Here is a 60,948-nt window from a genome sequence, read left to right on the forward strand (position 1 = left end):
GGGAGCCCCAACCACCCACATTCCCTTCACAGGCTGGTTCTTCTGATCGACAACTCCCAACATACCCGTACCATTGTCAAGGCCATATTGAGAGCTGTAATTTCACATGGCCTTTCAAAAGTTTGTTATGGTGCCCAGCATTTCTTTGTTATGCCAAAGGGAGTCAGATGGGGTCGGTCCTAGAGGTGGTCCCTCACCAAACTTAATAAGACCCTGTAGTGTTTCCTCTCAGAATTGAAGGTTAGGGTGCCCACATACACTAGATGAAAGTAGGCCATACACGTCAGTGTCAGCGGGACCAGCTGACCATCTAATGTGTATGGGTGTGTCCCACCGCCTTTTGACGGCAGATATTTGGGGAAAGGAGAGGATCGGGCATGTTGGATTTCAACATGCCCTGATCCTTTGTTGCCGTGGCTGATAAGCTGACTTTCCTCTAAGCGTGCATGTGTATTGTGGAGTCAAGAGGAAAAGCTCCCTGCCGAACGATTGTTCAGTTACCCGTAACCTGTAGCTCTATTATAAATGGGGCGTACATGGAGCAAAAGGGACCCCATAGCAAAAACAAGATGGGGTCTCCGTTGTCATCGGGTTATGGTATCACATGCCTCCATCCTTCAACAGGAGGGCCTAGAGCTTGTTGCCTTGACCCCCCAGTTGACCTGGAGTATGGATATATTAAAAGCGCGTCTGTGCCGCAATGTATGCAAAGAGTCCACCCACTTTATAGCCAAACAGCACTAATCATTGGGAGATGTAGTCAAGTGACCACTGGATGGGATGTTACAACGGATAAAATATTATGTTGGCCATTATACTTGAATACGGCCACAGTCTTACCGTAGAGACAGACGATGGCAAAACTGCTTCTTAGCTGGGTGGCAGCTGCCAGTAATATGGTTCTAACCCTGGCACCAAGTTTCTGTAATGCCAAGACATCATTGGTATCTTCAGCTGCCAATAGCTCGAGAGCCATATTCATAGGCCCAAAAGTCTTATGTGGTACCCCAGCCCCTGATTAGGGCAGGGCTGGTTTTAGACAGAGATTGGCCCTGGGCAAAGTTAAAAGTGGGGCCTCCAATTGCTGAATTATTGTATGAATAATGCAGCCAATTCAGAAGGCGATGTGCAGAGAACTGCATCACTGATCTCTAGCGCATCCAGGAGTGTTGCAAGCCCCAAAGCATATGTCCCCCCACTCACACACCAATAAATTATCTATATACATATACAGTTATTATATCATACCACTATACCAGATGAAATATTACCTACATACTGTTACTGAACATAACCCACTATTATAAGACCGATATTACCAATAATAATACATTATAATATCCAAATAATACCGCCACACCATAACCACATAGTGACTGAATAATACCCCCATAATGTTACTAAACAATACCCCCACAACATAACCACAGTGACTGAATAATACCCTCATACTGTTACTGAATAATACCGCCACACCATAACCTCATAGTGACTGAATAATACCCCCATAATATTACTGAATACCTCCACACCATAACCACATAGTGACCGAATAATACCCCCATACTGTTACTGAATAATACCGCCACACCATAACCACATAGTGACTGAATAATACCCCCATAATGTTACTAAACAATACCCCCACACCATAACCACATAGTGACTAAATAATACCCCCGTACTGTTACTGAATAATACCCCCACACAATAACCACATAGTGACTGAATAATACCCTCATATTGTTACTGAATAATACCGCCACACCATAACCACATAGTGACCGAATAATACCCCCATACTGTTACTGAATAATACCGCCACACCATAGCCACATAGTGACTGAATAATACCCCCATACTGATACTGAATAATACCTACACACCATGACCACATAGTGACTGACTAATACCCCCATACTGATACTGAATAATACCGCCACACCATAACCACATAGTGACTGACTAATACCCCCATACTGTTACTGAATAATACCACCCCTCCATAACCACATAGTGACTGAATAATACCCCCATACTGTTTCTGAATAATACCGCCACACCATAACCACATAGTGACCGAATAATACCCCCATACTGTTACTGAATAATACCACCACACCATAACCACATAGTAACTGAATAATACCCCCATATTGTTACTGAATAATACCACCACACCATAACCTCATAGTGACTGAATAATACCCCCATTATGTTATTGAAAAATACCGCCACACCATAACCACATAGTGACCGAATAATACCCCCATACTGTTACTGAATAATACCGCCACACCATAACCACATAGTGACCGAATAATACCCCCATACTGTTACTGAATAATACCTCCATACTGTTACTGAATAATACCACCCGACCATAACCACATAGTGACTGAATAATACCCCATACTGTTACTGAATAATACCGCCACACCATAACAACATAGTGACTGAATAATACCCCCATACTGTTACTGAATAATACCTCCACACCATAACCACATAGTGACTGAATAATACCCCCATACTGTTACTGAATAATACTGCCACACCATAACCTTATAGTGACTGAATAATACCCCCATACTGTTACTGAATAATACCCCCACACCATAACCACATAGTGACTGAATAATACCCCCATACTGTTACTGAATAATACCCCCACACCATAACCACATAGTGACTGAATAATACCCCCATACTGTTACTGAATAATACCTCCACACCATAGCCACATAGTGACCGAATAATACCCCCATACTGTTACTGAATAATACCGCCACACCATAACCACATAGTGACTGAATAATACCCCCATACTGTTATTGAATAATACTGCCACACCATAACCACATAGTGACTGAATAATACCCCCATACTGTTATTGAATAATACTGCCACACCATAACCACATAGTGACTGAATAATACCCCCATAATGTTACTAAACAATACCCCCACAACATAACCACAGTGACTGAATAATACCCTCATACTGTTACTGAATAATACCGCCACACCATAACCTCATAGTGACTGAATAATACCCCCATAATATTACTGAATACCTCCACACCATAACCACATAGTGACCGAATAATACCCCCATACTGTTACTGAATAATACCGCCACACCATAACCACATAGTGACTGAATAATACCCCCATAATGTTACTAAACAATACCCCCACACCATAACCACATAGTGACTAAATAATACCCCCGTACTGTTACTGAATAATACCCCCACACAATAACCACATAGTGACTGAATAATACCCTCATATTGTTACTGAATAATACCGCCACACCATAACCACATAGTGACCGAATAATACCCCCATACTGTTACTGAATAATACCGCCACACCATAGCCACATAGTGACTGAATAATACCCCCATACTGATACTGAATAATACCGCCACACCATAACCACATAGTGACTGACTAATACCCCCATACTGTTACTGAATAATACCACCACACCATAACCACATAGTGACTGAATAATACCCCCATACTGTTTCTGAATAATACCGCCACACCATAACCACATAGTGACCGAATAATACCCCCATACTGTTACTGAATAATACCACCCCTCCATAACCACATAGTGACTGAATAATACCCCCATACTGTTACTGAATAATACCACCACACCATAACCACATAGTAACTGAATAATACCCCCATATTGTTACTGAATAATACCACCACACCATAACCTCATAGTGACTGAATAATACCCCCATTATGTTATTGAAAAATACCGCCACACCATAACCACATAGTGACCGAATAATACCCCCATACTGTTACTGAATAATACCGCCACACCATAACCACATAGTGACTGAATAATACCCCCATACTGTTATTGAATAATACTGCCACACCATAACCACATAGTGACTGAATAATACCCCCATACTGTTATTGAATAATACTGCCACACCATAACCACATAGTGACTGAATAATACCCCCATAATGTTACTAAACAATACCCCCACAACATAACCACAGTGACTGAATAATACCCTCATACTGTTACTGAATAATACCGCCACACCATAACCTCATAGTGACTGAATAATACCCCCATAATATTACTGAATACCTCCACACCATAACCACATAGTGACCGAATAATACCCCCATACTGTTACTGAATAATACCGCCACACCATAACCACATAGTGACTGAATAATACCCCCATAATGTTACTAAACAATACCCCCACACCATAACCACATAGTGACTAAATAATACCCCCGTACTGTTACTGAATAATACCCCCACACAATAACCACATAGTGACTGAATAATACCCTCATATTGTTACTGAATAATACCGCCACACCATAACCACATAGTGACCGAATAATACCCCCATACTGTTACTGAATAATACCTCCACACCATAGCCACATAGTGACCGAATAATACCCCCATACTGTTACTGAATAATACCGCCACACCATAACCACATAGTGACTGAATAATACCCCCATACTGTTATTGAATAATACTGCCACACCATAACCACATAGTGACTGAATAATACCCCCATACTGTTACTGAATAATACCTACACACCATGACCACATAGTGACTGAATAATACCACCACACCATAACCACATAGAGAGTGAATAATACCCCCATACTGTTACTGAATAATACCCCCATACTGTTACTGAATAATACCCCCATACTGTTACTGAATAATACCTCCACACCATAACCACATAGTGACTGAATAATACCCCCATACTGTTATTGAATAATACTGCCACACCATAACCACATAGTGACTGAATAATACCCCCATACTGTTACTGAATAATACCACCACACCATAACCACAGTGACTGAATAATACCCCCATACTGATACTGAATAATACCTCCACACCATAACCACATAGTGACTGAATAATACCCCCATACTGTTACTGAATAATACCACCACACCATAACCACAGTGACTGAATAATACCCCCATACTGATACTGAATAATACTGCCACACCATAACCACATAGTGACTGAATAATACCCCCATACTGTTACTGAATAATACCACCACACCATAACCACAGTGACTGAATAATACCCCCATACTGTTACTGAATAATACCACCACACCATAACCACAGTGACTGAATAATACCCCCATACTGATACTGAATAATACCTACACACCATGACCACATAGTGACTGAATAATACCCCCATACTGTTACTGAATAATACCTACACACCATGACCACATAGTGACTGAATAATACCCCCATACTGTTACTGAATAATACCACCACACCATAACCACATAGTGACTGAATAATACCCCCATACTGTTACTGAATAATACCACCACACCATAACCACATAGAGACCGAATAATACCCCCATACTGTTACTGAATAATAACCACTATACAAAGACCAATATTACCATGTAGTAACCATATAGTGGTAGATGACAGTTATATTGTCTGCATAGCTCTATGTATAAGTGATTATAACACATTTATATCCAGTTACCCACAGGTGATGTTTTCTCTGATTAGTGTCGTTCACGTTCCCTTTTTGTTTTTTCAATCCTGCCCAGACCACCGTGACAACTTATTTCAGCCACGGGTCGTCTTTGCAGAATTTGACACACAGACATGTTGGTTTCTCGCTGTTCCAGCATCCTCCACACCTGTACCCCATCCTCTCAACAAACTCGTAATCCATAGTGCCCCGGATGCTAATAATGATCCCTCAGTGTTCTAAACAATAAGTAAGTGCCCTCTTTGTGCCCTCACACAGTAAGGCTGGGTTCACACGACCTATTTTCAGACGTAAACGAGGCGCCTGAAAATAGGGCTACAATACGTCGGCAAACATCTGCCCATTCATTTGAATGGGTTTGCCGATGTACTGTGCAGACGACCTGTAATTTACGCGTCGTCGTTTGACAGCTGTCAAACGACGACGCGTAAAAATACAGCCTCGTCAAAAGAAGTGCAGGACACTTCTTTGGACGTTTTTGGAGCTGTTTTCTCATAGACTCCAATGAAAACAGCTCCAAAAACGGACGTAAAAAACGCAGCGAAAACGCCGCGAAAAACGCCACGAAAAATGCGAGTTGCTCAAAAAACATCTGAAAATCAGGGGCTGTTTTCCCTTGAAAACAGCTCTGTATTTTCAGACGTTTTTGGTCACTACGTGTGCACATACCCTAATAATCACCCCTTTGTGCCCCTGTAGACAGTGCCACAGTACCAATGTAGATAGTGCCAGTGTCCCCTGTGGATAGCGCCACACACAGCCTTCTGTAGATAGTGCCACACACAGCCCCCTGTAGATAGCGCCACACACAGCCCGCCTGTAGATAGCACCACACACAGCCCCCTATAGATAGTGACACACACAGCCCGCCTGTAAATAGCGCCACTCACAGCCTCCTTGTAGAGAGCGCCACACACAGCCCCCTTGTAGAGAGCGCCACACACAGCCCCCTGTAGATAGTGACACACACAGCCCCCCTTGTAGGGAGCACCACACACAACCCCCTTGTAGATAGTGCCCCACACCCCCCCTTGTAGATATTGCCACACAGTCCCCCTTGTAGAAAGTGCCAAACAGCCCCTCATTATAGTGTCACACACCGCCCCCCTTGTAGATAAAGCCACACAGCCCCACCATCTAGAAAGTTCTCCACACAGCCCCCCCTTGTAGATAGTGCCACACACAGCCCCCTTGTAGATGTAAAGGATTTGCCAGACACAGGTTCTGTGTCGACACCCGTGGGCAATCAGTCTGCACCTGCTCCTATGTCTGTGAGACTGACTCCATCTTTGAGTGGCGGAAGATGGAGTAGGTCTCACAGACATAGGAGCAGGTGCAGACTGATTTCCCACGGGCGTCGACACAGAACCTGTGTCTGGCAAATCCTTTACAGTAGATAGTGCAACACACAGCCCCCTTGTAGATATTGTCACACAAAGCCCCCCTTGTAGATAGTGTCACACACACCCCCCTTGTAGATAGTGTCACACACAGCCCCCCTTGTAGATAGTGCCACACACAGCCCCCTTGTAGATAGTGCCACACACAGCCCCCTTGTAGATAGTGCCACACACAGCCCCCTTGTAGATAGTGCAACACACAGCCCCCTTGTAGATATTGTCACACAAAGCCCCCTTGTAGTGTCACACACAGCCCCCCTTGTAGATAGTGCCACACACAGCCCCCTTGTAGAATGTCACACACAGCCCCCCTTGTAGATAGCGTCACACACAGCCCCATGTAGATAGTGACACACACATCCCGCCTGTATATAGCTCTACACACAGCCCCTTGTAGATATTGCCACACAGTCCCCCCTTGTAGATATTGCCACACACCGCCCCCCTTGTAGAGAAAGCCACGCAGCCCCACCATGTAGATAATTCTCCACACAGCCCCCTTGTAGATAGTGCCACACACAGCCCCCCTTGTAGATAGTGCCACACACAGCCCCTTGTAGATATTGTCATACAAAGCCCCCCTTGTAGATATTGTCACACACAGACCCCCTTGTAGATAGTGCCACACAACGCCCCTGAGGACACATATACAATTGAATGTGGCAGTCGCTAGCACCGGGGCCTCCCCTTCCGGGTGCTAGTGACGCCACCAGGCATGAGGCAGGCCCTGTAGCAGCCGCTATGGCTGCTATAGTGGGAGGTGGGCCCTAAGAGGATGGGAGCCATGGGCAATTGCCCAGTTTGCCCCCCCCCCCCCAACACCGGCCCTGCATTAGGGAAACCCTGTTTCAACAAGATAATTTAAATTTTCAGTAAAGGTAATAAAGGAGGCGGAGCTGTGACAACTTCTCATTCAATTTTAGGAGAGTGTGAGCTCTGGATGATCATGCAGCGTGCTGCGCGGGAGTCCAGCATACTTGCCAACTTTATTAAGATGAACGTGCCAAGCAGAAGTACAGTCACACTTTACCTTATGCCTTTGGACTGGGATCCAGATTTTACAGGGGAGGGAGGGGGGTGTTAAGGAACCTGACGGCAATTCAGTGCTGTCGTTCCACCTGGCTGGGTGGCTGGGAATCACATTTCATCTTGTTGGCTGATCGCCCTGTATGCGGGACACATTTAACTCTTAGGGCTTGTCCACACGTAACAGAATTGCTGCGTATTTTCCGTCCGGAATTAGAATACAGTAGCAGCAAAGTGGGTGAGATTTAACAAATCTCATCCACACGCTGTGTAAAATTTCCGTGCATACATTTTTCAGACGGCAGCATGTGAATTCCTGCTGCGGAAAGTGGACTGAATTGCTGCATTTGTCACCATCTCTCAACATTGTGAAGAATGCAGCAAAATCCGCACCATTTTCTGCAGTAAAAAACGCAGGAAATGGTGCGGTTTGCCGCAGCGTAAGTTCTGCTAGTTTCTGCGGAATTGCTGCAGAAACTTTCTGCAGCAATTCCATTACGTGTGGACAAGCCCTTATGCTACAGATGTTGCGGACATTTTAAAGAAGAACTCCACTTAAATTTAATACTGCAATTTTTATTGGTTGTCCAGGACCCCAAAAGGCTTATAAATCACTGTCATCCAGATAAATCCCCCCAATTTCTTCTACGTCTATGTTCAAGACGCAAACCTCCGACGGAAGGCTGATACGTATGCCGCTCTATAGGTATACAATGGCATCCCATTATTAAAAAAAACAACGTATGCTGCGCGGTCTGTGCTTTCCTATACAGTCAAAAAAAGGTATATTGATGCATACCAGCCCGGCGTATACCACAGGAACTCTTTTTTTTGGACGTATGGATACATTCGGCATATGCATTGGGAGCTATTCTGCCACGTACACTGAACGTAATTAAATAGGATGTGTGACTAGAGCTTTAGTGTCAGTCTTTACCGTAGTTTTGCCATTCCATTCATGAACCAGGAGGCATAGGATGACCAATGTTATGACACCCTTCCAGGTTGTGGTTAGGTTTAGTGCTTGGACCGGTGAAATGACTGTGTATGGTCAGCATTAGTAATGAGGGTACGCAGCCGGCACTGCACCAGTGAATCATCAGGCCAGTAAGCCAGCGAACTGGGTGTGACAGAAGTCAGTGGAGTTCAACCATCTCTGTTTTGAAATTGGTCATTGCGCTTATTCAGACTTTCTTATTAGTGAAATCCTTGCTGATTACTCTGAGAATAATTTTCTGATTTGTGGAGACAAAAAAAACGGAAAATGAATCTTAAAATAAATGAATCACGGTTTGCGGCATCATGACTTTAATCATGTGGTTGTCTGGGACCGCTAATAAGAATCCAGACATAAACAACTTCAAGTCAAATTTTTTTTTATCCTTTTAAAAGGCTAGAAAAACAGCACCACCTTTATCCACAGGTTGTGTCTAGTATTACAGTTCAGCCCCATTGGTTTGAACTGCAATACCATTCACAGCCTATGAACAACAGTGGCGCTGTTTATGAAAAATGCAGATGTTTTTTTCTCAATTCAGGCAACTTAAAGGGTAACTAAACATTTGAAAAACTTTTGACATGTCATAGTGACATGTCAGATGTTTTGATCGGTGGAAGTCCGAGCACTGAGACCCCCACCGATCACTTAAACTGAGTTTAGTTTCTGATCAGATTTCCTCAGAACGGTGTACAGGCTCATAGACTTTCGATTGAGCCCGTTCACCACTCGCTCGGCTTTACAAGAAAAGCTGATCAGAAACGAAGCCAATCGCTTCTGCAGCTTTGTTTTAGAGATTGGTGGAGGTCTCAGTGCTCGGACCCCTACCGATCAAAACTTCTGACATGTCACTATGACATGTTAAAAGTTACCCTTTAAATATGAGTCTGTTACAATATGTGAGGCTCTGCTCAAGTACCGTTTGTAAACTACGTTCGGCTTATGCACCCATAAAGATCCCGAGGCATTCACCAAACTTTTCCATAGGGCCCCATTCAACTTTTGGCATATGCTGGGCCAGTATGTGTCAGCAGACCTACTTTTTTTTTTTTAGCAGTAGACTACGTATTCCATGCAGAGGCAAACAGTAAAAAAATATATATTGCGCAATATGTGTTTTTCTACTATGGGTTCCTTTTGGCGATGTATGTCACTGTATGCCTATATAGTGGCATATGTCATAGCCTTCCATTGGAGGTGTAAGTTGGGAAATCCTCCTGATATATACCTCCAACGGAAGGCAATAACGAAGTATAGAGCCCAATACTTATGAAGGACCCATATTTATGAGGCACGAGTACTTCCAGACTTGGGTCCCCAGAAGTATGAGGGAATCTTTCTGTCCAATAACTCATTTGTGGAGACTGAGGTGGTCAGTACCTCTCTCATGCAACTCTATACAATCCCTCACGGGTGTGCCAATTTCTCTCGTAGATCCCATCCACCAACAATGGTGAGCCATGGCGACCATTACCACAGTCTAGTAGACCGTAGAAAATTCTCTGGAGAACTTTTATTGAGACATGTGAGAAGTATCGTTGGAAGTCTCATAGTGCCGGTGGGGGGGTTTTAGTGCCATGCCCTTTCATTTTCCATTGGATTTTCTTGACTTTCATTGGGGTGACACTGTTGGGTCATGGACAGTAATAGACCAACAGCATCTCATCCGAAGTGAAGCCAAGAAATCCCAATGGGAGCCAAAGATAGCATGGTGCTCTGTCAGATTACATTTTAACCCCAAAGGTCCACATTCACTTTAGGATGGTGGTGGACCCTTCTGACTACAGGGTCCCTGTGCAGCGGCACATACCTCAAAGTTGATAGGTCTTCCACCATCACCGACACGTAGGATCATTGAAACACAGTAGGGTGCCTATCTTTCACATTTCTACGAAGCCCCCTCCCTTGTTCACATTATACTGTTTCTTGAAGGAGCATTCAGTTTCTTAGTGAAACATCTCAAACAAAGAGAAGTATCGGTGAAGGTTGTCAGAGCATCGGTGGAGGTTGTCCGAGTGCTATACCACTTCAACTTCCATTGGCTTTCCCTGGCTTTTATTTGGGAGACATATTATAATTTTTCTTGAATGTCTTTAGATACTCATCTTCTCACATATCACTGCCTTATACCGGTCTGTACGGCTTTGTCTTATTTAGGTCCGACTCATACAAGGCCATTGTGTGGATGAAATGAATAGGCACATTTGTACATATTTCTGTGGAAAATGAGAAACACTACGACTCTCAAAGACGTTAAAAAAGAGAACATAACCCTCTTTACTCTACTTTCCAACGTCTAGGATTACTTTCTGAATATTATTTGTCTTAATAAATTTCAAGCTGTACAAAATAGGTGGTAGAAGCTTGGGAGAGAAGTCAACATGATGCAGCTTATGTTCCTCAAGGAGCATTCGGTTTCTTGGCAAAACATCTAAAACAAAGGGATATTTATAGCAGTTTCAAAAAAAGATCTAAGGTACTTGACGGAGATTGCAAAACCGACTGAAAAGTTACACAAAGCTCATTTGATACTTCAGCTTTAAAACGCCCCCCCTTGGCTTTGTCAACAACCTCGGTGAATACCTTGCTCAACTTTTACCGGGATTCAAGATTTGGTCCTACAAGTTTCTGGAAGACCCACAAAAGAAATGAAAACAAGTTCTCCTAGAGCTAAACTTTGTTAGAAATGTGTACTATAAGAAGATACTGGGCCCACCTACTTACCGATTTTGAAGATTAGAAAACTCTATTACATCTAGTTATGATGTAGGCAGCAGCTTCTCCTTCAGTACTTTACAGACGTGGACCTCTTGTCTTGAAAATTTTAAGTGTGAGGTAAATGTTGTTATAAACAACACTCCTCTGGGTAGTACCAGAGCTTCTTTGAACTATAAATGAGGACAGGTTTGAGCCACAGTCTGCCATTTTGGAGCTATGGAGATAAGTCTTCTAGTCACCCGGTCACTCACCTACATATGACACTACACAGACTCTACCTGTTCTCTTTTTGTTTCTCAACCGCGTATATGGCTTCCATAATGGTACCCTGTGACTTTTGTCTCTAGTTAGATTAGTACATCAGGCTAAAGGCCCTTTTACACTGGACGATTATCGGGCAGACAAGAGTTCATAGAACGCTCACTCCCGATAATTGCCCTGTGTAAACAGGGCAGCGATCTGCAGATGATCGAGCAAACGCCACGTGTGCAGGCGTCTCCGGCGAGGGAGACGCCAGCAAGAAATCAGAAGTCCGCGGTCTTTACATTACCTATGCAGGGTAGGTGACACCGCCATTAATTGGACACCGGGCTTTACCTTTTTGCTTTCTCGTTATTTCTACTTTCAACATTGAGCAGGTATTCGTTTATAAGGAGCCCATTGTCTAATGCTTCAAGAAAACTTATACCGCATGTTCCAATAATAGAACCTAAACAAGGATTTTTCTATCATCCTTCGCCAAAGGCTTTGTAATGATCTTAGTTCAGACAGTCGAGATTCAGGAAGGTGCAGGACATGTAGACAATGGTCCCTGTGTTTAGGATCAGCCTTAGTGTTATGTTAACTTGTTGTCACAAGAGAAACACGTAATTGGGATTTGCTTTTAGAGTTGGCCTTATATCTTCTTCTAAAAAAAACAACCATGCCCGGCGTGCTGTGGGTGGATGGGAGGCGATGAATGGAACAGAGATGACAACCCTTAATGGGTGCACCCATGTCAGACTAGGGTTCCTTGGGTCTGTCAGAGGAGACGATTCTGAGGACAACCCTCCATCCTCCATCTATACAGAACATGGACACGTCAACTTCTAATTGCTTGTAACCTTTGTTGTTATCGTTGTACACACAGGAAATATCATCAATGAGATCTAATAGGTTATTACTGAATCATCCCATAAGAAATAGACCTTAGTGGCGAGTGATTGGCTCCAATGTCCGCTCCAAATGGGGTTGTCTTCTTCTGGACCTTTGGGGCATATTATTGTGTCAGAACCTGGGCCCACCGCAGGATTCTCTGGTATCTCGTGGGCCAGTCTGACCCTGGGGGATTGGGGATTCAGAATTGGGGGATCCTGGAGAGTAACAACGGCTCTGCTTGGTATAACTCTCATCCTTATGTAAATGTCTCCTTGGTGCACAGCGGTTTGGGAATTTCCCCAAGAAAAAATTCTCACCTTTTTGGTGACTGCTTCTATGAGCCCTAGTTTCTAGGGGAATAATCCTTTCCTCATCAGTAAGGGTATGTTCACACGGCCTATTTTCGGCCGTTTTTTGGTCCGTAAACGCCCGAAAAACGGCCGAAAAATCGGAAGCAGAACGCCTCCAAACATCTGCCCATTGAGTTCTGTTCCGACGGGACGTTTTTTTACGCGACCGTTTTGAAAAAGAAAGCGAGTGGCTTCAAAAACGTCTGAAAATCAGGAGCTGTTTTCCCTTGAAAACAACTCCGTATTTTCAGACGTTTTTAGTCTAGCGTGTGAACACAGCCTAACAGGTAAGTTGATTTATGGTATGTTATGTGTAATACAGCAATTACCTGTCCACCTACATCTGAGTTGTGTTGATATATTTCCACGTCTAGCTAAGTGTACGTTTATTAGTCATAGCAGTGAGATTCAATTGCGCCAGCGAAAGGCCCCTCTAAAATGCCCGTTAGGGAGTCAGAATGTTGCACCCCGGACGTTTAAGAAGTAGGATTTTATGGGGCAGTAGGGAAGTGTGACCGCTCTTGGCTCCTGCAAATGTCTCAGAGGGCTACCAGAGGAGAGCGGCATATCCTGAACAATACATTTCAGCCACCTGACTGGCACTATAAGGGTATGTTCACACGCTTACTAAAAAACGTCTGAAAATATGGAGCTGTATTCAAGGGAAAACAGCTCCTCATTTTCAGACGTTTTTCACGGCCGTTTCTGGAGCTGTTTTTCTATAGTCAATGAAAAACTGCTCCAAAAACGGCTCAAGAAGTGACATGCACTTCTTTTTCGCGAGCGTTTTTCAAAACGGCCGCGTAAAAAACGGCCCGTCGGAACAGAACACCATTTTTCCCTTTGAAATCAATGGGCAGATGTTTGGAGGCGATCTGCTTCCAATTTTTCGGCCGTTTACAGTCCGAAAAACGGCCAAAAATAAGCCGTGTGAACAAACTGGACCAAAAAACGATATCACTATTGCAGAGGAGAACCACACAAGGACCCAGTTTTGTAGCAATTGGTGGTATGTTTTCTACTTACTTTCTCCTCTGTTTTATACTTTATACGCTCGTCCACTATGGAATTGTTACGACTCCCACTGGAGAAGTGGATCCATGATCCGCAATTGGTTTGGCACTGACTAAACTGAGGTGCCGAGTTTAAGGAATCTACTCACTCTTTAACCTTACGCCCCGCAAGAAAAGAATGGACTTTCCTGGTAGGATTTTAAAGCCTCCGAGTAGTCACCAATTGGTGGCGTGTATGCTGCTAGAAACATCTGAAGCAGAGGCGCAGGCAGGAACGAAGCCAGGGCTCATCAGCGGTTGAACGGTCAAGATGCGACAATCCAAAGAATGAGACAGAGACATAGGCCAGGAGTCAAAACCAGGAGATCGGACTAAAACTGCTAGGCGCCAAATCCAAAGGCAAGGCGAAGGTCAAGTTAAGAGTCAGAGTTAGGATCAGCATAAATATTGGTGAAGAGCTGGATTTCTCCTAAAATTTGCCTCTGAGACTGACGTCATCGGGGCGCATCACCCGCCATCAGGAGATCACTAGTGGAATGGAGAGAGATGAGTTACGGTAATGCTGCGCCTTCAAGTGTCGGCACCACCATCATGTGTTGGCGTGACAGTCATTCCAATACATGATGTCAACATATAATGTAAAGGCCATTACGATGTAGAAGACCCAAAGAAATTTGGAAGTCCTGTTGTATACATAGTTCCAGAATTTATGGGCCGTTGGCCAAAAACATTTTATGGCATAGGGAGAAGGGATCAGGTTTTGAAAAGCAAAAATATTGTGAAATTTTTTTCAGTGTCACCCTTCTCCTAAGCTTAGTCCTCGGCCCTGGTATCCCCCACACCAGGAAGTCAGGCTTTACACACTGATTAAAGGGCCAGTTATCTTCTGTAACATGTTTCCTATATGTCACCAGCTTGTAACCCTAAACCCCAAACATTACTGAGGTTTATTTCTTTTCTGGCGAACTTTAACCTCACGTAATTTCTCCCTCTCACCAACAACAAAACCCTCTTAGAAAACCCCCCTGACTCTTGACTGGTCCTGTAAGAAAAACAGGACAGGTACAACATAGCAGAATAGATGATGCCACAATTTAGTGGAAGAAAGCACAAAGAAGGAGCTTTATCAAAAGTGTAATTTTTGTTGAAACAAAATATGGCGCCATCTATACATGAAATTTAACAAAAATGTTGCATGGGTGTAAGTTCTACTCTTTAGAAAAATGTACACTATATGTTCCAAACTGAAACATGAAAAATATACCCTGAGTGAAAACTGTCGACCCTGAGAAAAACATGAAAAATATGGCGGCTATTAGTTTTTCAACCATGAATCACGTGCTTGCGCCATTTTCGACTCCATACCTACTCCAGGAAAAGACAAAAACAATGCTAGGCTAATTTCAGACGGCCGTAATATTACCACATTTTAAGGGCCAAGACACCCTCTGAACCAACTTTAGATTATTATAATGTTCTATGGAGATTTAAGTTCGGGTCAGTAGGACACAGTGAAGGGTTTGGGTGTTGGGACTGTAATACAGACCCTAAAATATGGCCGTCTGAAATTAACTTAGATCACCACCTCCGAACAAGGTGAAATAAATGTGACGGAAATAAAGCAGCACTCTGGGGACGCTAATCTATACGCAAACATTGAATATTGGAGTCATTACTACTATAGTTATTATCCTTTAAGTGTAAGGTTCTTAGCGCACTTTTGAAATCAAATAGTATCGGTCACCTGCCATGATGGGGTGAGCTTATTCAGGTAGGTTGATGGGGCTACACGGCAACTGGAGATGAGGCTACATGGTTGGGCTATTCGGACTGCACTATATTGCAAAAAGCATGTGGACCCCCTCCTAATTATTGGGTTTAGGTGTTTCAGCCACACCCATTGCAAACAGGTGCATAAAATCAAGCACACAGCCATGCAATCTCCATAGACAAACATTACTAGTAGTATGGGTCGCACTAAAGAGCACAAAGACTAGCACTGTCATAGGATGGCATCTTTGTCACAAGCAAGTCAGTTTGCAAAATTTCTGTTCAGCTAGATCTGCCCCGGTCACCTAGAAGTGCTATAATCTGCTATACCTGGCCGGTCATCTGTAAGTGTTATTATTATCTGCAAGATTTGCCCTTGTCATCTGTAAGTATTATTATCTGCTATATCTACCCGTTCACCTGAAAGTGCTATTATTATCTGCTAGATCTGCCCCGGTCACCTGTAAGTGCTATTACTATCTGCTAGATCTTCCCTGGTCACCTGTGTTATTATTATCTGCTAGACCTGCCCGGTCACCTATAAGTGCTATTATTATCTGCTAGATCTGCCCTGGTCATCTGTATTATTATCTGCTAGATCTGCCTCAGTCACCTGTAAGTGCTATTATCTGCTAGATCTGCCCGGTCACCTGTAAGTATTATTATTACTTGCTAGATCTGCCCCAGTCAACTGTAAGTGCTATTATTATCTGCTAGATCTGCCCCGGTCCCCTGTAAGTGCTATTATTATCTGCTAGTTCTACCTCGGTCACCTTTAAGTGCTATTATTATCTGCTAGATCTGCCCTGGTCACCTGTATTATTATCTGCTAGATCTGCCTCAGTCATCTGTAAGTGCTATTATTTTGCTAGATCTGACCCGGTCACCTGTAATTATTATTATCTGCTAGATCTGCCCGGTCACCTGTAAGTATTATTATTATCTGCTAGATCTGCCCCGGTCATATGTAAGTGCTAGTGTTAGCTGCTAGATCTTCCCCGGTCACCTGTAAGTGCTATTATTATCTGCTAGATCTATCCCGGTCACATGTAAGTGCTATTATCTGCTAGATCTGCCCCGGTCACCTGTCAGTGCTATTATCTGGTAGATCTGCCCTGGTCACCTGTAAGTGTTATTATTGGGAAGTGGAAGCGTCTAAAAATAACTCACAAAGCGGTAGACCACGTGACTAAAAGAGCGGGACCGCCACATGCTGAGATGCGTGATGTGTAATAATCACCTATCCTCTGTTGTATCACTCACTACAGAGACCCACAATGCATATGAAAGTGACATCAGCACCATTAGTGTGCATCCTGAGCGCTATGAAATGGGTTTCCACGGTCGCTGCACACAAGTCTAAGATCACTATGCACAATGCCAAGTGGCGGCTGGAGTGGTGTAAAGCACGCCGCCACTGGACCCTGGAGCAGCGCGTTCTCAAGTGTGATGAATCATGTCTCACTATTTGGCAGTCTGTTGGAGGAATCTGGGTTTGGCAGATGCCAGGAGAACGCTACCTACTGGAATGTATAGTGCCTACTGTAACATTCGGCAGAGGAGGGGTAATGGCCTCAGGCTGTTTTCAGGGTTTTGCCCCTTTTTTCCAGTGAGAATGTTTATGCTACATTTTACACAATTGTCGCTTCCAACTTTTTGGTGAAAGTTTTGGGCTCGTCCTGTTCCTATTCCAGTAAGACTGTGCTCCTATGCACACAGCGAGCTCCATATAGACATGGGGTGAGGAGTTTGGTGCAGAGCCCATCGAGCACAGATGGGAGAGAGGATTAAAAGGTGCCACAGTTGACCTTTGCCAAAAAATTTCATTACCAGGCCATGTTCACATTTATTTTGATACCCAAAATGCACATATTCCGCATCGGAAATATGCATGAAAACCGCTTACAAAAAGCGTCCTATTGATTTTAAAGAGAGCGCCTCGTATTAACGCACACGGAATTGAAAACCGTGACCCAGAAAAAAAGTGACATGTCCGCACAAAAACCGCCTTGGGTAGCCACTCGGATTAGCCCCACACAAATTCTCGGCCAAATCCACGTTGGATATTTGTACTTGAAAAATCCACAGTGTGAACAAGGCCTTATTCTATCCATATCCAGACCTGACGAGGATCATTAACAGCTGCTGCTTTGGGAATATTCTGGTTATTTCCTTACAAGAAACTTGAGCTTTGTTTTTTCATGTTGGAGTCGATAAACCAAACAAGACGACAACTAATGGACAGCGTTTATCTTAGAGAAATAAAACACATCCCGGCCGCCCTCAGAAGATGAAAGGGTTTATAGCTGTAACACGTACCAGGACGAACGCGAGGAAATGCTGGAGGTGTTTTAAATAAGATCGCTGAAACAATATATTTTTTTAACTTTGAGTCTTATTGAGAGGGGTCTTCAGTCTTAGATAAATAAAGCTGAATCATTGTAAAATGAAAAGTTCTGCAACTTTCTAATATACTTTGCATTTCAATTATTCCCAATTTTCAAGATCTCTGCTTGCTGTTGGTGAACGGAAACAAGCTGAAATCTGATACAACGTAAATGAGTGGCTGTTCGCCTTTTTTTTTTAAGGCAGCTGCATCCGGCTTATGGTATCCTGCCGATCTCTGGCTGCAGCGGTCACATGTGAATACACGATTCATATAATACAATATGTTGAAGGTGGCATCTTCCTTATCTTGCAGGAGTCTGAGGTTGCCCTTTTCCTGCCTGCAGGATTTCTAAGGCCAGGATCACACATGTCGATTTTGGTGCATTTTTTTTGAGCCAAAGCCCGACGTAGGATCCAAGAGGAAGAAAAGACATAAAGAAAAGACTGACACATCTCCCTCTATTGTGTCCACTTCCGTGTTATCTTAAAAAAAACTGATACAAAAACTGCATGTGTGATCCTGGCCTAAATGTTAAGAAACCTCCTCAGTCACCAAATAAATCCATCTAGAGTAATACAGTAAAATAAAAGACAAGGAAGGGAGAGGAGGGGAGGGGAGGGGGATGCAGCTGCAGTTTCTCTCTCTTTTTAGAGCCATTGTTTATATCAAGAGGCTGAAAACTCATCTGGATTATCCTGCTCACACAGGTGCAAGAGAGGGCTCTGATACAGTGGAAGGCCTGATTCAGACAAGCGTATCCGTTTTGCGTCCGTACAAAACGAACCGTACTTAATGCATTTGAGTTCCGTGCGGCATCAGTTTTTCACGTCAGTGTCGGTGCACATTTTTTTTTTTTCTCAGCCTTTCTTTAGCCACTGGTGCGTGAATCACGGACAGCACACGGATGTCATCCATATGCTGTCCGTGATTTTCACGCACCCACAGACTTCAATGGGCGACGTGGTCCGCAAAATGGACCAGAATAGGACATACAGTGAGTTTCACTCAACGGACACATGCAGCGTGAAAAACAACGCATGTCAGAATAGTTTTTTTTTTTTTTTTAACGCACAGCACACTGACGTATACAACGTTCGTGTCAATCAGGCCTAACAAGCATTGCGCCTGTGCCAGTTGGTCATGATCAGGACCGGTTTTCATCATTTGGAGGTCTTTTTTTTTCCTTAAAAGAACAGTTTCCATTTACAGACAGTAAGCAGAGATATTGAAAGCGGTGAGGACTTAGTACCCAAAGTATATTGTAAAGTTTGGGAACTTTTCATTACACTATGATGAAGTATTATTTATATAAACCCCCCTTAAGTTTAACAACTGAAAGGTAGGGGGCGACACAGAGCACAGGAGAAAGATCCGCCCAGGATAAATGGAATATATCGGCTGTGGAGGCAAATGTGACGGATCTGTTGCCACTTTCAATCCACAACTCGGTACAGTACAATGATAGAGAATTGGGTTTGACAAAACGTTAAAAAAAACTTTGCAACGTAAATGGGTGAAATCTGCAGCAAATCCACGTCCAAACGTGGCCTAGTGGAACATTTGCCACCATTCTCTCCCCTGTAAAATACCTATTTTTTAGTATTCCCCCCCTTGACGGCCAATATTTGTCTGAGATCCTCTGTTACAAGTGCACAGACCTAGAAAAGGTTAAAAGGTATTCAGGAAACGGCCTCTTCTAGAACAGCGCGTCCTGCCAGGTCTCCGGATAAGGACAACATCCCGCTGCAGGCACACGCCAGGGAAACGCTTGTCCTATTAGTCTCCTGTTTCAGGCAGAGAAGGTTCATCTGGTTAAAGGGAAACGTCACATTAATAACAAAGCTCAAACGAGGAATAAAATTCTCCAGACACCAAAGCAACAGCGCCCCGAGTGGTCAAATGTAGAACAGCAACGTTTCAAGAGAAACGGAGGACCAATGTTTATAAATCCTAGTCGCGGGGCGATAGAGTGCAGAGGTAACCTGGGTCCCGGTGTCTGTGTGTACCCAGGGCCCCAATACCTCATGAGAACAGACGACACATGGTGGGTTGGGGCCCAGCCTAGATACAGATTTTGCAATGGGGCCCAGGAGCTTCAAGTTACGCCTCTGCCAGTTGTCTAAGGGCATGTTCACACGCAGTGGTTTCAGACGTAATTCGGTCGTTTTACGCCTCGAATTACACCTGAAAAAACGGCTCCATTATGCCTACAAACATCTGCCCATTGCTTTCAATGGGTCTTACTATGTGCTGTTCCCACGAGGTGTAATTTTACGCGTCGCTGTCAATAGACAGCACTAAAAAGACGCCCGCGAAAAAGAAGTGCATGTCACTTCTTGGGACGTTTTTGGAGCAGGTTTTCATTGACTGCATTGAAAAACAGCTCCGGTAACGTCCATAAAATACGCTGTGAAAAACGTATTTTGCTAAGCCGTGTGAACATACCCTTAGAAACTATTTCCAAAATCCTGCTGCTTTAGTCTGTGTATTGGGCAGCCCAACTTGCAGTGGTTAGGAGTTGTCCTAGGATTAGCAAAACATGGCTGCTTTCTACAAAAACAGTGCCACGCCTGTTCGCAGGCTGTGTGTGGTATTGCAGCTTAGCTCCATTTACTTTAACGGAGCTGAGCTGCAATACCAAAAAAAAAACAAAAAAAAAACAAACAAAAAAAAAAAAAAACATGGACAGGTGTGGCGCGGTTTGTGGAAGAAAGCTGCTATGTTTTTCTAATCCCCTTTAAGGAGCTGCTCACATGTTAAAAATTTTAAAAAAGAATTTTTAAAATGTTTTCTATGTATATTCTAAAAACACAAAGTGCCACTAAAATAAATTTTTTTATTGGTGTCCCCCTTTTCGTTTCGATCATTTTCATCTAAAGGATGTATACTTTTGTTGTGGCGGGGCTACCGGTGGCGTTCTTTGTGGTTTTCTTTTTTTGTCTTTATTTTGTGTACACCTCGTTCCATCCACAAGGTCGTGAGGCCTTCGGTCTGAATTAAAAAAAAAAAAAATTTCAATTGTTGATTTCCCCGTAACTGGGGCATATTAGCACCCGCTCTAGGTGAAATGTCTCGCTCACCACAGACAAAATCCCCAGACAAAATCAGCTGTTTGTCAGGGGTGAGACCAGGAGCGGTCAGTTGCATTCTGCAGGGGGTGGTCTCTAACGAGACGACCCCTTTAAGTGCTATTGGCACTTCCTGAACTGTAACGCTTATTAAGTGTCATACTCAGAAAAACGGCAGCGACAGTAATAAACCATCTCTACGGGGCATCTGGCTGACTCAGACAGCCGGCTCTCCTCTCCTGCAGCTGCAGACTCTGCACTGATGATTAGAAACGTCCCTGCAGAGTTATATGTGGACCAATCCCCTTCTTCATGTCACACAGCCATATTCTGGCTACCTGCAGTCACCACTAGGGGGAGCTTACTGTATACACATTATTGAATTTAATGGGAGTGGACGACGACACTGTTGCAAACATGACAAACTCTGCTCTATATGAGAAGCTCTAAAATGGGGTAGAAACTTTATTACAATATTAATTAAAACAAGAAAAAATTATCAATTAACAAAAACATCAACAAAAAAACCAAAATCAGCAACAGTGCAATATCTTCGTTTCTCCTTCCTAGACGCGGTCGTCGCGTCCTCCTTTGTAGGATCCAGGATTACCAGCCTGTCCCCGTGTGTTTCGTCTACTGAACACAATCCTGCTGTGCCGTAGTAATTCTCATATATATTCACTATCTGGTACACGGCAGATACGACTCCAGTGTTTCATGAGTGACCTCGTTAAACTGTATGTGATACTCGGCTTCCCATGGGACTCGGAGCCACTCAATTATCTCCTTCGGTATAGCTGGGTCCTCCGTCCACAGAAGCCAAGCACTCTCCTTCTGTTGTGTCTGTAAGGGGGAAAAAAAAAAAGAGGTCAGCAAAAAAGAGCCAGTCCTATGTAAAGGACTAAAACAGATCAGTTATCGTCTTATTGGGGCCACAATATTATACTAATGCATACATATAGCTCACTTGCCAACTCTCCCGGAATGTCACTCCCGGGCGCTGTGTCTTTAAATTATACTCACCTCTCCCTGTTCCTGTAGTACTCCACACATCCAGGCGGCGCCACAGTCATCAGCACCCAGGAGTGAAAAGGACTGCAGGAACGGGGGAAGGTTAGTATGTGCACGTCTGGTCTATGGTTAGTATTAAGGAGGACCCTCATCTGGAGTCTGTAGTAAGGGGTCTGGTCTGAGGTCTGTCTTAAAGAGGATCTGTCGCCAGTTTATTAATTCTCTATCTCCTAACTAATCTAATAGGCGCTTCGCTGCTGATCACGTGTGATTTTTTTTTTCAAAAACTTTTATTATTTGCAAAGTTATGAGCATTTTTCTAAATATGCTAATGTGGCTATACTTGACAAATAGGAGGTGACTTTCTTTTCACACTGGGCGGTGTAATGTTTTCTGTAGGACGCCATCCAATTAGCTACCCCTTCCCTGCCCAGCAACACAGGGTGATCATATAGTATACAGCTTCCATACCCGACTGTATTCAACTGGTGATATCTCAGGTTGTTTCACTGCGATCCTGGAGCCATATGAAAGATTAGAATTTCCTCTTTCATATGCTACCAAAACCACTGTTCTAAGGGGTCCACAGCCAGAGATATGGCTATTTGAAGTGATCGCCCCCTCCCTCCAGCCTCAGTCTCTCACACTGTGTGAAGCAGCTTCATGCTGATAGGACAGTGTCAGAGGCTGTGAGGAGGCTCCGCCTCAGGAGAATCGCTGTGGTTACCTCCCACTTGTCTAGTATAGCCTCATTTGCATATTTCAAAAAAAGCTGATAACTTAATCAAATAATAAATGTTTTCGATTATCGGTGTGATTATAGTATCTAGGAGATTGGGCGTTACTAAACTAGTGACAGATCCTCTTTAAGCGTGATCTGGTATGGGATCTAAATTAATTGAGGGCTCTGTATTAATTTTGCCATAAAGGGGGTATTGCACTATTGCGATTCAAATGGTGTTACTTGGGGGGGGGGGGGGGGTTCTCTATACATATAGAAGGAGCATTAGGGTGAAAATTCTGTGCACTGCTTTATATGCCGAATTTAGAAATCTCCCTGATGTCCCTTCTCAATGAAGGTTCCTGTCAATCTTACTCTCCTATTTTTGTTTTTAGAGAATATTCCCTAAACCAGGGTTTTCCACAATTTTTAGCATTGGAGAACCCATTGAACAAAAATTCTTATCTCAGGGATCCCCTAAGGCGTGAGGCACACAACCGTAAGGCCCCATGCAAACGACTCTGTTCGGTCCGTGATATACGGTCCGCATGTCCCGGCCCGAACACACTGCAGGGAGCCGGGCTACTAGCATTACACTTATCTATGACGCTAGGAGTCCCTGCCTATCCGTGGAACTGCTGTCCCGCACTGTAATCATGTTTTCAGCACGGGACAGTATTCCCGCGGGGAGGCAGGGACTCCTAGCGTCAGAGATAAGGAGCCCGGCTCCCTGCAGTGTGTTCGGGCCAGGACATGCGGACCGTATATCACAGACCGAACACGGTCGTGTGCATGGGGCCTAAGGGTTTTTACGTCCGCAAATACTGATCCACATCCGTAGCCGTCCGTGATTGCGGACAGGAATAGGACATGTTCTATATTTTGTGGATCGTTTCTACGGCACGGACACACATCTGAAAATATACGGCAAGGTTTCCGTGGCCAATAGAAATGAAAGGGTCCGCAAAAACTACCTAAGGCCGTAGTAGAGTGCACGGCCCGTGATTATGACACAGGCAGCCGCGGAGCGTCATCTGCGGGCCACCCGTAAATCACGGACCGTGCACACGTTGATTTCAGTGGGCCCGGACCGCAAATGACATGTCCTATTTTTTTGCGGTCCTGGCTCCCGGCCAATGCACGGACCGTGGAAACCACGATCGTGTGCATGGGCCCATAGAAATGAATGGGTCTGCAATTCGTCCGCATTTTTGGAGGCAAAAACAGTCGTGTGCATGAGGCCTAACAATTATACTTTTTTTCAAAAGAGAAACAAGGCCAAAAAGTAGCAATACACAAGTACCAGAGAAATAGCATTACGTGTGTAAAGAAAAGCGATTTATGTTCAATGTTTAATCATGGCGGTCCCTAGCTGGACCATCGCAGTCCGCAGAAGACGCCCCTCAGCACGTTCCTCAAATAAAACGGTTTCAGGTCCTATAATGTCCTACTAGACTTAAGCCACACACATTATCTTAAAGAGGACCTGCCTAAAAAACGCATCAGACATCTCCGTTAGATTGCCGGTGCCTCAAAGATCATTTTTTTCTCTGGCAACATTTATGCGTTATCGGTCGCGATAGTTTTGGCGCCCGATATGAAAATCAATACTTTAAGGGTATGTGCACACACACTAATTACGTCCGTAATTGACGGACGTATTTCGGCCGCAAGTCCCGGACCGAACACAGTGCAGGGAGCCGGGCTCCTAGCATCATACTTATGTACGATGCTAGGAGTCCCTGCCTCTCCGTGGAACTACTGTCCCGTACTGAAAACATGATTACAGTACGGGACAGTAGTTCCACGGAGAGGCAGGGACTCCTAGCATCGTACATAACTATGATGCTAGGAGCCCGGCTCCCTGCACTGAGTTCGGTCCGGGACTTGCGGCCGAAATACGTCCGTCAATTACGGACGTAATTAGTGTGTGTGCACATACCCTAAATGTCAAATGGGTGGTTAACACCGCTTACTTGCCAAGGAGGAACAAACTGTCACTTTGACACGTCCAACCGAAATGGACAATGTCAGAGCGGCTAATGTACTCCGGCGCGCCTACGTTGAACAGCACGGGCCACAGTAAGTACATTAGTCACTCTGACGCTGTCTGCTCTGATTGGACAGCAACACGAGCGTCAAGGTTCACTCCCCCTTGGCAAGTGAGAAGTTTTAACCACCCACTTGACAGTCAAAGGCCTCATTTGCATATCAGTCACAGATATCTCAGGAACGGTGGGGGCTAGAGAAAAGTAACACGCGGCAGAATCCGTGGTGTGGCGGCAATCTAACCGAGAGGTCAGCTGCAGTTTTTGGGCCAGGTGACCGCTCCTCCTTAACGTGTGGAACTGTGACTTCTCCAGTTCCAGACTTATATGATGCAAAAGTTAAAAAAAAGTCGGCGCCAAAATTAACTCAGAGCCCCAAATTTCATTCAGACCCCAGAAGTCAGATTGTGTAGGGACAGACCCTATTGACATTAGGAATGGTAATGACCAGATGTCAATTTATTCATACATTTTCCGGATGAATAACAGAGGAATGGTCCAATGCAGAGTTTTAAAGGGTAACCATACAATATTAAGCTTCTCTGTCCACAACCCCCCCCCCCCCCCTCAGACTTATCTTTAACATCTGTATCTCTACAGTGACAGACACGTTCAGGAATTTCACCATCTGAGGGATCAGTCATCACCTCTCATAAATCTAAATATTTTCATAATTGATGTTCACAGCTGCAGCCGCTCATATCCCCCCGGCAGGGTAACAATCGCCGCTGTTAAACAGATTTGACCAGTGCATGTCCCTTTAAGTGAATGCATTTTATACATACGGATAGATCGCGAGTAATGATAAAGAAGGGCTGGATCTGGGACTTAAAGGGGAATATCCCATCAGCACAATAACTTCTTTCAAGAAATAAGCCCCTCCTCTTAGTGATCAGATCGCCACTGCGGGTCAGATTACCCCTGGTGATGGCAACTACGGGCGGCCACACGTTTCCTGCAAATGAATGGGTGACCATGTAATACATAGAGGGGTCTCAAGTCAGGGACTCCTCCAGGCTTTCAATATAGGGTAAAAAGAATGGGTATTCTGATGGAACAACCCATCCAGCGCCCGCTTCCCCCTCATCTGGGACCGCCGGAAATTTGCCGTTATTGATGGGGTAAGTGAACGTTTAGGATTAATTTCAATGAATAATTACAACGGGTCGTCTGGATGTGCCAGGTCCTGCATAGAGCTGCTCTTTGGGGGGCGTCAAACTCAGCTCGAATATTTCAGACACACAAAGCTCAGCTACATCTGGAAATGAGTCTGTTATATGTATCAAAATTCCCCACCGAACCTCTCTCACCATACCATACTGAAACAAGGTATTACATTTATCATGGCCCAAATTACAGAATGGCCAAATTGGGCAATCGCCCTGAAAACTCCGTTATTTAAAATCCTTCGTAACTCCATCCCTACAGCCACGTGCAACCGGCCGATAACGTCCTCTTCATTGGGTTTCCTCTAACTTTGACTGTCTTGTCAGAAATGGTATTATTAGGCACCGTCATGTATGGCACGATTACAGTTTATGGCACTTTATAGATGGACTTGTCATTCAGAAGACTGAGAAAGCTGGGTGGAATCATCCATATTGGTCGTCACCCAGCAAGAAACTGATCACAAGATCCTGACTAATTGGTAACGCTTTAATTGGGAAGTGGTCAAGTGGCTGAACCTCCCTACACCTGTAATCTGCGCTCGTCCTCCTCCTCATTTCCTATCTATCCTTAATGAGCCTGAGAGCTCCATGCCAGGAAGGAGGCGAACAGCTTCCCTAATCTGTAGATGTCCGTCCAGCTGTCAAGATAAAATATATAAATTGAGCAATCAGCAAGTTTAGGGATCAGGAGTCGAGCCTCAACTCATTATGTAGATTATCTACACGGGAGGAAGGGAGCAGAACACAACAAACTTCTGCCAGCATCAAGGTGCATACCGACAGACTATGCAATACACGACTCAATGGTAAAATAAGGCGCTCTGCCACTTTAATTAAATTTTTTGGACCCCCCCCCATGGACACTAAGGCTGAGTATCCGCCCTGTGCGTCATAGGGAATTCCGGGTGAAAAACCACACCAAACTTTGTCCACTGCGAAAAACTGCAGCACTTTGACGTTTCATCCCAGGTGGTCACGTGGGATGAAGAGTCATCCAAGGAGGCCGGCCCTCTGACGTCATCCAGGCTGGCCTCTTGGGATGATGTTTCATCCCACGTGACCGCCGCTACAGCCTGTGATTGGCTGCAGCAGTCACCTGAACTTGCTGCTTTATGAATAGAATGCCGGAACTACAGTAACTACTGACACTCAAGTAAAAGAGGAAGGGGCAGGGAATGTAATTCTATATAAAATGTAGATTTGTACGTCTTTCCGTGTCTGTAGAAAGCTGGGTGACCCAGCATCTGTTACGGCACACATAATTTCCAGGTGAGTTAAATTTTAGGGTAAAGGCTTTTTTCTTTCTTTCATTAAATACTATTTTTGCAGTGGTAGGAAAATCCATCAAGAGGAAAACAGCAGGTGCTTGGTGCCTCGTACCTCATTATAGAGCCGGATACGCAGATGCAGGGGAGCAGAGCTGAATAGATGCACCGAGCTGATGCTGCTGATCGCCTGCTTCTCTTTGATGGTCACTTTTGTGGGGTGCTCTTGCTCGTCGTCTTCTCCCGCAGATGGAGTCACATGTAGCCACTGGTGATTCTCCTCTAGAAGATACATGCGAGTCTGGTTGAGGAGCAGGGACACTGGGGCGGCCTCCCCCGCACCCTGAGCCAGCGCTGCAGGAGACGCCTTGTTCTGCCGGGGGTGATCGGAATTAACGCAGGAATCAGCTGCACTGGAGGCCACGTCCTCTGGAACAAAGGATGATAGAGAAATAAGGCAGGATATAAAGGAATGAAATACATGTGTGTATAATAACGTATGTACGACAGGTATGTCTGTAAATAATGTACATACAGCAGAGATGAGCGGCGCCACATAGACACTGCTTATCTCTTCCTCGTAATACTGCTAGTCTCCTTCGTAATACACACCTCAGCTGGTGCAGAATCTCATAATACCCACCCAGCTCATACTACATACACACGTCAGCTGCTGCAGAACCTCATAATACCCACCTCAGCTCATACAGATCATACTACATACACACCTCAGCTGCTGCAGAACATTATAAACAGCTTCTTCTTCAGGGAATTCCATCTCAATTAATGGTGAACAGAACTCCTCCCCTTATGCTTAAAAGGAGGTTATGCAGCAGCTGAGATATGTAACATAAGGATAATTATATCCCCTACTATAAATATATTATAAAGAATATTGGAAGACACTTCAGAGTTCTTGGTAACTTCTAATATTTGTATAATTTACAGTAGGGGACATCACATTATGAGGACATGTGTGAAGTTTTATACAGTAACGTTCTTTTAAAGCGTTACTAACTTTTCAGAATAAGTTATAGGTGTACATGAGGAATAACACTATTTCTGCCCATTATATGACTTCTTGTTTTTGTTTTTTTAAGCAGATTTCCTCTGCAGGTGCGTTCTTTAATTTTCAGTTTTCACCGAGCTAGTGGGTAGAGCATAACTGCTATCATGTCTTCTATATGCAGCACACTTAGGGAAGAGAACATAGTGCTCCCCAATCTCTGTGTAGCACACCCTCAGAAACAGCAGCAGCATGGATGACATTATACAGCAGTAATGAGCAGTGTAGCTGTGAATCCAGCACTGGTGTGACTTCTCCCCTCCTCTCAATAGACTTCTATGGGCAGTAGTGTCTGTGTCTCTCTTTCCTTGCTCCCCCATCCCTCTCCATACACTTCTATGGGTAGCAGCATCTGTATCTCTCGCTCTGCTTCGTCCTCATGCTCTCCCTCTCCATAGACTTTTATAAGCAGTGTGTCTGGGTCTCTCTGCCCTGTTTCCCCCTTCCCTCTCCACAGACTTCTATGGAAAGACACATCTGTATCTCTCTCTGCTCCTGTTCCCTCCTCCTGCTCCACGCTTCATAGGCTTCCATGGGCAGAGTGTCGGTCTCTCTACATGTGCTCCCTCCTCCTGCTCCACCCTCCCCTCTGACTTTTATGTGCAGCAACATCTCACCTTTCTGCTCCTGCTCCCCTCTCTATAGACTTCTATTGGCATATTGACAGCGTGTCTGTGTCTCCCTCGCTCAGCACCCTCCGCCTACTACCCCCTCTTCTCTCCAAGGACTTCTATGGGCACCAGCGTATGTGTCTCTCTCTCCCTGCTCCCTCCTCCAGCTCCCCTCTTCAAAGGCTTGTATATGAAAATACACCCCCCCCCCCACTTCCTGCAGTCCGTCTCAGCTCTATAACGAAGGCCAGATTTTACTTGACAAGTGGGTGGAGTGCAGGTGACGGGAAGGGAGACACCTAGTAGCAGGAACTTTACACAGAATTTACATGGAGAAGGTGACTAAATTTTAACAGTAAGTAAAATACAAAATTGAGCTATATCAGATATACTATTAGATTAGCATAAATTATTGAAAAAGTTAGTGCCCATTTAATCAGTCATCTTTCTGATGATCCGGCTCCAGCTTCCAGCACCGAGCTGCTGCTCTATAACATGGAATACGGAGTGGAGAATATTAATAAGAAATCCTCTGATGGAAAAGATATAGAGGCAGATTTTATTTGGGCTTTTTTTTTCCTGAAAGTTCTCTTACTGTTGCATCACCATCTGATAATCCAGAATATCTGAATAACCTTTATTAAAGGGAATGTGTCGCTAGAATATATATATATTTTTTTTTTTAGTTAAACAATTATTTGAGTGATTACACATAGTTTTAATTTTTTTTAATTTGATTCTAATTGATAAAATTTCCATGTGCTGGTCACTAGAGGGAGCAGTTCCCAAAATTGCAGCATGGTCAATGTGGTAAAGCAACCTCATTGCTTTATGCTGCAAATTTGGGGTAGACACTCTCTAGTGTCCTCACATAATCCCCCCCTCCCTTATTCTGACTAGTGCCAGGAGAAGGAGGGGGTTGAATCTTCAAACCTCCTACACTGTGTGCCGCCATTTTCTGAGCGAATGCACAGTGTAGGAGGATTAGATACAGTGCTCAGCAGACAGTATCACACGAACATAAACGAACATAATACACACATCACATACACAAACATAACTTACCTGCTCCTTCCGCCGCAGCTCCTATTCCTTGAACATATGGCCGGAAGCCGCATGAAAATGGAGCCGGATTTCGCTCTGCGAACGAGCTTCGTTTTGGTCTCTGTGGGAGCGGCGCATGCGCTGTTCCCACACGGACGGCGTACGTTGCAGTGAATGGAACGGCTCCCGTTCGCATTCTCTATGGGGTTGTGTGTGCCGTATTCCATCTCTGTATGTGTCGTTAATCGACACATACAGAGATGAAAAAAAAATGGCAGCCCCATATAGAAGTAAAAGTAAGAAAAAAGTAAAAAGTACAACACAAATAAATAAAATTTATTTTAACATCATACTAAAAGCAATATTATAAAAAAAAAAAAAGAAAAAAAAAAGGAGGTTTGGAGTCAATTTGGGGATATTTCGGATTGGAAACCCCCTAAAGAGAATACATAATGAGGCCACTGCGCGCACACAGTCTAATTATACCCATTATCCCGACCGACGTGTCAAGGACAATATTGTAACAAAATATCTCAGGGCTTCTTATTTAATAACGGACACATGTCTGGAAAAGAACCAATATGAGGACAAGTGAAGGGAGCTGCACGGCCAGAAGGCCAGCGCTGATCGCCAATAGATTATGGACGTCGAGCCCTCGGTGAGGGAGGATGAGATAACAGTCAGGATTACAGCGATAAAATCCCACAAAGCGCAGCTGCAGACCTTGACTAGAATCGTCTTACCTCGTATGAAGTATGCCAGCGCATAACAATACCCAGGGGGGCTGCCCGCTCCAAGGCTTTCCTGTAGGAGGTGCCTGCGGCAGAGGAGAGATAAACCGTTAGGTGTGCAACAGGTGCTCATGGTGCAAAACAAAAAACAGACAATATCTCCATCACACGTCCTGCTGACTTCTGGCTCGTTTTTAATTGATCAATTACTGCAATGAATTTAAAGGGGAAACCACATGATGAAAAGCATCTTGAAATTAGGGCATCTATAAAGATGTCCTCATGCTGGAAGCCAGTGGGCACAGCTATACATAAGAAACAGTCCTGATCTTACCAACACGATATGCATACTTTTCTTATGATCTGCTCCATGCCTCCTTTATAATAAATGTGACATTAAGCCTAAGAAATAGGATAACGCACACAGTGATGTCACAGCACATGAATAATGCACACAGCGATGTCACAACACAGGGATGATGCACACGGTAATGTCACAGTACAAGGATCATGCACACAGTGATGTCACAGAACCGGAATCATGCACACAGTAATGCCACATGACAGGGAAAAAGCAGTGACGTCACAGTACAGGGTTAACGAGCACAGCGATGTCACAGTACAGGGATAACGCGCACAGTAATGTCACAGTACAGGGATAACACGCACAGTAATGTCACAGTACAGGGATAACGCGCACAGTAATGTCACAGTACAGGGAGAACGCGCACAGTGATGTCACAGTACAGGAATAATGCACACAGTGATGTCACAGTACAGGGATAACGTGCACAGTAATGTCACAGTACAGGGATAACGCGCACAGTAATGTCACAGTACAGGGATAACGCGCACAGTGATGTCACAGTACAGGAATAATGCACACAGTGATGTCACAGTACAGGGATAACACGCACAGTGATGTCACAGTACAGGGATAACGCGCACAGTGATGTCACAGTACAGGGAGAACGCGCACAGTGATGTCACAGTACAGGGAGAACGCGCACAGTAATGTCACAGTACAGGGAGAACGCGCACAGTGATGTCACAGTACAGAGATAACGCGCACAGTAATGTCACAGTACAGGGAGAACGCGCAAAGTGATGTCACAGTACAGGGAGAACGCGCACAGTAATTTCAAAGTACAGGGATAACGCGCACAGTAATGTCCCAGTACAGGGATAACGCGCACAGTAATTTCACAGTACAGGGATAACGCACACATTGACATTACAGTAAAAGAATAATGCACACAGTGATGTCACATTACAGGAATAATGTATAAAATGATGCCACAGTACAGGGATAACGCGCACAGTGATGTAACAGTAAAATAATAGCGCACAGTAAATGTAGAATGCACACAGTGATGCCACATTACAGGGATAATGCACATTGTCATCAGAATAGTGAACACATTGGTCGTCTAGCTGAAGAGCAGAAGATTTTCTAGGAGTTGTAGAGGAGCGTCGCTCCAGACAGAAGCGGAATCTATAGCTTTCATGCACGGTTATGTTAGTTTAAATGTGAATTTAATTTGATAAGATTTTGCCATTACGAACAGTCATTCTGATAATATAAATTGGTAATAATGAATCTCCAGCACCAAAACTGGATATTTACCAAAGACGATGATCCTGAGTAACCTCCTCCTTAGGACTGTACTGTAGGGAATTCCGATAACGTGGCGGCAGATCTAACAGAGTATCTGAAATTCAAGCATCTGGAGTTTATACTTCACATATTTCCAAATACATCACCTAAGACTCAGAAGCAAAATCCTGCAGATCACAAGAAGACCCTTCCTTTCTCAATCATTATATATATAGATTATATACATATACGGTATATATCTATATGTAACCCATTACTATGAGAGACATGATGACAATCAACTCATCGCTGTGATCAGGATCCTAAACCATGGGGGAAGATATCAGTAAGATTAGATTACAGATGGAGTGCTCACCTAGTATGTGCTGGCTGAAGACTGTGCTGCAGTGGCGGTTTCGCGTCAGTAACGTGTAGGCGGCTTCGGAAGATTCGAATCCCAGATATAAACATTGCTGCTGGAGCCCCACATGTAGGTGAGTGAGGGACGTGAGGCCATGGGAATCTCCCAGCTGCAGCCAGTCACAGGGAGGGCCCCTGAAAAAGCACAGGTATGTATCAGCTTCACCATCTTTCAGGTACATTTATTGGTCAGGGCCAGTGATGGGGTGAGCGATCAATGTGATCACACAGGGTGCGTTAACCACAAGGGGCCGGCAGCCGAGGTTTGCAACCACCAGCAATCTTAATAATTAAAATAGCAATTGTATAATTTATTAGATTACTTTATATATGGAACGGTTATTTGGCGCTGTATGATTTGAGCACTGTATGGCGGCATTACGTGGCGCTGTTACTTTTCTAGTTATTTGGCCAATGTATGGCGGTTATATGGGCGCTTACAGGTACTGTATGGCAGGGTTATTTGTACCCAGTATAGCATATGGGTGGGGGGTGCCAACAGAAGTTATAGATAGCACAGAGCGTCATCCAATGAAGGGCCGTTTAGGGGGATCAGGTAAACAGTGGCATTGCCATGGCAGACCCGACCCATTGTTTTATTATAAGTCAAGGGCATCGCCACAATATTCTCCTAAACTTGTCCAAGTTGTATCTATCAGGACACGGTCTTCGGGTTTGCTTTACCTGCTTTCTTCAGTGATCTCAAGGAAATAGATTTTCTGATTGGACACCACAACGAGAGCCCAAAACTCTTCCGGCTTCCCAAAACGAACCACAGGAACCTGAGGAAGACAAGACAATAAAGGACGACCCTGCTACAAAGCCATAAGATTTACCTGAAAAGGTGGAGAAACACTTTAAAGCCACATAGTTATGCACCTTCATGGAACATTGGTATTCCTCCATCTCTCCACCCAAGACTTCCATGTCAATGTAGAGCTTGAGCCGATGATCTACTACCCGGAAATCCAACGTCTGATGTGGACCACCCGAGGCTATAGAGACACACAGGGAGGTTAGAATTACTCAGCATGGTATTGGGGTATTGAAGCATCTTGGAGTGCACTTCTATCTTATCATATAACTTACTTGGACTGACTTGCCAGTTGTCTTGGAGGGGTACCCCGTTCTGTCTTGGAGGAGGGGTTACTGTCCGGTACTTGTAACTGCCCGTGAGTCCATTCAGGCTAGCTTCAGGGGTCATCCGGCCATTTAGATTTCTGCAGTCGCCATTATCTTGTGCCCCGATGCAGTTGCTGTCCGTTTCTGAGCTGTCGCCTTCCTCCTCCCCGACATAAAAGGATTTTTGCCTCTCATTCGCAGCGCCATCTGGTGGTTGCTCAACAGGATGAGGGGAACTAGAGTCTCCATTGTGGTGCAGCGGTGCCAGGACGACATGGAAACTGCCGCAGGATGGGCATCCAGCGTTATCTACAGAGCAAGCATGGAAAAAGAGTCACCACATTATAAATTGGGTAGGTAAGGTCTGTCCTAACAAGAGTAAGATAGTGGGGACTACTGAACCCGACTTCCAAATTATGATTGCATAAAGAAATTGCTTACTAAAATTTTAAACCGCGCTTCCCCCTCAGCTGATCGGCCGACAGGGACCATGAGACCAGAACACTTTTTGTGTACAGCAATAGGGTAACTGGGACGCCACAAATATAGAGCAGTCTCTTTAAAGCCCCCCCAAACTAGGAGTTACGGGAATAGTAGAGCCTCCAATCTCATTGCTATTAGGGCATTTGAAATCGATATAAAACCCATTAATTGTAACCTTTTTTGGGATGCCGTACATTCTTGGTTTATTTCTGGATAAAGTGCTCCATTAAAGGGGGTTCCCACCATGACATTTATAAACAGTTGTCACCTGTGTTGGTGTCAGCCTGGTCATTCAGCATCTCGCCTTCTGTCGCACGCTTGGTGTCTGGACTTCGTATGATCCCGCTCTCCTCTTCTTGGCGAAATTCAGTTTTGCACTTTAGACACTGTAACCTGGGAGGGCCTTGCCCGTCAGTAGCCGTGAGCTTCAGGTTCTCTTCCAGCACTGGACGCAGCATATTAAGAAGGGTCTGAATTCCAAAAATAGGAGATATGAGTTGTTGAGGCTACTAATCCCTATTAGTTTAGCTGAGATGCACTGTATTGTGGGAGATGTGGAAGTATTGTACAGCATCTGGCGCTGACACTACATCTCCCACAATGCATCACAGCACAGCATATACCATAAAGATGGAGCCTGCAACTGGAGAGGTAATGGGAAGCCGGTAATATCACAACTTATCCTAATGTAACTTTTTGAATCATCAATGTGCCCAAACTCCATGCTCGCATATTTTGGCTTATATAAATAAAGCTTTATTATTATGAATAGTCCTGAAACGTTTTAAATGTCTCAATTCCTCATCATTTTTAAGATCTCAGCTTGCGGTCAGTGAATGGAAACATTCAAGTTTCCAATCAGACGCGGAAAGTGACTGAACACCCGTACAGACTTAAAGAGGCTCTGTCCCCACATTATAAGTGGCCTATCTTGTACATGATGTGATCGGCGCTGTAATGTAGATTACAGCAGTGTTTTTTTTATTTAGAAGAACGATCATTTTTTACGCAGTTATGACCTATTTTAGCTTTATGCTAATGAGTTTCTTAATGTCCAACTGGGCGTGTTTTACTTTTTGACCAAGTGGGTGTTGTGGAGTGAAGTGTATGACGCTGACCAATCAGTGTCATACACTTCTCTCCATTCATTTACACAGCACATAGTGATCTTACTGGAACACTATATGCAGCCAAATACTCACACACTAACGTTACTCAAGTGTCCTGACAGTGAATAGACATTACCTCCAGCCAGGACGGGATGTATATTCAGAATCCTGACACTTCTATAGCGTTTTTGGTTGATTTAAAGCACAGCAGGCGTAGTCTCGCGAGATTATGCTGTAAACTGTCATTTACAGCGAGACTACGCCTGCTGTGCTGTAAATCAACCACAAACTTTACAGTAGTACCAGGATTCCGAATAGACATCACATCCTGGCTGGAGGTAATGTCTATTCACTGTCAGGACACTTGAGTAGTGTTAGTTTGTGTGTATGAGGCTGCACATAGTGATCTAGCTATATCGCTATCTGCTGTGTAAATGAATGGAGAGAAGTGTATGACGCGGATTGGTCACTGATTGGTCAGCGTCATACACTCCTCTGTACAACGCCCACTTGGCAAAAAAGTAAAACACGCCCAGGTGGGCATTAAGAAACTCATTAGCATAAAGCTAAAATAGATCATAACTCCGTCAAAAATGATCGTTTTTCTAAATAAAAAACACTGCCGTAATCTACATTACAGCGCCGATCACATCATGTACAAGATAGGCCACTAATAATGTGGGGACAGAGCCTCTTTAATATAGAGAGTTTGATACAGTTGTATCCAGTGTAAACAATCCTCTGTGAGCTAAACACATCAGCAGCACAAATCTCTCTCCTGCCCTGATCGTTTGTAACAATGTATCAGAGCAGGTAAAATATATTAGGCTTCGTTCACATCTGCGTCGGGACTCCGTTCAGGTGTTCCGTCGAACCTTTCCGTCAGGGGAACCCATGAACGGAAACCAAACTAGAACAAACAGAAACCATAGGTTGCATCACCATTGATTTCAATAGTGACGAATCCGGTGCAAATGGTTTCCGTTTGTCACCGTTGTTTAAGGGTTCTGTCGTTTTTATGGAATGAGTAGCGCAGTCGACTACACTATGGATTCCGTCAAAACGACTAAACCTACAGTTTCCGTTTGGATTCCGTTCATGGGTTCCCCTGACGGAAAGGTTCTACGGAACCCATGAAAGGAGTCCCAACACAGATGTGAAAGAAAGCCTAAGTCTAGAGTCCAGACTTAAAGAGGCTCTGTCACCAGATTTTGCATCCCCTATCTGCCATTGCAGCAAATCGGCGCTGCAATGTAGATAAGAGTAACGTTTTTATTTTTAAAAAATGAGCATTTTTGGCCAAGTTATGACCATTTTTGTATTTATGCAAATGAGGCTGGCAAAAGTACAACTGGGCGTGTTTACAGTAAAAGTCCAACTGGGCGTGTATTATGTGCGTACATCGGGGCGTGTTTACTACTTTTACTAGCTGGGCGTTCTGACGAATCAGCATCATCCACTTCTGTTCGTTACCACCCAGCTTCTGGCAGTGCAGACACACAGCGTGTTCTCCAGAGATCACGCTGTGACGTCACTCACTTCCTGCCCCAGGTCCTGCATCGTGTCGGCCACATCGGCACCAGAGGCTACAGTTGATTCTGCAGCAGCATCAGCGTTTGCAGGTAAGTAGCTACATCGACTTACCTGCAAACGCTGATGCTGCTGCAGAATCAACTGTAGCCTCTGGTGCCGATGTGTCCTCGCTCGTCTGACACGATGCAGGACTTGTGAGTGACGACACAGCGTGATCTCTCGAGAACACGGCTGTGTCTGCACTGCCAGAAGCTGGGCGTTCTGAAGAGAAGTGGATGACACTTCTATACACAACGCCCAGCTAGTAAAAGTAGTAAACACGCCCCGATGTACGCACATAATACACGCCCAGTTGTACTTTTACTGTAAACACGCCCAGTTGGACTTTTGCAAGCCTCATTTGCATAAATACAAAAATGGTCATAACTTGGCCAAAAATGCTCGTTTTTTAAAAATAAAAACGTTACTCTTATCTACATTGCAGCGCCAATCTGCTGCAATAGCAGATAGGGGTTGCAAAATCTGGTGACAGAGCCTCTTTAAGTTCACAGAAGATTGTCTAGACTGGATACAATTGTACCAAACCCTCATTAGTAAGTAGTTTTAGATCTGTATGGGTTTGTAGCCTCTAGAGGCAAACAAATGTTTCCATTCACCGACTGCAAGCAGAGATTTTGAAAACTGACAAAGGAATTGAAACACCAAGTATATTATATGTTAGAAAGTTGCAGATCTTTGGTAGGTGGATTTGCTGGAACATTCTGTTTTCCACGGTCTCAGTCATCCACTGCGGTGTATTACTTGGTTTATTCATCTAAATCAGGAGCCACACACAGGGGGTCCGCTTTTTCAGTAAATGTGTGTGGACAGATAGAGCGGATCATTATAAAAGATGGTTGTTGCCTGCACTGTAAGGCTATGTTCACACGCTAGACTAAAAACGTCTGAAAATACGGAGCTGTTTTTTTATGGCCGTTTTTGGAGCGGTTTTCAATAGAGTCTATGAAAAACTGCTCCAAAAAGTGACCTGCACTTCTTTTTCGCAGCCGTTTTTTTACGCGGCCGTTTTTCAAAACGGCCGCGTAAAAAAACGGCTGCGAAACAGAACTCAATTTATTCCATTGAAATCAATGGGCAGATGTTTGAAGGCGTTCGCTTCCGATTTTTCAGCCATTTACGGCCCGAAAAACGGCCGAAAATAGGCTGTGTGAACATACCTTTAGACTTTCAAGAGAATCCTTAAATTTCAAAAGTTAAAAAGGTCAATCGTTAAATTGCTATGTACACCTTTAAAAGCTTTTTTTCTAATAAAAATATCTATCAGTGTGTTTGGGGCAACTTTCTAAATATTTTATTATACTTTTTCAGATACAGCTGCTTTGCATCCTCTATATAGAGCAGCTGTATCTAGCGCTGAATCCTGTATCTGTCATGTCGGCGGGACTGACGGGTTCAGTGTTAGCGGGTCCTGTGTCTCCGACACGGCAGGACCCACCTGTTATCGATCACCTCTAAGTTATGAACTTAGATGTGATCGGTTACAGCTCAATACGACCCGCTGACACTGAACCAGTTTGTCCCGCTAACCTGACGGATTCAGGTCTCAGCGCTAGATACAGCTGCTCTATATACAGGATACAAAGCAGCTGTATCTCAAAAAGTACTAATGATTTTTAATAAAAATGTAGAAAGTTGCACAACACACACTAGACATTTTTATTTATTAAACATTTTTTTTTTACAGGCGCACATAGCATTTAAAAATGATAATTCTGCAGATAGGAACTCGTGTTAAGACTGGTCAGCAAGTGACAAGAATGATCTGTGGGTGGAAAGGTGCAGCTTTGAACTTCAGCTTAGACTGATGACTTGGTAGGACATGTCATTGCTTGCACATCACACATGAGGAGACAGAAGACGTGAGATTTGTTCTGTGAAGCAAATATAAAATGACAAGAAAAATAAGGAGTCAGTCAACAATACTGGAATTTAAAGCAAATCTCCAGCTCTGAAAATCATTTTATAGTCTATATAGAATTAAAGGGGTTTTCCATGAGGGACATTTATGACATCCACAGAATGTGTCATAAATGTCAGATAGACGTGGGTCCCCATAAACCGTTCTAGCTTTTTGGGCTCACGCTGCCTCCCGGCCACTTACTGATTAGATGGTCGGGAGTTACGGAAACAGCCTAACTCGCTGAGCTATGCTGTTTCCATAACTACCATTCAGTTCTATGGATAGATCATCCACTGGATAGGTCATCAGTATATGATTGGTGGGGGTCCGACACCCGGACCCCCCCACCGATCAGCTGTCCCGACTAGCTCCGGTTATGCAGTGGTTGGTGCCAGGAGCAACTGGCTCCGGTCACAGTATAGTGGCCGTACTGTAACTCTGCTCCTATTGTCTTGAATCGGAGCAGAGCTACAGCGCAGCGGTTACATAGTGTAAGGAGCCATCTGCTTCCAACACTGAACACTGCATAAGTTCCAGTGCCGATGTGTGGTCCGGGTGTGGCACCTATGTACAGTAATATAACTACTATAATACTGCCCCTATATACAAGAATATAACTACTATAATACTGCCCCTATATACAAGAATATAAATACTATAATACTGCCCCTATATACAAGAATATAACTACTATAATACTGCCCCTATATACAAGAATATAACTACTATAATACTGCCCCCTATATACAAGAATATAACTACTATAATACTTCCCCTATATACAAGAATATAACTACTATAATACTGCTCCTATATACAAGAATATAACTACTATAATACTTCCCCTATATACAAGAATATAACTACTATAATACTTCCCCTATATACAAGAATATAACTACTATAATACTGCCCCTATATACAAGAATATAACTACTATAATACTTCCCCTATATACAAGAATATAACTACTATAATACTTCCCCTATATACAAGAATATAACTACTATAATACTGCCCCTATATACAAGAATATAACTACTATAATACTGCCCCCTATATACAAGAATATAACTACTATAATACTTCCCCTATATACAAGAATATAACTACTATAATACTTCCCCTATATACAAGAATATAACTACTATAATACTTCCCCTATATACAAGAATATAACTACTATAACACTGCCCCCTATATACAAGAATATAACTACTATAATACTGCCCCTATATACAAGAATATAACTACTATAATACTGCCCCCTATGTACAAGCATATAACTACTATAATACTGCTCCCTATATACAAGAATATATCTACTATAATACTGCCCCGTATATACAAGAATATAACTACTATAATACTGCCCCGTATGTACAAGAATATAACTACTATAATACTGCCCTCTATGTACAAGAATATAACTACTATAATACTGCCCCCTATATACAAGATATTAACTACTATAATACTGCCCCTATATACAAAAATATAACTACTATAATACTGCCCCATATATACAAGAATATAACTACTATAATACTGCCTCCTGTATGCAAGAATATAACTACTATAATACTGCCCCCTATATACAAGAATATAACTACTATAATACTGCCCACTATATACAAGAATATAACTACTATAATACTGCCCCCTATATACAAGAATATAACTACTATAATACTGCCCCCTATGTACAAGAATATAACTACTATAATACTGCCTCTTATATACAAGAATATAACTACTATAATACGGTCTCCTAAATACAAGAATATAACTACTATAATACTGCCCCCTATGTACAAGAATATAACTACTATAATACTGCCTCTTATATACAAGAATATAACTACTATAATACTGCCCCTATATACAAGAATATAACTACTATATTACTGCCCCTATATGCAAAAATATAACTACTATAATACTGCCCCCTATATACAAGAATATAACTACTATAATACTGCTCCTATATACAAGAATATAACTACTATAATACTGCTCCTATATACAATATAACTACTATAATACTGCTTCTATATACAAGAATATAACTACTATAATACTGCTCCTATATACAAGAATATAACTACTATAATACTGCTCCTATATACAAGAATATAACTACTATAATACAAGAATATAACTACTATAATACTGCTCCTATATACAAGAATATAACTACTATAATACTGCTTCTATATACAAGAATATAACTACTATAATACTGCTCCTATATACAAGAATATAACTACTATAATACTGCCCCTATATACAAGAATATAACTACTATAACACTGCCCCCTATATACAAGAATATAACTACTATAATACTGCCCACTATATACAAGAATATAACTACTATAATACTGCCTCCTATATACAAGAATATAACTACTATAATACTGCCCCCTATATACAAGAATATAATTACTATAATACTGCTCCTATATACAAGAATATAACTACTATAATACTGCCCCTATATACAAGAATATAACTACTATCATACTGCCCCTATGTACAAGAATATAACTACTATAATACTGCCCCTATATACAAGAATATAACTACTATAATACTGTCCCTATATACAAGAATATAACTACTATCATACTGCTCCCTATATACAAGAATATAACTACTATAATACTGCCTCCTATATACAAGAATATAACTACTATAATACTGCCTCCTATATACAAGAATATAACTACTATAATACTGCCCCTATATACAAGAATATAACTACTATAATACTGCCTCCTATATACAAGAATATAACTACTATAATACTGCCCCATTATACAAGAATATAACTACTATAATACTGCCCCCTATGTACAAGAATATAACTACTATAATACTGCCCCATTATACAAGAATATAACTACTATAATACTGCCTCCTATATACAAGAATATAACTACTATAATACTGCCCCTATATACAAGAATATAACTACTATATAGCAAACAGCAGAAATTATTTAGAGCATTTTCCTAATATGCTCTGATATTCCTGATAAGGCTCTGATCCGGTTTCCTTTGTACAGAGCACTGTTCCTCTGTCCTCACCACTCGGCTGTCTGTTGCGGCCACTAGGAGGCGATTTGTATACAGTTGTACATGGCTATTATTCTGAATAGGAGCTGCATATAGATCGTTCCGCTAGTGGTCAGCCAAGAAGACTATGATCCTTCTTCCAGAGATAAACCCAAGAAAATATGATCGACTAGGCACAAAAAGTTTAGAGAGAAATGTACAAAATTTTATTGAAATAAAAACATGAAACCATTAAAATCTGGAACAGGGAATGAGTCACTCAATAAAAAGACATCACAATTGATCAGAGACCGGATATGAATATCACGTAAGTATATAAACAGTATGCATATTTTAAAGCAGCAACAGAGAATGTGTATATTCTCATACAGAGCTGTGTTTCATGGAGCCAAAGTAAATGAGGACAAAAAAGGTATCCAATGAAATCAAACAGAAATGTGCAATCCAGCATACCTATATAAGGGTATATGACAACATTGTATATAGGTGTGACAGTTACCTGGATGAACAGGAAGGGTTTAACAAAAATATACCCTTATATAGGTATGCTGGATTGCACATTTCTGTTGGATTTCATTGGATACCTTTTTTGTCATCATTTACTTTGGCTCCATGAAACACAGCTCTGTATGAGAATATACACATTCTCTGTTGCTGCTTTAAAATATGCATACTGTTTATATACTTACGTGATATTCATATCCGGTCTCTGATGGATTGTGATGTCTTTTTATTGAGTGACTCATTCCCTGTTCCAGATTTTAATTGTTTCATGTTTTTATTTCAATAAAATTTTGTACATTTCTCTATAAACTTTTTGTGCCTAGTCGATCATATTTTCTTGGGTTTATCTTGTGTCAATTGTTGATCGATGCACCAAGTAGATCTTGGTCACTACCTAGGATTCAACATAGTGGATTTAATATAGTTCAGCAACTTTGCTTTACATCCCTTTGAACATTACTCTGTGTTGGTATCCTTTCGGTTGGTATCTTATCGGTGTATATCCTTCTTCCAGAGGCTGAGACCCCCTTCTTACCATTATAGAGATGTCTACTGTATTGTCCAGCACCACGTAGGTCACACACTGCTTGTCCTCACACACGGAGTTAAAGCTCAGCGTCAGTAACGGCAGCTCTTGTTCTTCCCCCTGTATAAAAACAGATCACGATACCTCAGTATATGGAGAACACTGGTGCTTTGTACCTCTATCTATCATCCGCCATTAATTCCACCTTTCAGATAAACAATTTTCAAAGTTTGGGCCCCCCCGCACTGCAGGGAGATCTTCTCCTGGGAACAATCCAAGGTCAGCTGTCCGCAAGCCATATACAGGATATACCACTCAGCTGACCAATTGATTGGCGATCTTTCGTGACTTCCCAATATAAACATGGGGTTTTGGCTTGGTCAGCTTTCTAATAGGCTTTGAGAGTCAATTCCTCACAGTTTTCAAGATCTCTACTTGCCATTAGTGAATGGGAAGTCTAATTCGGGATAAAAATTGACCTTAGTCATGTGATGCTCACACAGGTGCACAGCTCGTTACAGTTATCAGAGCTGTGTCTTGTAACGAGTCATGCGCCAATGTAAGGATCACATGACTAGGACAGATTTTCTTCCTATGGAAGAAAACAATGAAGGTGCGGTAAACCTATTTGAAAAGGTGTTTGCGAAAGTACACAACCCCGTTAATAGAGCTGCATAGGAATATCCAGTCTGCAGATGAAACAAAAATTCTAAAAACAGTGGTGGAAAAATAAAAAGGCCACGTTGCTCCCTTTTTTCTGGCTTTGTGGGAGCCATTATCAGCACCTTTATAGGGAACAGACAGACACTGTGCACTCACATTCCAGTTCCACTGTGTGACTGCGGTCTTGATGTCTCGCAGGCTCCGCAGCTCTCTCTTTATTAGCACTCGTCCGCGCTGCAGATCGATCTCTAGGAGGTAATGTCGTGTAATGCGCAGGAAGACCCACGGCCAGTCGGAGTTACGTGGCTGTCCGTCCACCACGGGGCACACCGTCACAGGGGAGCAGAGGGCATCTGGTGGAAAATAATATCACATCAGACAAGAACGATTAGAGACATTTTGATCAATGCCAAATTGAGATTCCAATAGTCTGGCACATATGGGAGGAGCTTAATGCTGGATTATTCGTTTTCTAGAATACGGACCAACGTTGAATTCCGCTAATTTCCCATTTACATTAAAGGATAGAGACCATAAATACTTCTTTACAGCAAAGTGGGATCCCCCATACTCGCAATAAGTGGGGTCCCCAGTGATTGGGTCCCAGCGATCAGACATTTATGGTATATCCAATCAATATTCTATTAATGTCTACAGTGGGAACTTTTGCATTCAAAACTTTATTTTTGTTTCAACATAGCCGCATGAGGTTTGCTTTTTGTGATACAAATTGTACGTTTGTAGGATTATTTTTTTTTGGCACATTTACATTAGTGTTTCATTTATATTAATTTGTATTATGATAAAAATGCAAAGAAAAAAAAGCCACTGCCGTTTTAATTACATATTTTTTGTGCAGGCTGTTGCAGTCGTGAAGATTTCAGATATGTAGATTATTTCATGTTTTGGGATTTACATTTAATAAAGTTTATTTATTGTAAAAAAAAATTGCATATTTGAATGTTTTTCTTTTACCGTTCTATCAAATTTTTTTTTTCATCTTACATTTTCTATTATTTTAAAGGAGGAATTTTTCATTTTTACATTTTTTAACTATAAAGTACTGGCATCAATCTATATACTGATAGTACACAGGCAGTTGCTAGGGCATACCTGAGTATGCCCTTACAAAAGGACATATGGTCAACCAGCCCTGGGGTCCTTCAATGGACCCTGCTCCTACAATTTATGTGCCTCAAAGTGGCACCCCCCCCCCCTTAGTCTCTCCCTTTAAATGCCGTGGTCAGCATTCAAAGGTTTAATGATGGTGATCACAGGCTCCTCTGACCTCCGCTGTTGGAGCGGGGCTGCACCAGTGTATTACAGGTGTTGCCCCGATCCTGATCATACGGGCACACCCGAAACTGCCTGATGAGAAAAACGAGCATACTCATCCAGCGGTTATTATACCGAGATATCCTTTTAAGAAATAAATAGAGCATAATAATCCAGGATTTTGAGGTCTGGCACGTGACAGCTCATTCTGCTGGACCACGCATCTCACCTTCTATAACATCCTCCTCGTCTTCCTCCTCCTTCCTGCCTAACGCCTGCTGCTGCCATAGTCCATCCTCCAGAACGTCCTCAATCCTTTCTATTAGCACGTCAGCGGCCGCCATAGCGCCGTCCTCTGGGCTGGGCGGCTTGACCGAGGAAGAGCTTGATATCGCAGGGACATGGGATTGCCTGTCTGTAATGAGGGGTGTTTGCAGGATTAAGGGAGAGTACAGGGTCTTGGTAAAAGATGGAGAATGCCAGGCAGGGTCCGGACTGTTCTTCGTGGGGCAGTCTTTACTGAGCTCATTCTCCAGGTGAGGTCGGTACTGCAGCCAGTCCACGCCAAACTGATCCCGAAAACTGTCTGTGCGCTCAATGTCCGCCTGGTGCTGCAGAACAGATGCTGCTGGGGGAAAAAGAACTTCACTGTGATTGGCTGACATGATCCTTAGAAAATAAGTGAACCATTAGGACGCAGCGATGATCAGCGACTCCTGTTTAGCTGCATAGCATCTAGGATAGTCTGAAATCCATCACCATCTTATCAGTGACTCAGGCAGCCTTCACCTGTGCTTTACACTGCAGGTCTGCTTGTTCAGATTTGCTGCAATGTATAAATCACAAACTTCCAGGAAGTCAGTACATGGAGAGCTGATTGACATTTCAATAAAGAGAATTATTATAATCCACAAGTAACTAAACTAGTGTGAAGAAAAAAAAAAGAAAAAAAAAAGAAAAGACAAGAAAAAGATTAGCTAAATTCAGTTTCTCTATGCAGAGCTCAAAATCCATCTACTTGCAACCACCACTAGAGGGAGCATAGGAGTTTACTGAATATTGATTATAGAGTTCAATAGGAGCTGTGTGTAGTAAGCTCTCAAGCTCCCCCTAGTGGTGACTATAATCAGCCAGAATTTTTGCCATGTAACTACAGCAGTATGAGCTCTGTATAAAGGAAGACGGAGCGGAGCTTTGACCCCCTATAAATAAATATTATTTAATCAAATCAGTACAAATATTGAAACAAGTAAGATTTTTTTTAAAAATTAGATATTCACTTTAGATGTTATTAAAAGGGGTTGTCCAGTCCTAAGAAATTGATGGCCTATCCTCAGGATAGGCTGTCAATAACTGATCGTTGAAGGCCCCTCTCCGGGCATCTCCACCGATCAGATGTTTTGAAGGGGCCACGGTGCTCGCACGAGCACTACTTCCCTTTAATTTCAAACACTTGTAGTGGCGGATCACAGAATGACATCTTTCTCCCATTCAAGTGAATACTGTAATTCTGTTATCCGCCGCTACAAGTGGGTCGGCGATTCACAGTACGAGCAGATAAGGCATGAAGGGGAAACAGCGCTAAGGAATGAAGGGGAAGCGTGGAAGGCCACGGAGGGCCCTAGTTTGGCTCACTGGAAGCAAATGGTGAATAAATATGTACCCATGCGGGCGGGTCCATGCATTACATAAATGGCCATTCTTCTCAATAGATGGCATGTAAAGCTGCATTTCGGCAGCAGCATGGCGCACCGTTTTTTTTTTTCTTTTAAAAAGTGGTCGTCTTCATGAAACAATTCCTTTAAATCGGATCTCTCAGCTTAATATGCTGCCGTATGTATGAGCAAGCACATCACAGTTACAGGTCCGTATTACTAGTAGCCAAAACGGTGTAGGGTTAATAGGAGCGCTGAGAGAATAAAGTGGACTTATAGTTAGGAGTCTGGCGTATTCATGAGGGGATTGCTCCCCCCGCCTCTCCCCACTCGTCTGCAGGGGATCGCTCACCTCATGAATAAACCGGACTCCTAACTAGAAGTGTGCTGTATTCGATCAGCGCTCCTATTACACATACATTTTAAGAGCAGTTTTGGCTTCTGGGAGTATAGATAGGTACAGTAAGTACATTAAGCGGCAGACTCAATTTAATATCTGAGAAAAACAGGTATGATAAACTTCCTGACAAATCAAGCAGATTCCCACCCTATTACGCAGTCATAACACACCATAAAATTGTTTGTAGAGTCAACGATAATTTTTCTGTCTAATGAAACCAGCAACGGTTTACAAACTGCATTAATTTTTAATGAATATTGGCAGAGCACATTTCAACCACAAGAGGGCACCGTTTTTTTTTTAGATATTAAAAAGGATCTGTCACCAGTTTATGAATTCCCAATCTCCTAACTAATCCAATATCCGCTATGATGCTGATAACTACAGTGTGATTTTTTTCAAAAAAGTTTATCATTTGCAAAGTTATGAGAATTTTTCTAAATATGCTAATGTGTCTCTAATAGCCAAATAGGAGGTGACTCTTTCTTTTCACCCTGGGCGGTGTAAAGTTTTCTGTATGACGCTGTCCAATCATCACACAGTTCTCCTCTTCCCAGCCCAGCAACACAGTGTGATCATGTAGTATACAGCTTCCATTCCCGACTGTTTTCAACTGGTGATACCTCCGGTTGTTTCATGGCTAGACCTGCGACCTTAGAATCTCATCTTTCATATGCCACCAGAACCGCTGTTCTAGGTGGTCCACAGCCTGAGATATGGCTATTTGAAGTGATCCCCCCCCTCCCTCCAGCCTCAGTCTCTCACACTGTGTGAAGCAGTTTCATGCTGATAGGACAATGTCAGAGGTTGGGAGGAGGCTCCGCCTCAGGAGAATCGCTGCGGTTACCTCCCACTTGTCTAGTATAGGCTCATTTACATATTTAGAAAAAAAACTCATAACTTTTAAAATAATCAACTTTTTGGGACACAATTTTCAGTAGTATTATCTGTGTGACAGCGCCTATTAGATTAGTGAGGAGATTGGGCGTTACTAAACTAGTGACAGATCCCCTTTAAGACAAATACAAAGCGATTGTGTGTAGCTCGTACTGACCGACTGGTTGGCTCCGCTGTTCACATTCACTGTCACTGCGCTCAGAAATGCTCGCTCTGCGGACTTTAACCTGTCAAAGCCGAGCAAAGGAGGAGTAAAAACATTTTTAAAAACAAGATTATGACAATAAAGATAAGACACATTCACGAGCTGACGGCAGACGGTGCAGAGCACTCAGCTGAGCGCTTCCGTACCTTTGTTTGAGCAACAGTGGGGGGTCTCAGCACCCGAACCCCCACCGATCCAAACTTCTGATATGTCTCTAGGACATATGAAAAGTTTTCTGATATTTGTGCGCAGCAGTGTCGCTGATTGACTAGGACACTTTATATGTATAATCGCCCCAACCTTGGATTTCTTGCGTGGGATGCGTTTCGTTGCAGTTCTTTCAGGAGCGGAGCAGCTGTCGGTCAGATCCCCGGTGCAGGAACTTTCAGTGGCTGAATTACACGGCTGAGGAATGACCACCCTCTCTCTGAATGTGGGTGGACTCTGTCAGAGGAACAAGATTGTCATAAAAAGGACTTCACACGACGGGTACTAGCCCGAGATTAAAACACGTGGAGTACAGTAAATCCAAAAAAACACAGTGTTCATATACTGGGAACATCTATAATGGAAATCAGCACCTATTGCAATGATTTCCTGCTGGGCTAGTGCTTACAGAAGCAACTAATCCGAACAAGCAGAGCTACAGTGTAAAACATGGTGGACAGACCGGAAGCCAGAATTAAAGGGCCTTTAACAACTGCCGATGCATTGAGCGCCTATCAACGAGACATCGTCAATCGGCGCTCGTTTGCTCCTGTCACACGGAGCTATGGATGGGGATGAGCGGTCGTTACTCCTATTGCAATTATCGGGAACGATCGTTCTATGAACACTTGTCTGCCCGATAATCGCCAAGTGTAAAAGGGTCTTTACTCAAAAGACGGGGGGGGGGGGGGGGGTGAAATCCAGCCTCCAATACACAACGCAGCTGGACCGTCACTGATCATAGCTCTTAAAACCAGAATATATAACTCCATATATCTTATATACAATGTTGATCTCACCATGGTCTCCGGTCCGGGCAGCAGCTCTCCATCCAGTAAAACCTGACCACATGAAACAGAGATAATGAGCATTAAATCTGCACTGTGTCCTGCAAGATCAGACGCCTCCTGAGCCGCTACTCACCTTGCCTGAGGCTTTCGGGGACAGGTGTTGGGCTGTGAACACTCGATAGTCTTTATGGTAATACAGGGGGTTCCCCTCCAGAAAGAGCTGGAAATACAGAAACTATTCAGAATATACTGCCGGAGTGCAAGATCCATATCCGCCTTACTGATCCAATAACAACAAGCTATTCTGTGAACCCATGAGGTCCTCCCGTGGCCAGCCAAGTAATGTAGCAGAGCTGAAAATGTTGTTTACCCGTTCCTTTCCTGCACTCAGAATTGAACGAGTTTTCGGACTCCTAAGAATGGGTTTCTACGGGCCCAGTAATATACTTCCCTCTAAATTTGGCATAGATTTCATGCCGCCTGTCACAAGGGTCACCCATTGTTGCTACTTCCATCACTGCGCAATGTTATCCAGCCACGGAGCTCCCTTCCACTGTCCCACCTCCCGTGTCACATGACAGTGCTGCACCGGAGGATTAGCAGCGGAAAATGTGAAAAATGGCTCGGAAGGAGGTGAGGCCACAGGAGGGGAGTGCGCCAGAAGTCCGGACCCTAGTAATGGGCGCAGACAGCTACAATTTTGGTATGACTTTGTTGCAGACTACAAACAAACCCCGTGTAGTCAGAATGGGGCATTGTGGTTTACACGGGGCATTGCCCCACTATGGCTAAACTACCCTTCAATTACAGATTGCGAGGCGAGAGAAAGTAGGTAAATGAACCTGCAGCCTGGTCACAAACAGACACCGATATGGCGGCGGGTGACATCACTGGTGTCTCCGTATGGAAATTACCTCTCTAAGTTTTTTCAGCATAGCCAATCCTGTAAGCTGCGAGTGCTCAACCAGAAGATTATAGGACAAGTCCAGGTGCTGCAGGTTGTACAGATGTTCCAGTCCTAGAGAAATAAATAAATTATAAACCTTCTCCGATAAAAGAAACAGCGCAGTATACCGGCCGCGCACACAAATCCATACAGACTGACCGCTGGTGGTGGACAACTGGTTGTGTCTCAGGATGAGGGTGTGGAGCTTGGCGGAGGACGGGACACTTAGCTGTGGGACGGACGACAGGAGGTTATACCCCAGGTTCAGATACTGCAGCTCGGAAAGAACCTAAAACAATAGGGTAAAGGACACTACTAAGAGGTGCGCAAATAGGAACAGCCTATAGGATTCTGACCATCCCCCAAGTGCACACCGTCTGACCAGATGAAAGGTCGCACCTTCAAATGCAATCCACAGTCTTTGATGAGGTTATGACTCAAGTCCAGGATCCTCAGACAGTTTAACAATTCCTGAAGGAAAAACAAACAGCATCAATAAAAGGGGTCTACAGATTCCCCTCCCCCATCAGATCAACAATCTAAGGGCTCATTCACACCAACGTCACACGGACCCATGTACTTCACTGGAGCTGTTCACATGACCGTGTAAAAATAGGACATGCGTGTCCCGTATCCCTGCATAGACTCTAGTCCCACCCAGGTCCACCTCGGACGTGGAAAACGGCAGTTTTTCACATCCGAGGTGGGCTACATTCGTGTACATGTAGCCTAAGGCTACATTCACATGAGCGTGAAAGATTTACGCGTGTAACAAACGCGCGTTAAATCTGTCCGTGTGTGTTGCGTTATGCACCGGTGTGCTTTGCGAGTGGCGATTTTCACGCACGCTCGATTTCCGCAAGCAATTTTTTTTTTCCCAATGTGATTGATGCGTGAAAAATGGACAGCACATGGATGTGCGTCCGTGTGCCGTCACGCACCCATTGACTTCAACGCACCAGTATAGGACATGCAGTGAGTTTCACGCAACGGACACTCGCCGCATGTGTGAATGGCCCCAGTGAAATCAAAGGGTCCGTGTGCGTTGTTTCAACTCACAGCACACGGACAAGATTCGCGCTCGTGTAAATGAGCCCTAAGGATCCTCTTACACGGTCGGACGTAGGCCGTGCAAACGAGCGCTGATCAACGAGACAGCTCCTCGATCGCCGCTCGTTCCCTCCTTTCACAAGGGGCTATGTATGGGGGACGAGGGCTCATTACTACGACCGCTCGTCCCCATGCATTTCTATCACGCCGGCAGCGCGTCTCCGTTTACACATGTGCTGCGGACAACTATAATATTTTCGGCTGCATAAACGATACGATCAGAAGATGAATGAGCGACAGGGCAATGATGACAAACGAGAGATCTGTGAACGCTCGTTTGACCGATAATTGGCCCGTGTATTCAGAGCTCTGTCTGCTGTCAGTGAATGGGAGATTTCTTATTCACCTCTGGAGGCCTTGGCCGCTTTCCGAAGCCTAAAACTTCTCACAGTTGAAGGTTTGTTACAATTGTATCCAGTCTAGACAATCCTCTGTAAGCTAAACACATCAACAGCACAAATCTCTCCTCTGTCCAGATAATTTGCTGAAATGTCTCAGTCTGGAGTCTCATGTATTTAGCAAACAAAGGATTGTCTAGACTGGATTCAATTGTAACAAACTCCCTGCTGTGAGAAGTATTAGGGCTTGTCCACAGACACACAACGGAATTGCTGTAGAAAATTTCTGCAGCAATTCCATTGAAAAACTTCAGACATTCCGCTGCGGCAAAAGCGCACCATTTCCTGCGGTTTTTACTGCAGAAAATGGTGCGTATTTTGCTGCGTTTTTCACAATGTTGGGGGATGGTGACGTCTCCTCTGAAAAATGCAGCAATTCTGGACGCTTTACGCAGCAGGAATCGACGTGCTGCGGTACGAAAAATACGCAACGCAGGTCAATTTCTGCTCTGAATTTTTACGCAGCGCGTGGATGAGATTTGTTAAATGTTCCCTACATTGCTGCTACTGTATTCTGCTGCGTTTTTTCCGTCCAAAATTCCGTCCGGAAAAAAAAGTGGCAATTCTGCAGCGTGTGGACGAGCCCTTAGACCCTGTTCACAATGAGTTTTTTTGCAGGCAGAAAAAAATCTGCCACGAAATTCCTTCAGGAATTTTAAGGCAGATTTTGACCTGTCCGAGCTTTTTTGCAGCGGTTTTCACCCACGGCTATGCAGGCACAAAACGCAGTGAAAAACGCTCGGAGACTAGCGCCGCAGGTTCTCTCTGCTTCCTACTGATTTTAATGGGAGGACAAAGGCGGAACCGCAGCAAGTAAGGACCTGCCGCTTATTTTTCCCACCCTAAAAGCGGTTATACACTTTCCATAGCTGTCGGCCAAACACCCGCTTGGAGGATAGATATTCCTCCCAAACCTTCCCCTACACAGAATAAGCTGCTGCCAGACATCTCCAAAGGTGATTTTTTCCCTGGAGAACAAAGGTCGGACATGTTTAACTTCATTAATTCCCTGACTTCCGCCGGTGGGTTCGGCCGACGTAATTCTAATGGGTATGGCTACCATAATGTTGCTCAGATACACAAAGGGGCTCAGCGCCTCAGAAAACATGGCGCCCAATATAAGTCCCTCCCCCAAGTGCTGATAAACACGGCTAACATATAGAATGAGAGTTCAGGCCTCTGATCAAAACGGTCTAACAAATATGTGCTTGTTGCCCATAGCAACCAATCAGCATTCAGCTTTCATTTCTTGAATTGCACTGAGAAATGAAAGCACTGCTGTGATTGGTTGCTATGGGTAACAAGGACAGTTTTCCTGTTGATCCATGAGATTTACTTGGCAATATGCGCTAAAACGTTGTAATCCGCCAGATTTTTCACGTCTTTTTGGCGCTTTTTAGTCTTACCTTAAACGTTTTGAATAGTGCCGTAAAAAAGGGACTTGGCCAATAGGAGTTATAAAAGGCACAACGTTTTCTCAAGACTCGTGCCATGTCTGATGCAAAATATTGCGGTAAACGTACGGCAGAGATGAGGAAGTGTAAGGTAGAGAATAGTGTCTAACAGGCGTAGGGAGTTGCGGCAAATATATTATACAGTTTGCGCCATTTTTAATGACTCGTAAATTCAAGCATCCAACGACGCGCCTGTTTTTTTTTTGCCCCAGATGTGTACATGATCAGCGGTGTGGGTCTATAGTCAGTCTCACAGCACGCTGAAAAGCTGAATGTGGGATATAGACAACCACCGTATATACAACCCCCATATATACACCCCCCCCCCCCCCATACATAGGGAGCGCTCACCAGGGACTGGTCCAAACTGTGGATCGTGTTGTAGCTGAAATCCAGGGTGTGAAGTTCCAGCCAGGGCAAAGCGGAACTCAGATCCCCGCCGCAAAGAGAGATCACTTCCTGCATAGACAATTCATAGAAACGTTATGGGGCAGACTTACAGGACTTAAGACATCTGGCGCACATCATGTAGGCCACATTAACTGACACTTTTTGCGCCTCATCTGAAAAGGGGGCCTTGCTTGGCTGTAAAAGGGGAGTGGTCCATTAGAAATGGGTGTGGCTGAAATGCGCCGACGTGCACCACAATTTTTACGCAAATATGTTCCATAATTCTCTGAACATTTCTACGGCACCGACACCCACCCGTACCGATACGGAAAGGTGTCCGCGGCCAACAGAACTGAATGGGCCTGTAATTGCGGACAATTTTTACGGTCATGTGCATGGGGCCTTACTCTTTCTTTTCACTCTGGGCAGTGTAATGTTTTCTGTATGACGCTGTCCAATCAGCATACAGCTTCTCCCCCTTCCCTGCCAAGCAAAACAGCGTCATCATATAGTATATAGCTTCCATTCCTGACTGTGTATTCAACTGGTGATATCTCCGGTTGGGTCACAGCTAGAACTGAGCCACAAGAACCACTGTCCTAGGTGGTCCACAGCCTGAGATACGGATATTTTAAGTGATACCCCCTCCCTCCAGCCTCAGTCTCTCACACTGTGTGAAGCAGCTTCATGCTGATAGGACAGCGTCAGAGGCTGTGAGGAGGCTCCGCCTCAGGAGAATCGGTGCGGTTACCTTCCACTATAGGCTCATTTGCATATTTTAAAAAGAAACTCGTAACTTTTAAAATAATAAACTTTTTGGGACACAATTTTCACTAGTATTATCAGTGTGACAGCGACTATTAGATTAGTGAGGAGATTGGGCGTTACTAAACTAGTGACAGATCCCCTTTAAAAAAAAATATTTTGAGAGGGTGCAGGAAAAAAAGTCTATCAAATATAAGAATGCAAACATTGAACCTCAAAAGGCGTAATATATGCAGTACAATGCACCTGTGGTCTATATTATAAAGGCAAAACAAAGAAAAAACAGAGTAAGGGCTGATTCAAACGGACGTGCCGTTTTTGCGCAACGCAAAAACCGCGGCGTTTTGCGTGCGCAAAAGGCACTTGACAGCTCCGTGTGCCCTGTTCATATGGGTGCCCGGCTGCGGGATTTTCGCGCAGCCGTCATCTTTATGACACTCCGTTTGGATGTTTGTAAACGTGGTGCTTTTCTGTTTACATTCATTCTTTTACTGTTATTGCGCGAATAACGCTTGTCCCACGGATGTGCTTCCGTGGGGCATGCGTGATTTTCACGCACCCATTGACTTCAATGGGTGCGTGATGCGCGGAAAACGCCGAGACATAGAACATATCGCGAGTTTTATGCAGCGGACTAACGCTGCGCAAAACTCACGGACTGTCTGCACTGCCCCATAGACTTCTCTAGGTCCGCGCGAGCCGCGTGAAAACCACGCAGCCGGCACGGACGCAAAATGCGTTCGTCTGAATCCGCCCTAAGGATGAGAGCACATTGGGGGATGTTATTCATGTAAACAAGGGCCCATGTTTAGTGAGACTGGCACAAAATATAGGGGACACACAGCTGACTAAGTCCCTGGGCAGAGACAATAGCCCATATTTTTGCCCATTTTTACATATACCCTATTTCTCTAGCATGAGATATCTTATTTGAAGCAATAAAAGTTATGTTTTAGCCTTGCTTAAACTTTTCCCCATACTTTACCCTTCTTTATTCCTTTACATGTACAGATTATACCAAGTCTGGCAGCCCCTCCACTCACCTCCAAGCTGGTGACACATCGAGAGCAGATGAGAACCTCGAGCTGTGAATAGACACCCCGCAGGCCGCGCAGACAGTGCGGGGGGAGGCATCGCAACTGTGAGAGGGAAAGTACAATGAAAACACGGTCATCATACACTGAACTCAATAATGCAGTGAGCGCCCTCTAGTGGTGGCTAGAGGCAGTCAGAATTCATCAAACTATCTCTGCATCAGAAAAACAGAGCTCCGGCCACCATGATGGTATATTAAAAAATTAGCGCAAAATATTGGACCTAAAAATGACATGGAGATAAAAAGGTGGGCATTTACTTTACAGGTGTAAATAATTATTTTTGAAGAGTAAACGCTGAGAAATGCATTATTCTAGAAAGGATGGGGCCATCAGTGGTGCCTGACCTATGATGTGGAAGTACACTACCATATGTATAGTAACATTTCTTTAATTCATGCCTCAACCACACCCGACATGTGCCGGATTATCAGACATTCTGGACTATTGGATGTTGGTCTGTGTACCCTGAGAAGATAGCCTGGCTTGTTAAATAAAACAAAGCTTCATGTAAAAAATAAATATATAAATTCCTTTAATCCGGTATCAATGGGACCAGACATATGCCGGATTATCAGACCTTCTGGATTGTGTGAGGTTTACAGAAAAGTATATACATTTTACTTGTGTTAGATTACAGATGGTTTCCTGTGCCAGAAGCAAGTGTTGGACTGGTAATAAAAGTCCTTTAAAGGGGTTGTCCCAGAACCCCTTTTTTACTTCTCAACCTGTCATACAGGTTATAAAAGGAAGCATGGCGGGGGTCCGACCTCTGGGACCCCCACCATCACCAAGAATGAGGGGTCCTTAGTCCCTGTTCATGGCTAGAGCGCAGGACGAGCATGCGCTGTCTCTCTCCATAGACTACTTGAGTGGCCGCGTTTATTGGTCTATAGAAATGCTGCTCATTACACCACCATCAGGTTACTAGAGGTATTACACTATTATAGTTTAGTTTGTAGACTGTAAGAAGTGCTTTGCTTATATAGTTTATTCTATTACAATTTAATTATGATTCTCACCTCCAAAGACCTTAAAGACTTAAAGGGGAAAATATTCACGTCAAACTGGCGAGGACACTCAGGAGGATGAATAAGCTGAAAAAAATAAGCAAGATACAAAAGGTGAACATAATAGTTCCTGGAAATGTGTTTTTTTCATTTCCCCAAGTTAAATCTCTCGCGGCTTAGTCCTCCAGTTAACCACATCTCTCTTTTTGCGACGTATTAGTCAAATAAAAAATTCTATGACCATTTGACCTTATTGTATAGCAACAACCCACATGTTAGGTTAAACTAAAGCATATGACTATTTAGTAATGTTCATAAGAGGGGCGGGGCCGTGACAACTTAAAAAGTAGAGGCTGGTATAAATGATGTTTGAGCAATGTGGACCTGGTACTAGAAGGAAGTAGTGAGAGAACGAACCTTCAGGGAAGGCGTTTTCTGTAACACATCGAGAAGGAACTGAGTCCGCAGGATGGGGACGTTGTCGGCTGGGTGAGCTGGAAGTGCCTGGAAACCAATTCCTGGTCCGCGAGGAAACAGCTGTTCAAACAGGCGAGTGACGACTTGTAGACATGGGGTGAGAAGAGACAGGACATGGCTACCGTCCAGCACAGTGTCCCCTGGAACAAACATAAGAGAACATTACTGTCTGATGCACAGAAAAAAAGAGCAACAAGTCTAATCAAACAGCACCGCCCCACCGCCTAGAGAAGCCGGCACCGCCCCACCGCCTAGAGAAGCCGGCACCGCCCCACCGCCTAGAGACGCCGCCACCGCCCCACCGCCTAGAGACGCCGGCACCGCCTAGAGACGCCGGCACCGCCCCACCGCCTAGAGACGCCGGCACCGCCCCACCGCCTAGAGACGCCGGCACCGCCCCACCGCCTAGAGACGCCGGCACCGCCCCCCCGCCTAGAGACGCCGGCACCGCCCCCCCGCCTAGAGACGCCGGCACCGCCCCCCCCCGCCTAGAGACGCCGGCACCGCCCCCCCGCCTAGAGACGCCGGCACCGGCCCCCCGCCTAGACACTCCGGCACAGACAGCCCCCCCGCCTAGACACTCCGGCACAGACAGCCCCCCCGCCTAGACACTCCGGCACCGCCCCCCCCCACCTAGAGACGCCGGCACCGCCCCCCCCACCTAGAGACGCCGGCACCGCCCCCCCCACCTAGAGACGACGGCACCGCCCCCCCACCTAGAGACGCCGGCACCGCCCCCCCGCCTAGAGACGCCGGCACCGCCCCCCCGCCTAGAGACGCCGGCACCGCCCCACCGCCTAGAGACGACAGCACTGACCCGCCTAGAGATGCCAGCACCAACCTACTTGGACACGCCCCCAGAGCTACCGTGCCAGGGCAATTCCACCACAGCCACCATGCCTGGGCAACTCCCACCAGAGCTACCCTCACTAGGCAATCCCTCCAGAGCCACCTTGCCCAGGCAACCCCCCTCCAGAGCCACCCTGCTTGGACAACCCCAGACACAGCCCTGCCTGGCCCCTCCAACGAGTCCATCCTGTCTAGGCATCCCCTGCTACAACCTTTTTGGGGAACCCCAAAAGCCAACACCAGCCTGCATGTGACCATGTTCCTGCACCATTGCCTGCGGACACAGTGCCAAACTGCTGCCGGGGGACTCAAGTAAGTCCAGCATATACAGAGAGAGTATAGTTATATCTACCATGGTCCCGCAGAAGCTGAGCAAGGCCTTGGACCATCGACTCCGGAGCCTCAGTCTTCATTTAGCTGAAAAAGGAGCGTTTAATAAGAAACTCACAGGGAAACCAGCGAGCACAGGGTTAATAAATGACAAAAACGCTCTAACGTTACATGTTGGCGTAACGCTTGGCACTATGCCAGTATTTATTAACATGCCCCTTTCTGTTTAGATTCCTCACCATTTTCAAGATTTCTGATTGCTGTCAGGGAATGGGCAAACTCATGTTTACAACCAGAGGCTAAAAATCCATACAGACCAAATAATTGTCACAGCTGAGGGTTTGCTACAATTGTATCCAGTCTAGACAATCCCCTGTGAGATAAACATCTTGGACTCCAGACTGATACATTGCTACAAACTATCAAGACACCAGAGGGATTTGCGCTGCTGAAGTATTTCTCATGTTGTCCAGACTGGATACAATTGTAACAAACCCGAAGGATCCTCTCGATATGGGCCGTGTAAACGAGCGTTGATCGACGACACGTCTCGTTAATCGGCGCTTGTTTGCTCCTTTCATAAGGAGCTATGATTGGGGACGAGGGCTCATTACTACGATCACTCGTCCCCGTACATTATTATCATATCGGCAGCGCGTCTCCCTGTTTACACATGCGCTCCCGACAACGATAATATTTCTGGCAGCATAAACGATACAATCAGCCGATGAACCAGCGTTTGCCCATGTAAAGGGGTTCACACCAGCGTTCGACCTTCCGTTTTTCTGCTCCCTCAGAGGAGCAGAACATAGGAATTACCGGAATCGCCAGTTCCGTTGCATGATGGACACCACCAGCGGCCGACAGAACACATTGACTTTAATGGGTTCCGTTGGGATATCGGTGGTTTTAGCGGAAACAATAGCGCAGAGTGCTGCTCTATTGTTTCCGGTATTTTTGGCCGTGTCTGCGACAGAGGCTCCTAGCTGAGCCTCTAACGCAGATGTGAACAGGGCCTTAGCTGAGATCAGTATTTGGTCAGGATGGGTTTTTAGCCTCTAGATGTATTGGATAATATTTATATTCATTGAGATCTTGACAACAATAAAGAATCAAAACACAAATTATATTAGAAAGTTGCCGAACTTTGCATTATTTACATAAAATCATAAAACATAATAATGCAAATCATTATTTTGCACACATACTATAACAATAACATTATAATGCAATGCACCCCCAGCTCTGCTCAGCAGCAGAATAATTGATTCATTATCTGCATTAATTGGGGAATCTGATGGAATAAGATCTGCATCACAACATAGAGGACCTGACAGTTTCACTTTCCACAGGCGGCAGCAGCAGAAGGAGGACCATTATAGATTATAAACCTGCCCTCCAGCTCACCTGACACTCGGCCGCACGTTGCTTTGTGTCCTGTCTCCGGTCACCTGCAGCTTCCTGGCTGCTTCAGCCCCAAAATCCCCCTTTTCCTTTCCCCTCTGTCCAGCAGTCTCACTACAACACTGTACACTTCCGGTTTCTGCACCCGCGAATGGAAGTGAAGCCAAACACTAGTACACCCGCCTCCCAGGCATCATAGAGAGTAGGAGATCAAAGAAGGAGCGTCCAATATCTTAGCCTGTCTCCTGAAATGCATCATAGAGTTGGGTAATCGAGTGAGGCCAACTACAAGAAACTACACATTCCTCCCAGACACCATAGATTGGTGAGATGGAGAGGTCATTATATGCTCCTGTCTCCAGCTTTGTACCATAGAGTTGTGTTATGAAACATACATGAAATATATTTATCATTTTAAACATTTTTTTTTTTTTTTTATCATACAATCCTAAAGCTAAGAGGAGTTTATAAAGCAGAAGCCTCCAACCTACGGTTCTACAGTTGTCGGGAAACTACAACTCCCAGCATGTGGCTGTCAGGGCATGCTGGGAATTGTAGTTTCACGATATCTGTAGGTTCGCAGGTTAGCGATCACTGCTATAGAGATTTTAATAAAGATTATAGAGCTATAATATTGTCATGGCGGCTGGCACAGCCGCAAGAGGCCCCAAGAATTCTGGGAATAAGTCCTCATTCCGTAATTAGCAAGATTATTAAATTTAGGGTTATCCAGTTCGAGATAAGACGGTTTAGGGGCAGAGACGTCAATCTGGCAGAGCCCTTTACAGGGTGAAAGTCGAGCAGCGGTTCCCTGCGAAAATGGGAGTGGCCTTTTTGAGGTGCATGGTTTATATAAAATGGTGTGTCTAAATATATTCAGACCGCCTATATTAATATCAGACCCCAGACCGGACCTATAAATACATTTTAGATCCCTTATATATATATATTTAGACTCCAGACACCCTATATATACTTAGACCCTAGATATTCAGACCCCCTAAATATAATGAGATCCTAGACTAGACCCCGTTAAAAATATTCAGACCCCAGACTGGACCCCGCTAAATATATTCAGACCCCAGGCTAGACCTCCCTAAATATATTCAGACCCGGGCCAGAACCTCTATTTTGATATCAAGTCCCAGCCCCTACTCTAATTCATACCCCAGGTCAGCTAAAAACATG

General features: G+C 44.0%; 1 protein-coding gene across 2 annotated transcripts; it reads right to left on the minus strand.

Moving 5' to 3' along the window:
• Window positions 1–21,887: 21,887 nt before the first annotated feature.
• STK11IP (serine/threonine kinase 11 interacting protein) lies at window positions 21,888–59,915 on the minus strand. 2 transcript variants are annotated; one of them, XM_075829188.1, is made up of 25 exons: window positions 59,764–59,915; window positions 58,379–58,443; window positions 57,118–57,317; window positions 56,713–56,787; window positions 55,640–55,735; window positions 53,793–53,900; window positions 50,879–50,950; window positions 50,639–50,768; window positions 50,448–50,551; window positions 49,667–49,753; window positions 49,543–49,584; window positions 48,836–48,979; window positions 48,488–48,557; window positions 45,608–46,003; window positions 44,260–44,456; window positions 43,450–43,560; window positions 34,997–35,198; window positions 34,213–34,554; window positions 34,003–34,118; window positions 33,808–33,905; window positions 33,080–33,258; window positions 32,734–32,818; window positions 31,119–31,192; window positions 27,770–28,083; window positions 21,888–22,283 (listed from the first exon to the last, which is right to left on the minus strand). In XM_075829188.1, the coding sequence occupies exons 2-25, from the start codon at window positions 58,437–58,439 to the stop codon at window positions 22,122–22,124; spliced, it is 3,465 nt and encodes a 1,154-aa protein (XP_075685303.1). In that variant the 5' UTR covers window positions 58,440–58,443; window positions 59,764–59,915; the 3' UTR covers window positions 21,888–22,121. The 2 variants fall into 2 exon arrangements, with proteins under 2 accessions (XP_075685303.1, XP_075685301.1); XM_075829186.1 differs by having other exon boundaries at window positions 45,608–46,006.
• Window positions 59,916–60,948: the final 1,033 nt, after the last annotated feature.

The sequence above is a fragment of the Rhinoderma darwinii genome, chromosome 6 (assembly GCF_050947455.1).
Source record: "Rhinoderma darwinii isolate aRhiDar2 chromosome 6, aRhiDar2.hap1, whole genome shotgun sequence".
NCBI classification, from domain to species: domain Eukaryota; kingdom Metazoa; phylum Chordata; class Amphibia; order Anura; family Rhinodermatidae; genus Rhinoderma; species Rhinoderma darwinii.

What these genes read in the sequence shown, in the direction of transcription:
- STK11IP (XM_075829186.1), bottom strand. Translation starts at nt 58,439, where the DNA reads ATGAAGACTGAGGCTCCGGAGTCGATGGTCCAAGGCCTTGCTCAGCTT. An exon ending in AGAAAACGCCTTCCCTGAAG is followed by an intron (nt 56,788 to 57,117) that starts GTTCGTTCTCTC and finishes TATTTTTTTCAG; the next exon opens with CTTATTCATCCTCCTGAGTG. An exon ending in CAGTAGACATCTCTATAATG is followed by an intron (nt 35,199 to 43,449) that starts GTAAGAAGGGGG and finishes TTTGGAATTCAG; the next exon opens with ACCCTTCTTAATATGCTGCG.